The sequence below is a fragment of the Tachysurus fulvidraco genome, chromosome 24 (assembly GCF_022655615.1).
Source record: "Tachysurus fulvidraco isolate hzauxx_2018 chromosome 24, HZAU_PFXX_2.0, whole genome shotgun sequence".
NCBI classification, from domain to species: domain Eukaryota; kingdom Metazoa; phylum Chordata; class Actinopteri; order Siluriformes; family Bagridae; genus Tachysurus; species Tachysurus fulvidraco.
This window is the reverse complement of record NC_062541.1, coordinates 14,906,798-14,978,886: the sequence shown is the minus strand read 5'-3', so window position 1 is coordinate 14,978,886 and position 72,089 is coordinate 14,906,798. Positions and strand designations below refer to the sequence as shown.

Here is a 72,089-nt window from a genome sequence, read left to right as displayed (position 1 = left end):
TTATATGTCTTGTGGTATGGCCTTTATATTTCTTTGGTCAAAGTCATCTTCAAAGGGTGGATTGTGATTATTTCACCTCTGCCCTGTGGAGGTTGTAGGTGATGTCACTGTGTGTCATTTTCTGGTTTTTCATCACAGCTCTGAAGAACATCAGTACACTCTGTACATCAGTATCTTCTTTCTTTATAAAGAACTCTTAAAAAACAACTATTAAATATTTCCCATTGCTGTATTGGTGATACCTAATGATGTGAAGTGCACAATTGTCAATACACAGACATTATTCATAATAACAGTCTCTGGTGTTTATAACAGTTTATAATCACACCCTCCAGTGTCACCCAAATGAGGATGAGGTTCACTTTTGAGTCTGGTTCCTCTCAAGGTTTCTTCCTCTTCCATCTAAGGGAGTTTTTTTTTTCTCACCACAGTTGCTTCAGTCACCTCAGACTTGTTCATCAGGGATAAATACCAACACATTTAAATAAGGCTAATATTAAACTTTAACTTTTGTGTAATGTTTTTTTGTATCAATATGTGTATAGTATTAAACATTTTGTACTATATTTCTTATGTTCTGTAAAGCTGCACTGAGACAATGTCCATTGTTAAAAGAATTTGAGTTGAATTTACAGCTTTGTCATCTGCATCAGGTCATTAATTCTAATCTCCCTTTAAGCTGTAAAAGACAATTGCCTATTACTTCTATTCTTTTTAACCTTGATGCTACCTCCGTTAGCTTTAGCAGTGCAAAATGTAGTAAATATTCAGACATTCTAAGAGGAGATGTCAACTCCATGTGGTCTTTGAGGACAACAACCTCCTCAACCACTTTCACCTACTTCTCCATAAGGACCCTTTTATTAAGCAAATATACCACTGGTTCATTTTAGCCAAATATGATAAATATTATATCAGAAATCCTTTTCAACATTAAAAAAACAGCTTTTATTAAAGTAAATGTATATAAATGACACAATACAATAAACATCATCAGTGAAAAAAATGTGGGTGATTTGTATAAAATAATGAATAACATTACTATTTGTATTACAGTACATTAATATATTAAAATATATTATATAATACACACACACACACACACACACACACATAAATATAAATGTGTGTGTGTGTGTGTGTGTGTGTGTGTGTGTGTGTGTGTGTGTGTGTGTGTGTGTGTGTGTGTGTGTGTGTGTGTGTGTGTGTGTGTGTGTATACATTCACTCACTCACTCATTTTCTACCGTTTTATCCGAACTACCTCGGGTCACGGGGAGCCTCAGGCGTCATCGGGCATCGAGGCAGGATACACCCTGGACGGAGTGCCAACCCATCACAGGGCACACAAACACTCTCATTCACTCACACACTCACACACTACGGACAATTTTCCAGAGATGCCAATCAACCTACCATGCATGTCTTTGGACCGGGGGAGGAAACCGGAGTACACGAAGGAAACCCCCGAGGCACGGGGAGAACATGCAAACTCCACACACACAAGGCGGAGGCAGGAATCGAACCCCCAACCCTGGTGGTGTGAGGCGAACGTGCCAACCACTAAGCCACCGTGCCCCCCCCCCCCCAGGTGTATACATTAAAATAAGTGTGTAATTCTTTGTGATTAATAGTCTAAATCGTGCTTCCTTAGCTGAGGTTTAATCACCAATTTGCTTCACATCATAAACCTCCTTATTTGTGAATATGTAAAGAAGTTTTTATTCAATTCATTAATCTTCTTCAAGACAGTAGCTCTGGTGTTCAGATGAGAAAAATCTCTAAAATCTCCTCTTAACAAGTGAAACAAGTTTCTTTTTTTCCTTAAAAACTGCTTTGTATTCTGTAATTTTAGGCATTTATTTCTAGCAAGAAGCAAAATTGTCTGCAAAAGAATGAGAAAAGGAAGAAAAGCTTGAACTGTCATGTCTATAAAACAGCATAATTTCATACTAAGAAGAAAACAGTAGACTTTCCCATATTCAAGATATATAATTTTTTTCTAGTGTAGCTTCCTTGTGTAGTTTAATATAATTATTTTTGTCCCAGATTTTACAATAACATCACACTCAAGCCTTTCACTGAAAGCAAGCTGGAGATATTGGATTCCCCAGACACAATATTTCAATTTCTTTCTTCACAGAATTTTTTCTTCCCGAAAAAATGTATTGTGTGTCACGCCATGTCACTGTGCTTTTCTTATTCAGTATAGCTCTTTGTTCATCATTTAGTGCAGGGAAAGAGAGAGATCTCTATCAAAGATGGTGAAATGAAAAATACTTTTTTATTTATTTTATTTTATTTTAATTTATTTTATTTTTTCTTGCATGGTTTGACTAAAATTCCAATATCCGGTTTGCTGCCAAATGCATCTTGCATCATTCATTGTCTTAAACTTCCTGGGGACAAAATGGATACACACACACACACACACACACACACACACACACACACACACAAACACACACACACACACACATAAACCAAGGGGCAACATGGTGTAACCAATCCACCCTTGGTTGGAAGTTTTAGAACGTCTGGAGAAAACCAGAGAACCCAGAAGAAACCCATGGAAGACCGTAACCTGTAGTCAGATAGTGTAAACGTGTCATGCAATATCACTTTGTGTATAGTTAAGGACACTTGAGGAATCTTTACATCTTGTGCTGTGGGTTGAATAAATTCCTAGAATAGATAATAAGGAATAAGATATTTTCTAAATATCACTTCCGGGAAGATTACGTATCATCCTGTCCGCATGAACGTAAAGCGCCATGGCTGAGAGAAATAGAGTTTGTCATTTGCTCTGCCCTTTTTAACTTTCTTCTCTTTTTGTTTTCTGTGTTTTTTTTTAGTGAATAATAATTTAGCTACAGACAATAGGCCCAGACTGCCCTGCACCTGACCTTGAATTTATAGTGATGCACTTCATTAGGAAATTGAGCATCAAGTGGTCTTCTACATAAATAGATCAGACTTGGTTGGAGTGTGTTTTCAGCATGAATCCTTAATGCTTTTGCCTTGGAAGTATATAATCTAGTTTTGTGGATAGAATTTTAATGCAGCGTTATGTTAGAGTTTGGTGTTTCAATCGACCGTGTATTTTATTATCTGTATCACACTGTCTTTCATTATTCACAATATTATATGTCCATTGTCCGTCCCCCTTGTGCAATGATGCCGCAAAAAAAGGGAAGAAAACAAGCCCAGCTGCTGATGCTGATGCTGATGCTGACAGAAATGAATCGTGATATTAGGAATAATTCTAACAAAATGCTGCAGAAGTGAGTCCTAACACCATGATATTAGTCGGCATTTAAACACTTCTGATTCAATTTTCTCAAAATCGTTGTTTTTAGAACGAGTTTTTTCGGTTCAATGACTGAAATCTGCGATTAACACAAGGTCTGTGATTAACACAAGCTTTAAGACAAGACAAGATATTTTTTCCATTTTATTCTACAATGTAAGACACATAATTAAAACCCCACTAGTGTTATTGCTTCAGCTTTGACAAGTGGTTAAATGGCACTGTAGTGGTTGTCTGGGATATAAAATTCCATCAAACCAAACAGGCCAATCTACTCCTTTACTACAGACACGTTGTGTTTAGGCCAGTGTTGTAATGTAACGGAGTACAAATACTTCGTTACCGTGCTTAAGTATAAATGTCACGTATCTGTACTTTATTTCGCTATTTAAATTTATGTCAACTTTCACTTTTACTTCACTACATTTCCTAGATAAAATGTATACTTTTAACTCCGTTATTTTTCACTAAGCGTCTTCGTTACTCGTTACTACAAAATAAAATCAGTAGAAATGTGTGCGACTGCAATAAGGGAGGTTTGGCGAATCACTGCTCCTAGATTGTATTACGCACGTCCGCATGCACGCTCTACGGAGAAGCACAGGTACGCGCCGCGTGTACGCGCAGTCAGAGCTGAAGGCATTTTGATACTTAAGTACAGTAAATATCAGATACTTTAAGACTTTTACTTGAGTAATATTCTGAAAGGTGACTTTCACTTCTACCAAAGTCTTTTTCTAGTACGATACTTGTACTTTTACTCAAGTATTGCTTTCTAGTACTTTATACAACACTGGTTTAGACTAATAACACACTTCCAACTCAAGTCATTTATTTTTTTTGTAGCGTTTAGAACTTTTTATAGGGTTTTTCTTCTGGAAGCTTCCAAATTCATTAAAGTTGTGTTCATTCGGATCTTTTCAATTCGAAAGTATTTGTGTAACACTTTTAACAATGGACATTGTCTCAGCTTTACAGAACATAAAAAAATGCCAAAAGTACAAAAGGTTTAATATTATACAAAGATTTATTTGACTTATAGTTGAATGTGTTTGTATATATCCCTAATGAACAAGTCTGAGGTGACTGAGGGTAACTGTGTTGACTGTGGAGAGGAAAACTCCAATAGGTGGAAGAGAAAAAAACCTTGAGAGGAACCAGACTCCAAAGTGAAACTCATCATCATTTGGGTGACACTGGAGGGTGTGATTATAAACTGTTATAAACACCAGAGAGTGTTCTTTCTACGGTCAGATACAGTCTGACAATTGTGTATCGATTAGGAGGTTGTTGTCCCCAAAGACCACATGGAGTTTATAATTTCTCTTTGAATGTTTGTGGTCTTCAAGAAGTGGAACACAACCTGAGCTGGTGCAATTACGTATCTTGAGGATCAAAACATGTAAGAATCATAAACCTTTGTTTGGACACAAAGCATATTTTCTGGAAAAATCCAGAAGCTAATGAAAAAAAAAATATTGGATTTTTGTCAATGGATCCAGAGAGATATTCGCTTCTTTGTCGGACTACAGAAATACATTATCCGTGCTAAACTTTCCCTTGTAAATATTCTAAATATCTCTGCACAGACAGACCTGATGTTTAATGTGGAATTCAGCTGGTTGTAGAAGCTATTTCTTGATAGTCAGAAAGGATTCTGATGAATGATCTTGATGTCTGTATCTTTAGTTCAATTAGTGCCAGGATTAACCCTGGCTCAGCTGTTATTGACTGTTAGGTCACATCTGGATCCAGAAGTCTGGACCATTTCCTAGAGACAGGAAATAGCAGCTGGCTGTTTTTTAATGCCACAGGCACATGGGTCAAGGGCACTTGTCAAAGAGCTGCACTCACTGCAGTGTAGACGGTGAAGATCAAGGAGACGAAGCAAGAGATTCATGACAGGCTTCTGTTCTCCAGATGTACCTGTAATCACTAATGGACTTCCAAGAGCACATTCACCGTAAATGCATCGTTTCTGAAGTCAGTGACTCTCAGGTCACAGAATTTTTACAAGATCCTCTAAATAGCGCTTCTGAAACACATCCTTGTTTAACCTTGTCTATATCATTAAGTTATCTCCTTCGGTTAAAAGTACAGTTCTAGTGACGCTGACATCTTATGGGTTCGTTATTCTTAAGCATCGGCTCTAATTTAATGATAGAACGTTTGCTGGATCCCACTGACACACTGAGTTCTCACTCAGGCCAGAATGAGCTGAGCTGGCTTGGTGTCTCCAATATCACACACTGCTGCTGAAAACTGCAATCCATCTGTCAATAGAGAGAGAAAGAGATTTCAGCCTTCTTGTTAGATAAAGTCCCGGAGACATAGTCAAAAGATGTTGAGCACTTCCCTCTGTAGCGAACGTGTGCATACTATTGCTTTAATTATACAGCATGATATATAACTCTGAGATATTATAATTCACATTCCGGTGTAAATGCTAATAATTCATATATAACCATGTCAGAGCTTGTGACTGCTAGCAAGTGGAACAGATACAGCTGTAACCTCAGGCTTCCATAAAACAGGATATGATTTGAATCCTGAGGCAACGAATCAGTTTTCGATTCTGCTAAGATAAGACAAGACATTTAGACATGGACTGCAAAAAAAAAATATGTGACCAACCTTCTTCAGAATCTGGGCCTACCTTTAAATTTAGGAATGATGATGATGATGTAGAGAAGAGAAAGATTATTTTAAGGTGCAGTGTTATAGGCGAATCATCTTGCTTGTCTGTTTACACATCAGTTTAATAATCTGAATTCTTTTTATATACCAGATGTTTGCTCGTTTCTAATAATCATTTTAAAATTGATCGCCAATTATTAGTAAACAATTCTAATAAATAATCACTTTATAATCAATTATAATTAATGATAATTTATTTAGAATGTATTGGAAATTGACCTGCATATTACTTTTAAGATTCAATATCTAGGATTTTTTTTTAGTAATGAAAATCTTGTCGGTCGGTTAACTAAATTACCCACAATGCCTATTGAGTACCTCATTGGAGTATTGAGTTTTGGTGCTAGCTCTCTGTCCTTTAGTCTGTACAGGTGCTTCATCTCTTGACTTGGCCTTCAAATTTCCCAGATCTCAATCCGATCGATCGTCTGTGGGATGTGGTGGACACACGAGTTCAATCCACATCTCACAAGAATTAAAGGATCTGCTGATAATGTTTTTGGGACCTTCAGAGGTCTTTGTGTTAGCGCTGTTACGGGTTTAATATTATGGCTGATCGGTACGACATCTCAATGATGTCAAATTTCTCACAGGAAAGACATTAACACAACATCCTCTATTATTTTTATTGCAGGTTATTAAGACTCTTTTTGTCCTAATAAGCTTTTAATTGCTTGAGAGTGCTTAGCTAATTGCTCGCTGTAGTCGCTTGTTGTCTGTTACTAGGTGACGCCTTAAAAATGTCGAGAGAAGCGAATGTGAGCTGAATCTGCATGTATGATGAGAGCGTGAAGATTTCGTGAACCGATCAATATGCGAATGAGGTCGGATATACGGTATGCTCTTTGGACTTATTAGTTTATTTTGTTAAATGGTTGAGGTAGAGAACAAATTAAGATCAGGAGTTCTGCCTCAGAAATGGAGAAAAGCAAAATGAGTTGCTTAGAGAGAGCTGAGACAGAGGATGGAGAAAGTAAAGAGGAGTAAAGAATGACATGTTTATCATCTACAGAACACATGGAAATAAAATTAGTGAGTAAGTTTTTAGGGATTAGGGAGTAATATTTGTTTATTCTTGCAACGTGATTTGCCCAGAGAGACTGAAAGAACATGAAAAGAAGAATGAAAGAAATCAAATATCTCTTCTTATTCTTATGCTCAGTGAAAGCTTCAATTACAAGCACATGTTCGGCTCGGTTTCGGCCTCAAACACAACAGATATATCGAAAAACAGGCAAGAAACGGCATTGTAAGTACATATATATACCAATGTCATCTCTCTGTTCATATAAAACACTATAATAAAGACGATTTTTCATCGCTTCTGTCCCTGAAGGGTAAATAAAGAGATTTAAAAGTTCTTTACAGAATCTATCATGGACTACATGAGCACAGCACAGGGTCACGGAGTGGTCCATCTGAAAGGAAGCTGAATGGAGGAAGATAAACCTAATGTTCTCTCAAGCATGGTCTTACATGACAAGATGAATATGATGACACATGGTCTTAAAAAAAAGTTCAAATGATCAAAAACCTCCATTAAGCCAAACAGCCTTTGTGATGAGTAATTAAATCACCCAAAGCCCAATCAAAATTAAAAAATACATTCATGAATTAATTAAGAAATAAAAACAGAAGTTTTCACACAAAGAAATTGAGGAGTCAGATTCAGAGCTGTTTGAGCTAAAAAACATATACATATGATGTGAATATACACATATGAATATACAATGTGTTATAATATTGCTAGTTTTAAAATTTCTGCAAATAATAATGTTCTTTCTTTTCATTCAAACGACTTTCCTTCGCCTCTCATTTTCTAGTTGTCAGGTTTTGATAAGACCAGTGGCGATCCTTCGGCGTGGGGAGAATGCGTTTGTGCAGTTTAACACAAAATGAATCAAATGCAGGCCTCTGACCTTAAATTACATCCAGCCGAGCAGCCTGACACTGACACAGTGCTGTACTCATCCCCACATACTGAACATGGCTACAGCCTGAACCGATATTCAATTCAATTCAATTCAATTCAATTCAATTCAAGTTTATTTGTATAGCGCTTTTTACAATAGACATTGTCTCAAAGCAGCTTTACAGAACATAAACATAGAGCAGAAGGTAAACATAATTAATGATAAAGGAAATAACGAATAATAAAAGATAAGAATTAACAGAATAAAAATTCTAGATTATTATTAGATATATATAGTTCACAATGTGTATGTATTTATTCCCCTATGAGCAAGTCTGAGATGACTCAGGCAGCAGTGGCGAGGAAAAACTCCCTTAAATTGGTAAAGGAAGAAACCTTGAGAGGAACCGGACTCAAGGGGGAACCCATCCTCATATGGGTGACACTGGGGGTGTGATTGTAATATACAGTCAGATAAATGTTGTATTGGTGTAAGGATCATGGACTTCTGATCTTCTGAGTACCACAGAGTCTAACTGGAGATGTCTCAGGATTCTTAGAGTCGGCCTCGGCTCAGTGGATGTCCAAAGGCTTCGTCCCACAAAGGACGATGGGAGCTGGTACAGTGTCTGGATGCCTCGGGATGGGTACAAAGAGAAAAGCAGTGGAAAGGGATTAACATATCTGCCGTTCATAAAAATGTGCTGGTCTGATGTACTGGTGCATGATATTATGGGATGTATTATGTGTACGCCTGACTAAAGAGATGAGTTTTTAATCTACATTTAAACTGGGAAAGTGTGTCTGAGCCCTGAACACTATCAGGAAGACTATTCCAAAGTTTGGGAGCTAAATAAGAAAATGCTCTACCACCTTTAGTAGACTTAGATATTCTGGGAACTAGCAGAAGTCCTGAGTTTTGTGATCTCAGAGAGCGTGAAGGATTGTAACGTGTTAGAAGACTAGTTAGATACATGGGAGCTAAACCATTAAGAGCCTTGTACGTAAGTAGCAGCAGTTTGTAGTCAATTCTATACCTAACAGGTAGCCAGTGTAGAGATGATAAAATTGGGGTTATATGGTCATACTTTCTTGTCCTAGTGAGAACTCTGGCAGCTGCATTTTGGACTAACTGTAACCTATTTATTAAAGATGCAGGACAACCACCTAGTAATGCATTACAATAGTCTAGTCTAGAGGTCATGAACGCATGAACTAGCTTCTCAGCATCAGATACAGACAGGATGTTTCTCAGCTTGGCAATGTTTCTAAGGTGGAAGAAGGCTGTTTTGGTAGTATGGGCGATATGATTTTTAAAAGACAAGTTACTGTCTAGTATAACACCGAGGTCTTTCACTGTCGAGCTACTTGTAATAGTACATCCCTCTAAATGGGAGTTAAGTTGTGAGAGTTTATGTGCACTGGTTTTTGGACCTATGAGTAGTATTTCAGTCTTATCGGAGTTTAACAATAGAAAGTTGCAGCTCATCCAGTCTTTTATCTCTCTAAGGCACTGAGTTAATTTGGACACTGTGGCTATTTCATCTTGTTTTGATGAGATATATAACTGTGTGTCATCAGCATAACAATGGAAACTAATCCCATGTCTTCTAATAATGTTCCCTAATGGAAGCATGTATACAGAGAAAAGCAGAGGTCCTAGAACTGATCCTTGAGGGACCCCATAATTAACTGGTAGTAAACTGGAGGATTCACCATTTAATTCTACAAAATGGTTATCCCGATATCCCACACTCCTTGAATTATGTACAGGTGTGTGTGCGTGTGTGTACAGGAATGTGTGATTGTGTACAGGTGTGTGTGATTGTGTACAGGTGTGTGATTGTGTACAGGTGTGTGTGATTGTGTACAGGTGTGTGATTGTGTACAGGTGTGTGAGATTGTGTACAGGTGTGTGATTGTGTACAGATGTGTGAGACTGAGTACAGGTGTGTGTTATTGTGTACAGGTGTGTGTTATTGTGTAAAGATGTGTCTGATTCTGTACAGATGTGTGTGATTCTGTACAGGTGTGTGTGTGTGTGTGTGTGTGTGTGTGTGTGTGTGTGTGTGTGTGTGTGTGTGTATGTGTGTGATTGGAAATGACAATAAAGTGAATAAATTGTTCAAATGTAAATCGTTTTGATTTGATGAAGCATTAAATGATCATTCTTACTCCCTCCCCCCTCCTCCCCTCCCTCACTGACTGAAACTGCTGATCGGGAGAAAAAAGCAGCAATCAAGAGCAGAATTATTTATGCTTTCCTTTCCTCTGTGTTACGGTTTCATATTATGGAGATTATATGTGGATTGGCTTGGACACAGAGCTGGCTTTGTGTAGGGAAAAACATTAAACAGTTTGGGCCAAGTGTCAGGTTTGTGCTCTCTGTTCAAATTAAATGTAGATGAAATCCCAAAATCATGAGACAAATCTGTATGTCTCAGTGCTCAGCTTTTGGCATGTAGAGGAATCGTATCGGAAGCGTATGAGCGAAGAAGATGGAGGTGGAATGCTGCGTGTTGGGTCTCCACCAGACGGTCTCTCAACATGGTGCTCCATCCCCTGACCTTTTAGACAGCCAAAAGAACTCAGCCTCAGGTTGTCTTGTGGAGCAAACCTGTGTGTGTGTGTGTGTGTGTGTGTGTGTGTGTGTGTGTGTGTGTGTGTGTGTGTAGGGGGAATAACTGAACTGAATCTGATTATTGGCCCTGTGTTTAAATCTTTCACATCTTTTAACACACAAACTGTTAAAATCTAACATCTCACATGTGGCTTGAGTACGCTCAGGGGGAGAATTAACGTCTGATTTAATGTGAACCATTAGATCTCATTTAAATCAGTGCAGCTGCTGATTCACAAGCTTGTGGATGGCGGATGAATAAAGTGCTTCACTGTCATCTAGTGGAGGAGTAATGAAACACACATGAGACGCTGTGTGGTCAACAGGTCTGAAAAGACAAAGCCAGATTGCAGACATTATACACTTTCGACTGCTTACTCCCTTCATGCACAAGTTTGTGTAAAAGCAATTTTATTCATATTTTAGAAAAATATAAGATGTAAATAACTCTTCAAATTTACTTTCTAAATAAAGAAATGAATCATGCATCAAGTCCTAATTAAACAAGGCTTATTGATGATGCACAAGAACAGACTGTGAATGCTGCCTCTTACAGAGAGGAGTCAGAACACACACTATCACAGCTTGCAGACCAATCAGAGTGAAGGAACATGCTGAATCGCGTACAGCCCGAAAGCCGTGTAATGGACCATGGAGCAACGGATGAAGGTGGCCTGGTCTGATGAATCACATTTTCCTTTACGTCATGTGGACGGTCGTATGCATGTGTGTCACTTACCTGGGCAAGAGATGGCACCAGGATGCACTATGGGACGAAGGCAAAGCCGAATAATATCTTGCTCGGAAATCTTGGGTCATGCATTTATGTGGATGTTCCGTTGACATGTCCCACCTACATAAACATGGTTACAGACCAAATACACTCCTTCATAGCAACAGTATTAACTGGCCTTAATGCCGGTGTCCTCTTTTAGCAGAATAATGCTCCCTGCTATACTGTAAACATCGCTCAGGAACGTTCAAGGTGATGCCTCAAAGATCTCCTGCCGGATCGTGGTCTGATCGAGCATCTGTGGGATGTACTGGATAAGCATCAGGGGTTCGAAACTCACAACTTACAGGACTCAAAGGGTGTGTGTATGTGTGTGTATGAGAGAGAGAAATAAATATTTGACTTAGAGTTTTACATCATGCATTAAGCTTTATTTGTTTTTTTTGACATTGCATAACAAAGATCCTTAAAGTGAAATAAATTAAAAAATAAAAATAAAAAAACAAACAAAAAAAAACACCACTAGCCAAAAACAAACCTGTTTTCCAGATCAGTACATTGGAAAAGTTTTTTTTTTTTAGATGATGCAACATTAAGAAATACACATTGGCTTTTTAAATCTCAAGCACGGCGATTTCCCTTAAAATGAACAAATTCCATGCAAACACAAACCCCTCGTGTTGGCGAATCGTCTCAGAGTAAGTTTTTTTATTTATTTTTGCATCAGCATCACATCAGGCAGCAAGAGAGCATGAATCTGTCGTTAATCTGTCAACGTTTCAGTGAACACTGTGGCACGATAACATCAGGAAATACTGTGCAGACATTAAACTGTTGGTATAACAACAGTGGACATGATGGAAAGAGAACTAAACAAATCTTACTGATACAGCCAGGAAATAAAGTCTTCTGTTTAAAATCCAAAGACACAGAATGTAATACTTTTAAATTATTTAACTAGCAAATAAAAAAAAAATCTCAAATTTTGTTCCATTTACAAAAATACCTGTACATTCTACATGTTTTTGTTTGTAAACTTTTTCATTCTTATTTTATGAAAGGCACTGCTAGCACCCGGTGCAGTGCCTCCTCTAGTACAGCTGCTGATGATGGTACACACACACACACACACACACACACACACACACTTCATCCTCTGACCTACTAGATTCACACTGTGCTTTGTAACACTCCTGCTCTCTGTACACTGTTCCACTGAGGATAAACTCCTGTTTCTGGTGAACAGCGTTCTCTCGTCCAGTTTGTGGACTATTCCGTGTGCAAAAAGCACCGCGCAAACACCGCAATGGCGACTAAAAACTTTCCACATCAAATCTTTCCACAGAGTCTCAATAACAAGCTTACTTAATTCTAGAGCAAACCGGGCGCTTAATGTTCACTGTTTACTCTTTAAGGGCCTTGGAGAAAGATTTGTGCTTTTTTTTTGCTCCAAGAAAAAAAAAACTCAAAGCAGGAGTCGTTCACTGAATGCTACAAGATGAACAGAACAAGCAATACTTGTCTACAAATGTAAAAAAAAAAAAAAATTAATTAAAGGGCAGACACACGCTGGCATGAAAGACATGATGACGATAAGAGACCAAGGCTTGCTGCCAGGGAACCGGCGTTCATATCAAAGCAGAAACAAATGAGAGAGATAAAAAGGAAAGACGCCACAAGGGCAGTAAAGAACACCGGCTCCGATCTTTCAGCCTGGCCGCTTCACTGGATTTAACGAAACGTCCTAACGATGCCTATTAAACATTACTCTCTCTCTCTCACACACTCATTTTTTACCGCTTATCCGAACTTCTCGGGTCACGGGGAGCCTGTGCCTATCTCAGGCATCATCGGAGATCAAGGCAGGATACACCCTGGATGGAGTGCCAACCCATCACAGGGCACACACACACAAACTACGGACAATTTTCCAGAGATGCCAATCAACCTACCATGCATGTCTTTGGACCGGGGAGGAAACCGGAGTACCCGGAGGCACGGGGAGAACATGCAAACTCCACACACACAAGGCGGAGGTGGGAATCGAACCCCGACCCTGGAGGTGTGAGGCGAACGTGCTAACCACTAAGCCACCGTGCGCCCTAATAAACATTAAACATACTTTAAAAAAAAAAGAAAGAAAGATGCTCAATAACACTGAATGATTACACAGCAATAACAGATGTAAGCTTGTGTGGAGTGCAGTGCATGATTACAGCCAATACTGCTCCGGCTTTCCTTAAAGTAAACGTTTTGCAAAATCCTTTTTGCACTCAATACATTTTAAATGAGGTCTGAAAAAGTGTTGGCATCCTGAGGTGGGAGATAAAAATGCAAATGATAGTAACAACAAAAAAAAAAGAATAATAAAATGAGGTGATGTTTACACCTAAGCGATGCTTAATGAGTGGCAACGACATGGGCTTGTTTTTTTGTTGTTGTTTTTTTTTATCTCGCAATGCTACAGGAGTGCAGTAAATCCTTTCCTTTCCTTTAAAAAGCTCACAGTTCCTTCTTCCAAAATAAATGTTTCTCTTGTACACACAAACGTATACATATATATATATATACATATGTTATGTGTGTAATAGCAAAAATACAAAAATATTCTACATATTCAATGTGCATGGTCCTAAATGTGCAGAACATAGCAGTTGTATGTTCAAGCTGCATATTTCTCTACAGGAGATAGGAACCTGAATGGTGGATAACTGAGGACGTTACAGCATACACGATACTTGATGAATAACATAACATAAGACATTATTAATGTCGTTGTGATTTTCTACAATAATTACAACCAACCCAAAACTTCGCCTGACTTCACAGTACACACTGTAAAGGGGGGTGGGGGTGGGGTGGGGTGGGTTAAAGTAGAAATCTGTATACAGCAAACACTTAATAATGAACCTTTTCTAATGCCTGTGCAATAAGCAAACCAGAAGCGTTGCCCCAGAGCTAAAGGTATAGAAACAAAAGTGAATGAGTAAAACCTCTATTGGTTAACCGCATGAATTACGGTTAAATAAAATCACAGCAAGAAACTGCTCCGCTGACCAGAAACCAATGATCACTCGTGTAAAATCTTCTTGGGTTTGGGATATCCGAACAGTCTGAAGTCGGCCTCGTAGAGCTTGTACAACTGTCTGCGTGATTCGTAAGGTATGTTAGCGAACCAGTCCTGCTCCCAGCTGCTGACCGTCCTGTTGTGATGACTCGCAGGAAACTGGACGACGTTGTCTACCCGCAGTATTCGCAACAAATGCTCGGCGTCCTCGTCCAACGTCTCCAGTTTTCCCACAAAGTCGTAATTGATCTGACAAGGGTGGCACAAGCGGTGCATCTGCCTCCAGTGCTCGTTAAACGGCATTTCTTTCTCGGTATCCGCATCCAACAGATACTGAATAAAGTTAGAAAATGTGGGTTTGATACCGGCAGCGAAGGCGTCCGCCACTGATGCCGGCGGGTCGACGTAGTTGCCGTATCTTTTCAGCATTATCATGGCGAATCGTTTGTAGAAGTCCTCGTTCTCCAGCTCGAACTTATTGCGGTAGGCCGAGATGAGACGGACGAAAGGGTCTCGGATGAACAGGAACTTGGTGTACTTCTTCAGCTTGATTTTCATTAGATGCCGAGAGAACTTGCCGTAGCGCTTCCAGAACTTGTTGAAGGTGAAGTGCACGCTGCTGTTGTGAATGAGCTCGACAGGGATGTCCAGAGGGTCCTGGTAGGGCACGCCGTTCACCAGCAGGCTCTCGCTGAGCACGATCATGATGCGCTTCCAGTTGGTGCATGCCACCTTGGGAACGTAGCAGTAGATGATCCCGTGCCGATCGTCTACAATCAGGTGGTCCAGTTCTTTGTTGGGGATGTCGTCAAACCTCCGGTTTTTGCCTGGGAAGTCGAAGCTGCTGTTGCTACTGCAAAGGTCGCGGATCAGCTGCTTCCTACTGTCCTGTCTTTGCTTCTTCTCTGTTGCGATGGGGGTCAGGTGGATCTTCCACTCGCGCCTGGGGACAAATCTTTCTTCAGGTTTTTCTGAGGACTGGTTGTGAGTCTCACCAGGCGGCGTCTCAGCCCTCGATTGCTCTGTAGGGTCGGCGGTGCCTTCCAGAAACTGGTTGACGAACGCGTCGATGTCGGCCAGGAACGAGCCTTCCTTGTCCTCCTCAGGTTTTTTTTTGGAAGCAGCATTACTCTCAGGCGGCGGTAGGCGGGAAGAATGAGGTCCAGATATGGTTGTGTGGAGGTAAAACTGGGTGGCTCCAACATCATCCCAGTAGATGATGATCAGTAGGATCATGAAGACAGAGCCAAGGATGAGAAAGATGCGGAAAAGCCTCGTCTTGCCCATTTTGTCTGGTTTGGACAGTTCCATTCTCACCGAAGCTCCATATCACCATCAGCCATCTGGATGGGAAGCAGTTTGTCATAAAGAAAAAGAAGAAGAAGAAGAAGAAAAGAACATCAAGGTGGATCCTTTAGTAATGGGATTACATTCAGCCTTACTGAGTAGGAACAAACGAGACATAAACCTCTAAGCCTTTACATATAAGCCTCATAAGCAGAGAGAAAAATTTGAAATCAAATATCTAAAGTCACAAGCAGACGAGAGAAAACGTGATTTAAAGGCTATGGCTGGAGATGCCTACATAGCTCTGTTATAGTATGCTGGTGTTACCTGAACTAGGTCTAACCCTGAGCTGATATTTCTCCACACAGCTGTGAGATCATGGCACTTAAAGCCCTTTCAGCATATGAGTCTATTTCATCAGAGGAAATGAAGTGAAGTGTGAGAGAAAGACTAACGTTTTAAAGTTCGAGCTGCTTTGGCTGATCTTGCACAAACTACACCTTCATCGGTCTATATTTTAGACCTGAAGTTTTACTGCTAACAGATCGGAGAAAAACACTGCAGCATGCACTTACTAGATAAAACCTCAGGGGTGTGACTGTGGGATTTGTGGAGGCGCTAAAAAAACAGGACGCATAAAAGACTCAAGTGGACTCGACACCGTTCTTATAAATCACTCTATGGCTATTGTTTTTTTTTTTATACTGCTTATCATACGACGTTCGGTGCAAAGAGTCCCACCAGGAGTGCTTGTGATTATTAGGGACAAATTTGCTGCTGCGATTTTTAAAATTTGTTTTGTTCTTCTTGACATGGTGAAATTTCAAGCACAAGATTCTTCTTTTAAACCCCTAGCAGTTAGACAGATATGTATGAGAGCTGTGGTCATATTCCACACACAGCAATAGAAGAGGGATTTGGCTGAAGGTGTGTGATGTGTTATGAGATGCATCTCAGGCCAACTCTGGGGAATATGGGGTCATTTTGAAAAATTCCTCTGAATATCGTGGAGTTTTGACGAAGAAAAAACACACACACACACACACACACACACACACACACACACACACACACACACACACACACACACACACACACACAGACTATTTAGAGTAACCAGGTCACCTACCTACATGTTTTTCAACAGTCTAAGTAAAACAGAGAAAACAAACAATACGCCACACAGACAGTAAAACTAACTAAACTATCTCGGCATCGCTACATACACAAGAAGCATCCGTTTTTTGTTTTGTGACTTGGTTTGATATCTGAAGGAGGGGCACTGATACACATTATGAGATTAAATACAGCAATTAGCCACAGTCAAACATCTTTTGGGGTTTTTTCCCCCAACACAATCAGACATTTGTACAGAAAATGTCAGACAAGTTTGGTGAGAAACAGTAAATCGGCATGTAATTTTCTCAGCAAAGGTAGAGAAAAAAAACACCATCACGGCCGATCCAGACAGAAATAAAGTCACACAGGAACTCCTGTGAAATAGGAAAACAGCCTATTGATCCATTTTACATGTATGGCATTTGGCAGACGCCGTTATCTAGTGCGACTTACATGTTTATCTCATTTTACACAACTGAGGGTTAAGGGCCTTACTCAAGGACCCAACAAAGGCAGCTTGGTGGGCTTGGGATTCAAACTCACAACCTTCAGACCAGGGAGGGACACAGAACTGTCCAACACCTAAACCTTGTGGTGTTTGGAAAAAGTCCAGGAAACACCTCGGGCCTTTTTCCTGGGCTGGTTGTGTATTTCAGGAACTGCTGATCTCCTGGGATTTTCACACACGTCGTCACCAAACCTTGAGGTGGACGAACTACAATAGCAGAAGCCCACATCCTGCTCCTCCAAATGTCAGCCAAGAACAAGAATCTGAGTCTATCACAAGCAAAGTTCAACAGACAGAGAGCAGAAAACCCAAAAGTAATATTTTGTGATCGTTAAAGACAAAAATGCAAGATTTTGCTGCGACGCTGTTCAAAATTCGTTTTGTTCTTCTTGACTGCGTGACATTTCAAGATTCTTCTTTTAAACCGAGAGCTCATATTCCACACACGGCAAAGGAAGAGGGATTTGGCTGAAGGCGTGTTATGATGTATTAATAGATGCGTCTCGGGCCAAATCTGCAGAAAATCTGGGGTCCTTTTGAAAAATTGCAAACTCCTCTGAATATCATGGAGTTTTGAATGAAGCTTGAAGAGCCTTTTTTATTTATTTATTTATTTTCTACATTACATTACAGTGAGAGGAATTCTCTCGTGTTCATTTCTGTGATTCGCAAAATCGTGAAATCCTGGAGCAAACTCTGAAGCTGTCGTTTCAGCGAGTTTGTTCTAACGACGTCCTCACACTCCTGTTCACGGCTGGGACCTACTTCTGCTGTTGTAGCTCATCCACCTTAATGTTTCATGTCTTGTCATTACAAGGTGTTTCCACCCACAGAACTGTCGCTCACATTCAAAGCACTCTCTATAAACTCTAGAGCATGTTGGGGTGTGAAATTAACGATCTAGCGCAATATCTAGCACACAGACCCGTACTGATTTAGGCTGATGACTGTTTTGTGAGGTCACAAAACGTTGCTTCTTCTTCCTGCTTCTGATTAAGTGTGGACTGTATTAATACGGAAAATTTAAAACTAACACTAAGGGGGAAAAAAGAGAGAGAGAGGGAGACGGAGAGGGAGAGAGAGACGGAGAGGAAAAGAGAAAGAGAGAGAGACGGAGAGTGAGAGAGAGACGGAGAGGGAGAGAGAGAGTGAGACGAAGAGAGAGAGAGAGAGAGAGAGAGAGTGAGACGGAGAGGGAGAGAGAGACAGAGAGAGACGAAGAGGGAGAGAGAGACAGAGAGAGAGAGTGAGACGAAGAGGGAGAGAGAGACAGAGAGAGAGAGAGAGATACAAATCAGTAAAACCACATGGTCAGTAAGACATCCGAGAAGGGTTTAGTCATTTATACATGATATATAAATGTAATCATGTTTTTCTGTATATTCTGTCTAAAGCTCTACTGCTTTAATTCTGCTGAATACAATGTAGCTCTTTGACGCCGTGTCTGTCTGTCTCTCTGTCTCTCTGTCTCTCTCTGTCTCTCTTTGCTGGCACGAAGCCTAAAACCATTTCCAAATATCAGACAAACCATTAGACATTCAGACAGTTTTACTTTCTTTATCCCCATACAACATTTCCACACACACTCACAGTGCGAACACATTTCACAGCCACTTTTTTCTTCTGTTAGAAGTCTCTCTCTGTTTCTCTATCTGTTTATCTCTCTCTCCGTCACTCTGTCTCTCACTCTCCCTGTCTCTATCTCTCTCCCTCTCTGTAACAAAAACAAAGCCTCGTCCTGAAGCACAACTTGTACAGCGGGAGCGCGCTTCCTATACACTAATATTTCGGAGTAACCGGGTGTGTAAACATGGCTGTGAGTGCTGTTAGCTCACCTCGACACCCGACACCCAGACGTCGTCGTCTCCTCCGGAATGATGTGAGACCGCGCTTCACACGAGATCACGGAAACATCGCGAGACTTCAGCATGAGGTTTACGCCTCGTGCATCAGTGTAACGCCTCGAACCTCCTCTTCCTCCATCACAGCAGAAAGATAACGGTATCAAGGCCACGTCATCGAATAAGCCCCGCCCACACGAATTCACCATTAACGTCACGTCATCGGATAAGCCCCGCCCACAAAAATTCTCTATTAACTACTGCATTCACTATTAACTATGATCTGTAAACTACACAGTATCAAGCTCGTTTTTCGTACCCAATGTTTATAAAATATATGAGATAACACTTCTATTTTATTTTTACCTCTCTGTTTTAATCAAATACGTATTAAAAACAGTTAAAATGTGTAGAAGTTCAAGCAGGACTCCATTTTGTGCTCGAGTCTAAGGCATGGTCACTTGTGTTCTACACCAACAAAAACATTACATACTGTCTTCATGGAGCTTGTATAGTGCACGGGGTCACGACGTCTGAAACCCGGTGAAGAGGAATTAACTCACACAAAGTCATACGATACATAATCTTTTGACCGTATAGCAAAGCAGAGATCAGATTTTACTGCATAAACATGAAGTGAGAAAAACACTGAGGTAAATCAGAACGTTCGGTAAGATTCCAAGCCTCGAGGACTCGAGAAAGCGCCGTCCTGAAAGGCAGTTAGCATATCATGATGCCCGCAAATGTACCCTAGAGTAACCCCTAGAAAATCAGACTTATCAAGTGTCCGGAAACCTCATCATAAAACATTCACACAATCACTGTGCATTAAAAAAAACACACCACCTGAGAAACGGTTATATTTTATTTATACTTTATTACCTTGTTGTGCATTTAATATCAGGTAATCTGAATGGAGGAGGATACAGCCCACTGTAGCGTACACTAGAGTACGTATTAACCCTAAGAGAAATCTCTGGAAACAGAATGTCTTTCTTCCACATGGAGATGTATAAACCTTTCATGGCATGCTGGGTCATGATAAAGGCCTTCTGACGAAGTAAACGTTCAACTCAAAAGGCAAGAACCAGAGGGTAAATCCGGCAAGTGCTGCCGGGGGCAGGATGGATGCTCCCAGAGCTGGATTCTTGGGGGGGAAAAAGAAAAAAAAAAGCAGCCGCCGACAGTGGTACAAAATTCTCCTTCCACAGTAACCAGTATTAAAAGGCACTTGGCTGGATGTTAACAAGGAATTTGTAAGGAGAGCAAGAGAGAGAGAGACAGATGGATGGATGTCTGGTCCTCGAGAATTAAAACGGTTCTGAGAGAGAGAGAGAGAGAGAGAGAGAGAGAGAGAGAGAGATGGGGGAAGAAAAAACAGAATGATGGCACAGTTATTTTCAGTGACACAACCAGTAACATACTGAGGAATAACTAAGGTTTATTACCTGCTACAGGGACTACAGATCTCCGATTGGAATGATTTCTTCATTGATGAAAAACTCGATGGTCTCCTCTTCCCAGTCATCAACATTACTGTCCAGTTCATCGGTGTCCACACCTTTCAAGAGGACAAATGTAAGGTCAAGTGGAGATACATTAAAATACTCCAAAGCACCTAAATAACATGCATTATTTTACTTTTGTCTTTAACTCCTTCAGCCTAAATGTATCCGCAGGCATATCTGAGAACCCAAAAGCCACTCAGTTTTAATACAAAGAACCCGAAAGCACTTTCTAAATTCAGGATGTGGCATTATTAAAGTTGAATTAGTGTGTGTGTGTGTTTCCAGAAGACAGTTCTGTTATAAATATAGCTCATGAAAATAGCAGGGATGTGCTGAAAATCACGCTGCCACCTCCTCCTATTTCTCTCTCTGCTTGTGAGATATAAAAATAGATGCTGACAAGTGGGACTTTTGGGACGCAGCCATAATCCCCAGGGAACGCACCTCCTCTGAGCTCAAGGCGGAGAGGTCTCTGCTCCTGATACATCTTCATGGCAGCCTCGCGGTACTTGCGGTAGTCCTCCATCATTGAGCGTCTCTTGTCTACCAGTTCCTGCACAGCACGAGAGAGACAATTCGGTCAGCTGGATTCAAACGAACACACCGACATGACAAACAACAGAATTATTTAAAGGCCTGACCTTTGAAGCCTTCGACTGGCTGAGTCGATCTTTCTGCTCGAAGATCTTGGAGTATTTCTTCAGGTCCTTCTTGATAGCCTGGTCAATTCAGAGAAATGAGAAAACTCAGTGTTAGGTTTGGAAGATGATTTAAATTTTGTTTTTAATTAAAATCCTATTCCAGGTTAGCATCACCTTTATCTCCTCCTGAGAGAGGAGAGAAGGAGGACGAGGCCGCCACAGCAGCTGGCAGAAACGGTCCTTGTTGTTTTTCTGCAGCAGTCGCCCTTGAAACGTCCACAGCCAGAACGCATTGTCTACCTGCATTCCCACCAATGTTTGTAGTTAGTTCCAAAGTACATGGGAAAATATTAGCGGTGGAGATTTGCTTCCCTTCCCAATTCATCTGATCACAGTAAACTCCACTCAAAACAAATTACCTTGTGGCTCCACCAAGAAACAGAGGTGACGACAAATCTGCCGGTCGGGTCCCATTCCACATCAGAGGCCATGTAATGCTCAGCAATGTTCATCATGGTGCAGTCTGAAGTGTCCACAAATGCCAGAGCACCGTTCATGCTGTCAGCAAGAAACAATTCAAGTGAGCAGGTGAGAGGAAAATAAATAAATAAACCTCTTTTCAGTAGCTAGAGCTCAGGGATTGTTGACCTAAGGTGTAATTACACAACACACAAGTACCAACCTCCTCAATCCAGCCAAGACCAAGAACTGGCCCTGAGGGCTCCAGAAGATGCTGTTGGCCTGCTGTTTGTCAAATGTTTCTGTAAAAAAAAAAAACAACAACAACAATGTGCGTTTTTTTCCCCTGTTAAATGCATTTCAGGAAACTCATGTTGTTACAGACATTAAGGCGAATACACTCACTGATCAGGTCGATTTTGCCGTTGCTCTTCACGTGGTAAAAAGAGGCGTTGATCCTGGGGGATTCTCCATGCAGCACTGCAAACCTGCTCCCATTGGGCTCCCAAGCGAAGGCAATGATGCCCTCTGTAACCGACAAGAAACACAAGAGTCAGGATTTAGAGCTCTCTACATCCATTACATCTAGAGTAGAGAAGGAAATCTCCATGTAGTGGGAAAAGAACCTCGTTTAAATTTTACGTCTCAGTAAATAGGCTCTAAATCTGGTATATTTTATCTGGTATATATACAGTAATATTTTCTCATCCATCTGCCCCAGATGCAGGAAACAAAGAGGTTCGATACGTTAAAGATTTCCTTCAGGCGATGAAACTAAAATCCTCCCATCTTGTTACCTTTCATCTCCACAACGTCCACGGGAACCTGCTTCTCTCTCATGCGGAAGATCTCAAAATTTGTGACAATTCCCTAAAGAGAAAATGGCAGAGTGACTGATGTTACATCACTTATCTGAGGTAAAGTATCGCATCGTCAGTCTCGATCCCGAGCCGCGTCCCTGCGTACCTGTGTTCCTTTAGGAGTCCTGTCCACCTTGACACAAAGATAATCGCCGTTCTTCTGCCAGTGGAGTTTGCAGTCCACCACGTTGAACAGGTTACGCACTCGGATCTCGTTCCTGGATGGAAGCTGCATGAGGGTGACTCTCGCTGGGATGTCTTTGTCCTCAGGAACCCAGAAGGCAATGATGTTATCACCGGGAGACCAGGAGAAGTCTCTGTCGAAGGGAAAATCAGTTTCTGTCAAGGTCATTTACACAAAAACGGTCCGATACCATAACGGTACTAGAACACGGACTGAACACATCGTGTGATAGTTTATTTCCTGATTTAACTTACTTAATTCCGTTTATCTTCAAACTCTTCTTATCCAAAAGACCCATCGACTACAAGGAAAGAGAACATTCAGACGTGTCAAAATCGACTGTAACAAGGAAAATGACAACTAAAGGGAAAATAAATGGCATCAGATAGAAAGAGACAAGTTTGTAGTTTAGCTTGTAGGCAAGAGGGGAAAGAAAGAAAGAAAGAAAGAAAGAAAGAAAGAAAGAAAGAAAGAAATAGAGTAAAAAAGGAATGAAAGAAAAAGAAAGAGTGAAAAAAGAAAGAAACTGAAAGAAAGAAAAATAAAATGAAAAGAAAAAAATAAACTGAAAAGAAAGAGAGTGAAAAGAAAGAAAGAAAGAAAGAAAGAAAGAAAAAGGAAAAAAGATTGAAAAGAATAAAGGTTGAAAAGAAAAAGACTGAAAATAAAGACAGAAAATAAATAAAAAGAAAAAATGAAAGAAAGGAGTAAAAGAAAGGACAGAGTAGAGAAAGAGAGAGAGGGAGAATCTTACCGGTGTCTCGTAGATGCTGAGGGTGTCCTGAGTCATTCTAGCAAAGAACTTTCCATCCGGACTCCACCTGAAGATTTCATGTAAAACGGCGTCATTAGAATGAAACAGAAATCTGCGTTATACGTGAAGGCAGAAAATGGACTTGTACTGACTTGAAGATTGGCCAGTGGGCAGAGCTCTCACAGTGAAAACCTCTCTTCTTCTGGCCGGTCAGAACGTCCCAGATAATGATGGCCTGCGGGTCGTCTTTCGTGTCCATCAGGGGACTGAATGTAACCACATACCTGCAAAGAATATCAATAAAATAAATAAAAAAAAAATCATGACTCAGGGAGGATACACCAAGCAGTCTAAGAAAGCCCCCTGGAGACTTCACGGTACGCCGACACGAGGATGGACTTTAAACCCTGACGTCCGAATGTACGACGTCCTCGGAGGTGCGACTACTAATATACAAATTTATGGCTGTGTTATTGGGGATATTTAACTCGTACTCGTTCCCTCTATCCCTAAGGCGGCTACACAAACCTCTCACAAGGGGAGAAGTCGATAAGCTGCACTCCCTGATGGCTGAACCTCTGGATCTGTTTGAACTTCTCTCCTCCCCACAGCGCAATGCCTCTCTGATGGAACGTGGCCAGGTAGGTGCCTTTAGGAGACCAGCGCACGTACGTTTCTGTCCAGCGCTGAAAGAGACACACAATCGCATTATATATAATACATATAATGTATATAAAACATGCTTAACACTGATGTGTGTTATAAAAGGAGGAAAAAAAAAGAAAGAAAACGTTTCTCACCGCTCTCTCCTCAACCTCAATGGGTTCCTTGACGTCGTTGGAAAAGATGCCAGTTTTCTCACCGGAATCGTAGATCACGCTGTACTGATCTCGGCAGTCAGGGTCCTCCAACCAATGGCGCAGATTTCCCTGTGTGGCAACAAACGTTACACAGAATTAAACCTTCAGCTGCGAGTGAGAAACATGAGCGAAGTATTAGAGACTCACTTGGGGGTGAAATGCTACACTGTGGAACGTCTAGGGCGCAGAAAAACACACACACACACAACTCAAACGTTTCCTCCACCGAGATTAAAGGCGTCTCGTCCTCAAACGTGTTCATCACACCGTCGTGTTGTTTATAGTGATTCTAGTAGCTGAACCATGAGGAAGAAAGCCAATGAAAAAAACGGTCACGTGAAGATCGTCATGTGGAGCATGATGAGATGCGCAGCATGCTACGGAACCAGAGACTAACGGTACCGGTGGTGTGAGCTCTGGTCGCTCTGGAACCGTGCCGTGATCCCCGTGACCGTGTAACACAGCTTTAACTCAAGTCTTCACTCTTTTACAACATATTCTACAGGCTTCTGACTATAAAAAAAGCAACATTACAGCTCAGTCAGTCGGTCGGAGACGTTTTAACGAGCTCGGTGGTGCCGTTAGGTCAGGAACGGTGCGTTTATTAACCTCGGGTGTTAGATTAGCCGACAGAATTGAACCTTAAATGGTAATGAGAGACTTTCTACAAACGTTCAGCTTTAATAGAGCAAAAACCTTTCAAAATGTAGCAAATCTACATCACCGTCCCAGGAGGAGGTCAAAGCTAAAAACGGAAACAACTTCTGTGGGAAAAATGCCACCGTTTTCCTGAACAAATATTTTTTATACTGTTCTGAAGGACATAAAACTCTGGGCTGTTTCTTTCTGAACAAGCCAGGCTGTAACATTAGCTTGGATCTTCTCACTAGATGCTACATCTTGGCTAATTAGCAAACACCACATTAACAGACAGACATTAGATACAGACAAAAATCCCACACACATTTAATAGACCTTTCGAGGGGTAATAGAGAGGTGTCGTATGGCAGATTGTTGTTGTTTTTTAAATGACTGCTGAGATTTGCTTGAATGATATCATGCAAAAAATAAAAAGTTACTTCAATAATCCAATCAAATACTAAGAGCAAGCCTTTTATATTTTGATCACATAGACATTACAGCACAATGAAAGTCTTTCTTCACACATCCCAATGGAGGTTGGGGTCAGAGCACAGGGTCAGTCATGATACAGCACCACTGGACCAGAGAGTGTTAAGGGCCTTGATCAAGGGCCCGACAGTGACAGCTTGGCAGCGCTGGGGCTTGAACACCAATCTACAACCTAGAGCCTTAACCACTTGAGCCACCATTGTCAATACTGAGTCTACTGCACTTGGCATTTTCACAAAATAATGTTTTTCTACAAGCAGGGATGTTGTACTTCTGTATAACTCAAGATCAACTCAAAATACTCACAAAATCTTTAAAGGGCTGTTTCTCAGGTGGTTCCCATTCATCACTGATCGTCATGTACCTGGAGCACAGGGAGGGGGGAAAGAAATGAAAAGAAAAGAAAAAACAAACAAACAAACAAACTCATCATCTCAATATGGTGTTAGTTCACATCCCTGTGAACAATTCAGGATCGTTTCAAATTAAAATCTTTTTTTTTCCTGTCATTTTGAATTACAGTGTAATGACTTTACACTTCACTTCTTACAAACGTGCAACTTTTTGAGGACGTCATGCACACGATCTGGGAGAAAGATGTAATAATAAGTTCTCATCGTGTTATGTGTGCTGAAACGAAGCGTACTTGTCGAAGTCGGTAAACAGGTTGACGCGGAAGGTATGTTGTTTATCCAACTTGTAGCCATCGGCGCTCTTCACCGCTTCGTGTGCGTGACTCGGGACGGAGTATTCCAGAAAAATGTACCTGAGAATGACAATGAGCCATGTTTAAAACAAAAAACAACATACATGCTACAGGGAAAATTTGTCTAAGGCAGAAATAAATAACGTGGAAGTTTTAACAAATCATCGCAATCGTATTTGTACAGCCATTTTCCTAACAAACGATCACGATGCAGCATGATGGCAGAACGGACAGGTGCCTTAGAGCTTTTATATGATAAAACCTTGAGAAGTGTTTTTTAACTTCTGAACTGAAGTAGATTTTAACTTCTGAACTGATGATCTGACGTTTTTCCGCTATTAATATCTTTACACACCTTTTGACCCTTTTTGCTATTTGTGATAATGAAGAAACATCTAAACGTTTAGTGACAGTAAGGAATCTTATAAAAAAAAAATTTATCCGGAAAATATATTAAGGTGCACTCGAGTGTACATCTTTGTTTTTTTTGAGCCCCCATGATGGTCACCTCTGATTCATTACTCCGTCCACATCTTGATTTCTGTATCTGTGTTTCTGACACACAGACACACACACACAGACACACATACACACACACTCTTATTTACCCTTTGGTCTTCCCATCTGCTTCTGGATAGAACTCGTTGGTGATTTTGCCAAACTTGGAGAAGATCTTGTGGATGACGTTCTTTAGTTTCTCCAGACGATCGGGTCCTACCTGGGGAACATTGTCGACGACGATGACAGAGTCGATGCCGTCTGCCTCTTGAGGTTGCTCTCTCAGGACGTCTCCCAGCAGCTCTGCATTTAGGAGGTGTACAAAGAGAGATGTTAGTCACTGTGTCGAACTGGATACGGCTTTCTAGATCACACATCAGAAAGACAAGGTTTTATTGGCTCACCAGCGGTGCGTAAAGCCTGACTTATGATTGTGACCAGTCACTGACCGCCACTGTTCCCCGACGACACGCCCAATCCCCGCCACTGTTCCCCAACGACACGCCCAATCCCCGCCACTGTTCCCCAACGACACGCCCAATCCCCGCCACTGTTCCCCAACGACACGCCCAATCCCCGCCACTGTTCCCCAACGACACGCCCAATCCCCGCCACTGTTCCCCAACGACACGCCCAATCCCCGCCACTGTTCCCCAACGACACGCCCAATCCCCGCCACTGGTCCCCAACGACACGCCCAATCCCCGCCACTGGTCCCCAACGACACGCCCAATCCCCGCCACTGGTCCCCAACGACACGCCCAATCCCCGCCACTGGTCCCCAACGACACACCCAATCCCCGCCACTGGTCCCCAACGACACATCCAATCCCCGCCACTGGTCCCCAACGACACGCCCAATCCCCACTGGTCCCCAACAACATGCCCAATCCCCACTGTCCCTCCCCCAAAAAAAAAAAATCATTTAAAAGAACTCAACTATAGTTTATTCTACTCTTCAGATTAAACCTTATTCAATTCTATTTTATAACATTTGAACTGGAACTCTTCCTTTCCTTTGCATCAACAGGACCGTGGTGTACGAAATATGAACCTTTGGGGTTTAAAACAAAAAGACGCCCAACAGATCCAGTAGGCCATGTGGAGCATGTTCTTGACAGATAACACAACTCACTCACTGTCACTTTAACTCTGGACTTGCAGAGCACAATGCCACTTTATACACTGTTTACTGCACATGGACACTTTAAGGACAACCTTTAAAAAACATACACATGTATGTGTATGTATATTTATGTATACACTATTTTTTCACTTATATTTTCATATTTTATAGTTTTTATATAGTTCATACTTTTTTTTAATATATCTCCTTTTGGTTTTGTTTTTATCCTAAATTGCTTTCCTATTTTTTATGCTTATATACCGGACAGATGCAAAAAGCAGCTCACTGCATGATGTATGTGCATGTATGTATGTGACAAATATAATTTGCTTTGACTGAACTCACTCACTCACTCACTGAACGCTCTATTGGGCTTAATAACACGGCGCACAAACACCAGTCAGTTTTACATCCCGCTAAACACAACAGTTAGTTATTTTAGTTCAGGAAATCATGTTAGTGAAGCAGCGCTAATAGCTAGAGTAAGTCACAGGGTGTTGGGCTGTATCCCAAACAGCGCTCTGTTCCCTACACCAAGTGCACTACGCGCAGCGGGACAAACCGCCCCGCCCCCTTAAGTAGGGCGCTACGTAACTAACAATGCGTTATTTAGGACGCGGCCAACGGCCTGAATACATGAAAATGGCTGCGTTAGCTAGATAGCTAACTAGATAGCCAGACATATACAAAGCTCATCAACGGACATGTGTGACAAAGTCAGAACCAGGTCATGAAATGCGGTTCGACGCATAAATAAACTGCATTTAATCTCCTTTTGTGATCAGATCCGCGCTCGCGCGTGATGGGGCCTGAATAAAGCCGGTGGTTTTGTGAAGAGACTTTTTACCCTGATCACTGACGTCATCCACAAAGTCCTCTGGGTCACTGAATGAAGGCTCCTCGCCTTCGTCAAACTCTACTTCAGCCTCCATTTCTTCCGTGCCTCTCATCGAGGTGAATTAACGTGCACCGCTAATTTTAACGAGCTCTGCTACAGGAGCTTTTCACGCAGGTCCACGTGCGCTACAGCCGGCTAACCACCTAGCGAAAAGAAAAGGACCGAACCATGTGGGCGAAAGGGACTTCACCGAGCCTTAAACAGCAACAAGAACTCACACTTCGTATGAAATTATAAATCGCATGTATATAAATGATTAAGCATCAAACGACTTTATTAAATAGTTCAATGATAAAATATATATTTGCTGCTTTAAGATTATGCTTGTCGAAATCCTATGAATACCCCCCTATTTTGTGTGATCTTGGTTTTTCCCAGAAAAGGCTTACTTCCTGTGCGTTTGTAAAGCGGGCGACGCAGCCGCATATTCTACGATATAGATACCATGTACACGGGCGTTCTCTGGGTAAGAAGAGTGTGAATACTATCTAAAGATCCGTGCATATGAGCGGAAGTCGTTAAGAGCGATGTGTTTTGGAGAGAAAAGACAGATAATAAAAGCTTGGTAAATATTTTATATAATAAAAGTGCTGAGGATGACTACTATAGATATATACACCACAGATATATATGTATATATGTATTTGTATAGATATCTATGGATGACTACAACTAGACGGTTCTCAGCTTTGTGTCAATTCCATTATTAGAAATTACACAATCAGAAAGGTCTTTATTGCCAGGTATGTTTTCACATACGAGGAATTTGTCTTAGTACAGAACCTATTAATAATAATAATAATAATAATAATAATAATAAGAAGAAGAAGAAGAAGAAGAATTTTATTATTTTTACAATTATTATTATTATTATTATTAGTAGTAGTAGTAGTAGTAGTAGTAGTAGTAGTAGCAGCATTTTACTGTACGGTTTATTAACAGGTACCAAAAATTTAAAATGGACCAAACAATTATTTTTTAAATATTGTTCATAATACAGAAGAGTAGAGTTTTTTTTTTTTTTTTTTAGCTTTTCTAGCTTTTTACTAACTTCTTTAAATATAGCTAATGCCAATAAAGGATATTCCCCCCTAATGTTAGACATGTTAGAGGTTTTCCACCAGATGGCGTATTTCTCCCTTCTCCAAATACTTCCATTAATAGGACATGTATAACAGACAAAAAGTTCATGATGTAAAAATGGGTCCTTTCTCCTTCACCTCCTGAAAGCACAGATTATTATCATTCTAGTCAGCTGAATCCTCTGGCAGATTTTCAACAGCAGCAGCTGCTCACACCGATGGCTGATTAACCAAATATCAAGAGTTCAGTATAAACCAGGAGGAAATGCAAGGAGTCATGAGAATTAATTCATGGAAACAAGCCAGACTCAACATGAAGAAAGAGGTCATTGTGTACCGACATCCAACATCATATCAGTCATTTATGGAGTATTTTGGTGTAGTGACAATAGTATTTAAAAGAGACCAAGGTTGCCAGATCTTTGAGCCCAAAAAAAATAAAATAAAAAATCAGCAGCAAATGCAAAGTTTATATCCAGAGGGGAAAAACTATATAAAACTCTCTCTCTCTCTCTCTCTCTCTCTCTCTCTCTATATATATATATATATATATATATATATATTTATATATATATATATATATATTTTTTTTAATAACAAAATTGGCTAGACATCCTTTAGGGAAAGGGGTGTGGATTGTTATAGGTTGGGGTTAGTATCAGGGGATATAAATAATAATGACGTGCTTACATGCATTGTGTTGTTTTGTGTGGAATATATCTTCATACTGTACTTTATGACAATTTATCGAACATAAGGAATCCCTGAGGTGAGTCGAAGACTGCAGACAAGAGGAGGATATAGAAGGGTGTCTGTGTCTCCAAATCAACTTAAAAAATCCACAGGAAATGCATGGGCTCTTGGGAAAATTCACACATCACAATAAGTCATAAAACTAGAAATATTCTTCCTTTATCTCAAACGTAGTGAATCAACAACAATAAAACCTGTACTCCCATGTAATGGAAATTTCCATTGGACAATTCTCATGCTTGGAAACGTAACTGCATGCTGAATTTATCACATGGCAGATAATTCACCTCAAACAGCTTTGTCTTTGTGTTGTTTATGACTAATGCTCGATAACTGTAGGTTTAATGTCCCCTGTTAGGGATTATTTACACCCCAAAATAATGCTTATATGTTGCTCTAAGCTTCCTGTTACATGTTAAACGGTGTATGGTGCAGCGTTCAGACCTGACAAACAGCTTTGAATGTTGGACAATAACAAAAGCAATCTTATGATCAGTTATTTATTTGACAGCGCTGTTAAGTTCTCACACCTGATTGGTCAGAAAGTGTTGATTCGTCGTCTGTAGCACTACGGATATGACCAGGGGTCCGACTGTCAAACAATCGGGTTTTGTTAATGTGCTAAATATAATACATTCTAAATAAATAAACAAATAAATAAACAAACAAACAAATAAATGACTTCTGAGGTAGTGAATATATCTTGAATTGATTAAGTATTCAATATAATTATAGGATTAAGCTAATTTACTGAGCAGAGATTTTTATTCATTTCATTTTTTTAATTCTGATGTAATCTAATCTGATCTAATGTAATCTAATCTAGTTTTGACAGAGATTAAACCTTAACAAAAAGGACTCATACAAATGGCATTATTTATTTATTTTTTACTGAATTTATACAGTTTCTTATATACAGCATTACAGTTAATCTGAAACCTTAAAATTTTTACAGTCACAAGAGGAATACAAAACAAAAGGAAACACTTAAAAATCACACTGTAAAAGTACAGTTTTGAAAGCACTCACGAGGCCGAGGAAGTTGAAGTGATAAGCGGTGAAAGCCATTACTGAATATTTACCAGAGCGGATTGTCTTCATTTCAGTTCAGACAAGAGAAATGATCAGCAGACTGAAATTCCTTCCTGGCTTTAAAAGATGTATTTTTGTTGTTGTTGTTGTTGTTGTTGTTGTTGTTGTTTTGGTCCACTGGCTCGTTTGGTTTTTTATTATTTTCATGATTTTTTGTTTTTATTTATTGATTTTTTTTTTTAATTACTCATCATTCTCTCTGTGGAACAACAAGACCGGGTTTGACGTCTTATACTTTGTGTCTTTCGTATTATATCGAAAGTTTATTGAAGTATACATTAGGACTCGCTAAGAAGCACAGTTCTCTAGATGTTGAGGTAAAAACGAAGCATTGATGTGTGAGCTGTTTACTTTGGGAAGATATGGAAAAAACATTTCTTTAACATGAAGCATCAGGACCCCCTCCTGGTTGGTCAGAGAACATTTTATCAGGGGCAGATGGACTACTTCTGATTTCTGAACAAGAATGTAACAAGAACGGATGTAATGTTTGTCAAGCTCGGACTCGCGAGTCTCGGACAAGCTGACGAGAATCTTCTCTGTACGTGTTGCCGTCCTCGCTCAGGAGCCGAAGTAACTCTCGGTCAGAACAACGAGGGAAGAGATTACCGTTATATAACAACCAACTAACTAATTAACTGATTAACAAACTAAGTAACTATGCAGCAAAGCAACACCTGGGTGTTAAAGACGTCTTTGGAGGAGTGGATCTGTTTCAGCAGAGCACATGAGTCAGCAGATGGAAAAAAAAAATCAGGCATGGAAAAAGTAAATCCGCTGCATTACTGATTTCTCAACATTTGCAAATCCCCCTGAGAGTTCAGAGCATTCAGGCGGTGGGGGAGCTCTGAAACTCAAATGAGATCAGTGTTGTTTTCCATCAGGAGCTGTGGGAGAAACTCTTCACCTCCTCCGAGATCAGACGCTTTTCCCCTCCGATCCTGCTTGGACCGGTTCCTCCCCCGGATTAGTCGCAGTAATAACACGGCACTAACCATCCAAAAAAAAAAACCCAACAGAAAACATCCCAAAATATAAAGTACGCAAACGTAGTGCAGAAAATTTGAAAGACATTATCACCAGTGTCTTAATCATCTGAAGTTAGTGACGTTTGAAGGAAAAAAAAAACAAACACGTATATTAACCAGTGATCTGACACCAACTATCAAAAGTACTTGGAAGTTTTATAAGTGGTAGAAATTGTTAAAGTGTCTAAAAAAAAAGCAAAATCATATCATGTGTACAAAATATTCATTTATGCATTTGTATAAATCTCCAGTTCGGTCTCAGAGTTCACGTCAGGTTTGGATCCGAAACTGCGGTAATGTGGAAAAATCAAGGGCTCAAAACTGAAACGTTAGTGCAGAAGCTTTTTTTTTTTAAAGATTGGGCTTTTTTTGTATAAGCTTGTTAAAGAATGGTTCGAAACAGAAGTGCTTGATGTTTGACATGAAATATATTCGTGAAGAGATGTTTAAACTTTGTTTTAAAAAACCAAACAAACAGCAAAACATTTATTTTTTTCCTTTACAGCCGGTTTAAAACCAGGATAAAGAGCGCTGTCAGGCGGCTGCGTCGGATCCCAGGCCGTCTTTTATTAATGAGGCCTTATCTATTCCAGAGGAAGACGCTTTACTCAGATCAGCTGTGGTTAGGAGTTAAGAGCAGACAGGAAGTCGATAATTCATTTCTTTTTTACGGTGACTAACTCCAGCGCTTTGTCTTTGTATACAGCGAGTCGACTCTGGGAGGATTCGGTGAGTGGATGCTGGGAGACCTTCTTTCCTGATTGTCTGTCTCTTTCTCCTCATGCACAAAACATTCACATCTACAGTTAGTACATCTACTGTACACACACACACACACACACACACACACACACACACACACACACACATCATATACAGTTTAGAAAATCACAGTTCCCAGATGCCTCGTGTCATTACTTAGTGGTATGTAGCGGGCCAGAAGCACATGAGCAGCGTATTTTCCAATCCTCTGACAATAACTCAGTAACACACAACTGCCTACTGCATCTACGTGTCCATCTGAAAGTGGAGACGTGTTGTGCAGAAAGCGGTCTCTTTTCACAGTGGAAAGATTTACAGGCGTCACGTCGTGTCTAGCGCCGGCTGCTCTGTCAGTCACTGCAGCATGATGTCTTTGAGGTTCTCCTGCAGGATGGTGTCTTTGACGGCGTGGAAGACGAAGCGGATGTTCTCGGTGTCGATGGCCGTGGTGAAGTGGTGGAAAAGCGGTTTGCTGCGGTTGCGGCGCTTGCGCTTGAAACACTGCACCAGGTAGTTCTGCACGTCCTCCAGCCGCCGAGGGTCTCCGCGGAAGTCAGGGAAATGCTTACTGATGCTCACCTTGGCCACCTTTTCCATCAGCAGGTCCATCTTGTTGAGGAACAGGATTATGGAGACGTTGGAGAAGAGCTTGTTGTTGACGATGGTCTCGAAAATGTTCATGGACTCCACCAGGCGGTTCGTGTGCCGGTCCTCCATCAGGACTTGGTCGTACTCGCTGGACGAGACCATGAAGAGGATGGAGGTGATGCCGTCAAAGCACTGGAACCACTTCTGCCTCTGTGATCGCTGACCGCCGACATCCACCATCTTGAAAGGGATCTTTTTGATGATAAAGTCGTGCTCCACTATGCCTTTGGTGGCCTTACGAGCCAGGAGGATGTCCTGAAGACTTGGGACATAATTCTTTTCAAGGAAAAGAATAAAAAAACAAGGCTTTAATTCAATAATAAACAGTTCACATACTTTTCAGCATTTTGGTGCAATTTAGCAAGCCATGAGCTGGGAATTAAGCACATTTATTAATTTATTATTGGATTATATTCTTGTTTTTAAATGGAAAGCTAGCAGTTTTTCCCTCAGTAGAATTTAAAGGATTAGCAAACAACAGTATCCTGTATTTCCTCATCAATACAAACACATTTAATAATATTTTCATCTCTCTAGCACCAAATCGCTGGACATCTAAGAAATCTTGGTGCTTCTTTATAGTCTTTCCTAAACATCACTGATCAATCATCTCAAAGTAAAAGCTGATGATCTATCATGAGCTGCATCATGAGATCCTGCCCCGAATCAGTGATCCAGATCTTCTCCAGTGAACGGAACACAGATCTACACACCACATGTGTCTCGTGGTGTAACACTGTCTGACAAAAACCTGAACCAGAACCACAAAAACGTGCAGCTACAGTATAAGTGTGCTGGAAAAGATCCGCGGAGTTTTTATTAAAGCAGGTAAAGCAATAAAAGGTGCCTCGTCTCACCAGCCGTCCGATCCGATCCAAGTTGTCCAGGAAATACTTCACTGATTCACTCTGTAATAAATAAAAAAGATGAAGCTAATATTAAACAGTTGAAATAGAGTTAACCTTTTTTATTTATCAGTGCGATGGTGGGAATCCATTTATGGGATTATTTTACATCAGTAGAAACAAATGACCTGAAGTCTGAGTCAGTGTCGGTGTGTTTAAGACGTGGTTTTTTTTTCTCTTTGTTGATAATCTTACACACAATTCTAGTGGGTGAAGAAACATTTTAGAGGAACAATGAACAAATAATCGGGGCATCTTAGAGAGCAGAAATGGGTTTAGTATCAACACTTACTTTAAAGATAGAAACATTTGTGTTTTGGAAATTGTTTAACTTTTTAACGAATAGAAAACAGAAATTCATACGATTTCTACTTTCATACGGTCTTCATATTAACACCACTGTGTCAACATTTACACAACAAAACAGGAGGTTTTTTTCTGATTCCTTTTGTTTTCAGTTAAAAGTTTCAGTAAAAAAAATAAATAAAAAAAAAACCTGTCAGGATTTCAGCCGTATGAAACAATTTGATCCTACATCAACTTTCCAAACTTACTTTCTGCCTCAACAGCTTAAACATTCTGCACATTAAAAGTAAAAGATAAAAAGTACATATCCACGGTGTCATTGTCCTTTATTTGTCCAAAAGTCCCTATATTTCTGAGATATAAAAAAAAAGAAGAAGAACAGAAAAGTCATATTAAGCTTGTTCTAATTTTGGAATGGAAAGACTTGCACTAACAGGATGTTCGAATCTTTGTCTGAATTTCACTAAAGGTTTTCACTAAACGAGCAGAAGGGGACCTAAACGTTTCTGCTTCTGCATGTTCATTTGTTTTTCTAACACGTTTTAAAGGTTCATCCTATTGTGTCATTCATCGTAAAGGACAGAACTGTAGCTAACCGACGGTTTAAAGACCTCCGTGGCCTTGAGGCTCGCTTTATCGTTCTTCTTATGGTTCCTACAATAAAAATGAAGGGATGTAACATCCAGAATGTCAGCAATGTGTCAGCTTTCAGGCACCATTTCTAAGTATAAACTCTACTGTCCTGTCAGTACTTACATTTTGTCACACGGCTTTGAAGTTTCAACTACACGCAAATAACCAGACTGAGAACGAGACAAAGAAAATAGGTGTTGAGTTTTATTTCCTGGGTTTTTAGACATTCTATCTGTTAGACATTGTGGCCTTGGTATTTCACTGCGTATTGTCTATGAGAGCCAGCCATGTTTGTGTGTGTGTGTGTGTGTGTGTGTGTGTGTGTGTGTGTGTGTGTGTGTGTGTGTGTGTGTGTGTGTGTGTGTGTGTATGTATGTATGTGTCACACCCTGACCTGGTCCATATTCCCAACAGGAAACAGCTGTGTGTGAAAACAGTGGATTAATGAGACAGTGCTTTCCCTCACTCACAAGCTGTAAACCCAAACCAAACACCCCACACCCCCATCACTGTCTCTCTCTCTCTCTCTGTCTGTCTGTCTCTCTGTCTTTCTCTCTCTCTGTCTGTCTCTCTGTCTTTCTCTCTCTCTCTGTCTGTCTCTCTGTCTCTCTCTCTCTCTCTCTGCCTTACTCTCTCTGTCTCTCTCTCTGCCTCACTCTCTCTGTCTGTCTCTCTGTCTCTTTCTCTCTCTCTGCCTCACTCTCTCTGTCTGTCTGTCTGTCTCTCTCTCTGCCTCACTCTCTCTGTCTGTCTCTCTGTCTCTTTCTCTCTCTCTGCCTCACTCTCTCTGTCTGTCTCTCTGTCTTTCTCTCTCTCTCTCTCTCTGCCTCACTCCCTCTGTCTGTCTCTCTGTCTTTCTCTCTCTCTCTGTCTGTCTCTCTGTCTCTCTCTCTGCCTCACTCTCTCTGTCTGTCTCTCTCTCTCTCTGCCTCACTCTCTCTGTCTGTCTCTCTGTCTCTGCCCCACTCTCTCTCTCTCTCTCTCTGCCTCACTCTCTCTCTCTCTGCCTCACTCTCTTTCTCTCTCTCTCTCTCTCTCTCTCTCTCTCTCTCTCTCTCTCTGTCTCTCTCTCTGCCTCACTCTCTCTGTCTGTCTCTCTGTCTCTCTCTCTGCCTCACTCTCTCTGTCTGTCTGTCTGTCTGTCTCTCTGTCTCTCCCCCCCACACACACACAGACACACACACAGACACACACACACTCATTCACACACAAAACATTGAGGCCTAGAAGAGCACAGACAGGAAATCAAGCAGATATCTGATAGTAGTGGCTGTAGCTTTTATCAATCCCCTCCTTGAAACATGCACGCAGAATAAAAACATTCTTTGGTCTCTTGCAATAATAAAAATCCAGGGCTGTCTTTCGGAGGTTAATGCTGCGGCTCGGAGATCTAGCTGAGGTCGAGACCCTGTGGCATGCTGAGCGGATGTGTCCGGTACTCTGTGAGTATATGTATAAATCTGCTCCTCTTGTCAGCAAGAAAGTAAGAACCCTGAATGTTAACAGTGGTGTAAAGCACCGAGTCATTATACTTTTATAATATTCTCACCGGGAGGGGGGGGGGGGGGGGTTAGAGAGAGTGAGAGAGAGAAAGTAGAGAGAGTGAGAAGTAGAGAGAGAGAGAATATATATATATATATATATATATATATATATATATATATATATATATTATTAGAGATAGAGAGAGAGAGAGAGAGAGAAAGAAGAAGAGTAAGAGATATATATATATATTATCTATCTATATCATATCTCTTCTCTCATCTCTCTCTCATCTCTTCTCTCTCTCTCTCTCTCAGCGCTCGCTCGCGCTCGCTCTCTCGCGCTCGAGCGCGCTCTCTCGCTCTCGGGTTCTGCTCCCCCTCTCTCTCTCTCCCGCCCGCGCGTTCCGTCGTTTCTCTCTCTCCTCTCTCCCTCTGCTCTCCCGTCTTCTTTTCCTTCTCTCTCTCTCTCTCTCTCTGCTCCCTCTCTCTCCTCTCCCTCTCTCTCTTCTTTTCCTCTCCTCTCCCTCTCTCTCTCTCTCTCTCTCTCTTCGTCTCTATCTTATCTTCTTTTCGCTCTCTCTCGCTCTCTCTCTTCCTCTCTCTCTTCTCTCTTCTCCGTCTCTCGCCCTTCGCTCTCCTATCTCTCTATCTGTCTCTACTCTCCCTATCTCTCCGTCGCCTCTCTCTCTCTCTCTCTCTCTCTCTCTCTCTCTCCCTTCCTATCTCTATCTTCGTCTCTCTCTCTCTCTCTATCTCTCTTCCTCTCTAACACGTACATGAAACCGTTTGTTACCTCCCCATCCCCCGGCCCATATCTCAGCCCAGACAACCCCCTCTAGAAGTGTGGGAAAGCACATGACCGTGGCCTAATGGCCCGCAGTGTTCAGCTTTAGTGTAGCATGCTCTTGGGCCCATGGGTATTCCTCGAGTGAGAAAAAGCAAAAAAATGATTAAGCAGAGCCAAGCAGAGAGCTGGTAGGAAAAGAGTCGGAGGAAACCAAAACCCCTTCCTCCCGAGCGGCGATCCATATCGCTGGAGCTTGTTTTGAAATAAACAGTGCACGGAAGGCTTTCTGAAACACGAAGCAATTAAAAGTTCCTCCTCCTTGAACAACTTGCACGCTGCGATCACAAACAAATGGAAGGTCAGCCAAAGGAGGCAAAAACCTAGAGCTCAGAGCTCTGAAAATAAAAGTAAAAAGTATTGAAACATAGACATAAGAAGCAGTGATGGTATTAACAGTGATTAACTTTGTCTCCGAGACAGTTCTAACTGTTCAGACTAACGCTATCAAAGTTTATAGACGTATTAGCTCTTAATCCTGAAAGCAGCTTAGAAACGTGCACAGATTTGAGCAGCCAGAATAATATATGAAAGTGATTCACGAATCAAATGATGAATTCAAGAATTAGACTCCTCTGCTTAGATGCGAGCTCCTTTTCTACTACTCTCTTATATGCCGTAGCTAATTTCCCAAACACATACATCCTAATTTATGTAGGTGTTCAAAGATCTGTGTAACTTGTCGACTGGGAAAAATGATTTATTTCAGTGAAGCTGAGAAAAACAATTCCGATTCTCAAAGAACTTTCTCAAAATGTAAAAAAGAGAAAAGGATGGAGTTTCATTCTTTTACTTAACCTACATTCATTTTTATAACATATACACTGTTCGGTCAAAAGTATGCGGACCTCTGATAATCACATCTACAGTATATGTGCTTGGGAACATCCCATAATAATCTCTTTTCTTCTGTGATGTCTTTCCACTAGATGTTGGAGCGAGTCTATGTGGATTTGTGTTCATTCAGCTACAAGAGCATTAGTGAGATCAGACACTGATGGTGTAAAAGTGAGGAGGTCTGGGGTTCAGTCGGTGTTCAGTGGGGTTGAGTCAGAGTCAGGGCTCGGTGCAGGACACTCGAGATCTTCTCTCCGACCTTCACACACCATGTCTTCATGGAGCTCTGTGCTTTGTGATGGAACAGTGTCTGAGTTCCAGTGAAGACAAACTGTAACTCTACAGCATAGAATAGTGACAGAGACATTCTAGGCAATTCTGTCTATAGTTAGTTAGATAGTTAAGGAAGTGTTTTGCTTCTTTAAAAAGTTCTTTGAGGTAAAAATTAAGTTAAAAATAAACTAATTTCCAGCCTCAGCTGCAGGTAGTTAAGTAACCGATATTCAAAGATTCGTTTATTTTGTATTATTTGAGTACTCTAGATAGAAATCTGATTTTTCTGAACCAAGGTTCCAGCCTGGACAAATAAACAAATCATTATATTTTGCAAAAGAAATACTGAAATAAAAATAAACGTAATTAAATTGTGTCTGTTTTAGAAGTTCATCCAGTTCTCGAATTTTGGTTTATTTTATTTGAGCCTCGGATTCACTGAATTCCATCTTGAAACGAAATACCGCTGACTGTTACTTTACACATTTTATACAGTCTATCTGACTGGTATGTATTTTATTTGTTATTACTTGTACTACTCTATTTATGATACTTGCCATACATTTTGATGATATTGATCAACCACAAATTTTATTTGGTTAAAATGCTTCACTCAAATAAACAGCCCAACAACATAATGTGAGGATAGATGGATGGATAGACAGATAGATAGATAGATAGATAGATAGATAGATAGATAGATAGATAGATAGACAGACAGACAGACAGACAGACAGACAGACAGACAGACAGATAGATAGATAGATAGATAGATAGATAGATAGATAGATAGATAGATAGATAGATAGATAGATAGAAGGACAGACAGACAGACAGATAGATAGATAGATAGATAGATAGATAGATAGATAGATAGATAGATAGATAGATAGATAGATAGATAGATAGATAGACAGACAGATAGATAGATAGATAGATAGATAGATAGATAGATAGATAGATAGATAGATAGATAGATAGATAGATAGATAGATAGAGACCACAGACAGACAGACAGACAGATAGATAGATAGATAGATAGATAGATAGATAGATAGATAGATAGATAGATAGATAGATAGATAGATAGATAGATAGAGACCACAGACAGACAGACAGACAGACAGATAGATAGATAGACAGACAGACAGACAGACAGATAGATAGATAGATAGATAGATAGATAGATAGATAGATAGATAGATAGATAGATAGAGACCACAGACAGATAGATAGATAGATAGATAGATAGATAGATAGATAGATAGATAGATAGATAGATAGATAGATAGATAGATAGATAGATAGAGACCACAGACAGACAGACAGACAGACAGACAGACAGACAGACAGACAGACAGATAGATAGATAGATAGATAGATAGATAGATAGATAGATAGATAGATAGATAGATAGATAGATAGATAGACAAACATATAGATAGATAGATAGATAGATAGATAGATAGATAGATAGATAGATAGATAGATAGATAGATAGATAGATAGATAGACAAACAGATAGATAGATAGATAGATAGATAGATAGATAGATAGATAGATAGATAGATAGATAGATAGATAGATAGATAGATAGACAAACAGATAGATAGATAGATAGATAGATAGATAGATAGATAGATAGATAGATAGATAGATAGATAGATAGATAGATAGATAGATAGATAGATAGAACTCTGCCATTTTCTAAAATTGAATTCTCTCTAAACCTCACCATAGAGAATTTCATAAATGCAACATCTTTTAGGACGAATAATAGAGTCACTGGCTGCGACTTCAAACCGTGTTTGATATAACATTCAAAATATCTAGTCCGGAAAAATATGGCCCTGTCGAAGGCACTGTCAGAGGGCAGCGTCTCTGCTTCTCGTCTATGTAAATGTAAATAATCCTCATGCAAAACAAACTGAGGTTGATTTCCAGCTCCCTGGAGTGAGATTAATTGTTTGGCTTGGACATAAGAGGAGAAATCCTATTAATCCCCCACAAGGAGCATCAGCACCTTCTCCAGAACGTCCCAGCTCGGCTGGCCTACCAGTTCTGTTGATTTTACTGTAACTGCAAACCTCAGCCTTTCATTTTTATATTATGTTTTGACAATAGCAGGCCTGGATGTGTTTTATAAACAAATCTGAGTCTTACGCAATTTGTGAAATATGTAAGGACGTGTATCACATGAGCTGGCTACATGTGCAACAGGAAGTTGTACTCGCTCTGCACCTGAGTATTATCTAGGAGAGATATCACAAAATGTTGAGGATGTTTGATTTTTTCCTGTCGTTGTGGGCAGAAAAATGGTTCACTAACTAAACTCCAGAGCTTTAAGGATGAAGTATCAGTATGGAAAGGAAGTTAGGTTGGTTTTAAAGCCCAGATCTTAAGGTTTCTACTTTACATGTCGTTTAAGATAAAAGCTTCTTGAAGATAAATAACTATAAATCCACTGATCCAGTATTGTCAGTGTGATGATCCATAAATCTAAGCGGGTTAATGCTCAGTGTAACAAAATACACTCAGGTTGTGTGGATTTGTGTGCACGAGACTTTGAAGGAGTTTAGTGTGGAAAAAGAAAGCAAATGAAAGCCCAGTGCGAAATGGAGAGCGCCGCATCACCATCCATCTCCATGCAGAGACAAATATTTTTTAATAATTGAGATTTTTCTCCTTCTTGGCCTCTGGTCTACATTTTTCCATTTAGTGTCAGTGAAAACAATCATTTTTCAGTGCTTACAAAGAGTTTAAGAAAAAACGTCAACCTGCGTACTCTCCTAGCGTTTTTACCTGTTACGAATGAGTATTTGAATTATTCTCGAGTTATCTACGGACTACTAACTCGATTGGACGAGCTTTGTTCCACCAGTGCGTCCAGCTTCAAATATAAAAAGCTAATCAAGATGAAGAAGAAATAGGAAAAAGGGATGTTAATTTTACTGATGGTGTCTTTAACATGAATGTACAAATCATTGTAAGCTAGCTGCTAGCTAGGCTACAAGGTGGGCTACAAAGTGGGCGTGGCTTTGTCGAATACAAAATGTCAGTTAATCGATGTACGGTATATTGTTTATAAACTGTTGTATTTAAGTAATTATCTATGTGGGATATAAGAGCCTGCACTCCTGCTCATGAGATATTGCTGAATTCTAGCACACTATCAGTAGACTTTTATGTTCACGTGATTTTCATGTTTTTCTGTGCTACGTTTTTCAGAAAATAGCCGTAACATTCTGTTCGTAGAGAACAATCTCGGTTGATCCACAACATTGGCTAAACACAGCTCCAATTTATTTCCTAAAAGCAAGTTGAGACTGATTTAAAGTGATGGTTAAACAGGCCAGAAGATAATGACCATCCGATGAAGTTTACTGCTAACTGAACAAATCGATCTGCAACTAATTGTAGTGTACAAACTTCTAAACTTCAGTGACTAATTCTGTTTAATATGAAGTGAGTGCTCCAGATTTTCCAACGTAGGCAGAAGGGAGTAGGGGACCATTTCAAGCGTAACTGTAGTTTAGAAGCAGAAGGCAGCTGTATACTGTAGATATCTTGATGCCTATATGCCTCTTGGTGTCTTAGAAGGAAAAGCAGTGCTTTGAAAGTTATGACAGTGTCTGTAAGGAACGGATTTGAGGCATGTTTTGAAAGCAGCATTAACTACATCCCCATGTTGCCAAGTTACTGAGATAGGCGTGGTGATATTCCCAAAGTCCCAATAGGTGGAAGTTCCAAAACTCTGTTAGGACAGATGGAATAAAGTATTGTTAGGGGGAAACAGAAGAAATGTTCTGAGATTATGCCAGCTATTTCTCATCAAAACTTTACAGATATCTTCACACAGACAACTGCTCTCTTAGCTTTCTTAAACCGTCTTTATAAACAAAATGATGAGATATGTAGAATAGCCGTGTATACTCTATATTGCCAAATGTTTGAGGACACCTTATCATCACACCCATATGTGGTTGGGGAACATCCCATAATAATCTCCAAGACTTTTCAGTAGAGGTTGGAGCGAGTCTGTGTGGATTTTTGTTCATTCAGCTACGAGAGCATTAGTGAGATCAGACACTGATGGTGTAAGAGTCAAACTGTGTCTTCATGGAGCTCTGTGCTTTGTGCACAGGATCATTGTCATGCTGGAATAGTGTTTGAGTTCCAGTGAAGGGAAATTAAACCTACGAAGGCAACCAGACAACTATATTCTTACAGATGTGTGGCTTAAGTTTGGGGACATGTGCTCTTCAAACCTTGGCTGGATAAAGGCACCTTAGAAAGAAAACAACATAACATCATTCACAAATCCAGACATGGCTGCTTATAGACAAAAGGAAATACAAGGGTTAAGGATTGTAGCATTGATTCCCCTTTTAATTGCAAGCTGGTTTCTGTGAACTCCTGCCAGACCAGGGACCAGAAAACAATGTTCTGATCACAGGTGTAAGTCATAGGCTAGTGAATCAGTTATTAACCCTGTGACCATGCAAACACCAAACCTCTCCAGCAGATCCTCATCTGTTTTCTATCGGCCAAGTCATTAAGTTGTAAGTTCAAGAAGTACATCAAGAAGTCCTTAATTTCTCCAAAAGGCTGAGGATCATGCAGGTCCACGGTACAGCTGTGCTTTGGGACGACTCATGTGTCTGTCCGTCTTGTCCATTTTTTTTTGACTGCCTGCACTCCATGACAGGTTCATTATGAAAGCCCCAGCCTCACCATCAAGCCATAGCACACACACACACACACACACACACACACACACACACACACACACACACACACACACACACACACACAACCTTTGCTCTGAAACATAAGCTGTCAAACTTTTGAACAAGCTGAGACAGCATCTCTACTCTATCACAGCTCTCTGACCTCTCTTCTTAGAGCAGAAAAATAGTCACGCTATCATTCCTATCACACCATCTCACCTTTTAGCTTAAATTCAATCCTGGCTGTTAATGCTCAGGTTACACTTCATTTCGCATTCCCCAAGCGATGCTGGAGGGCATTCAGTGGTGTCATGACCGCTGACCAGCATGTGAAACTCATAAATAAAATAAAATTCCAATAGATTTAATTCAGAAAAATAAAGGAATGTAAGGAGATGTTGTTCATTTAACCTCAAAAACAAGTTTTTACACATACATAATAATTAGTGGGTTGTTCAGCAACCCACTAATTATTATGTATGTGTAAAAACTTGCTTCAAGAAGGCTGGAGCAGGGAAAACTGCTTCTCACTCTTCTCTTCTGGGGAAGTGGTAACTCACTGGTTAAGGTGTTGGGCTACTGATCAGAAGGTTGTAAGCTTGAATCCCTGTGCCACCAAGCTACCTCTGAGCAAGGCCCATAACCCTCAATTGCTCCGTTGTATAAATAAAATAAATATAAGTTGCTCTGGATAATATATATAAATTATCACAGTCTTCTTGTTTTTTTCACAGCAGCCTACACAAATAATATTAACCCCTATAACAATAGGTGCTCACATTATATTGTCCAACTCCTGTTCTGTCTCTCGGCACTTGACCATGTTAACCAATTTCTTGTAATCTTTCTGTCTTCTTCTCCCAGTCTTCTCAGCACTATCTTATCTTCCTGAGGCCCGTCTAACTGTAGACAGGCCTGGAAACAAGCACTGATGGCTGGAATTACAACTGGTGAGAGACAGGAAGTCTGAACAAGAGAAAAAACAGACACGAAAACCAACGAATGATGACGTTCCTGACAACAACAAAACATTCCCTGCAACACAATTTTTTTTTTCTTCTACTTAGCCGCTCTCTAGGGTGAGGGCGTTCGTTGAGAAAATAAAAACCTACTTGATGTGTACTTCACAAGAGCTTATAACTTAATATCAAATGTAAATCCACCTGCATTATCTCTGGACACCTTCTCAACATGAAACGAGTGGTGAACTGCAGTCTGTTTTCAAAGGAAGGCATAGATGGGATTCAAGGGTGGGATTACTTCTAAAGCCATGCAAAGTCCTTTGCTCCTAAGAAATCTTGCTGAATCACTGCAACTTCAATTTAATGAGATATCCTTCAATTTATCCTTAGAAAGGCACACACTGAAAGAAAAGGGCAAGTCTGGGATCAGTCTACGGGCTGTTAACAGTCTGTAGTTAACAAAAAATGTAGCTGTGTGAATTGTACTATAATGTAAGATATATAGCTAATTAAAACAGCTAATTACCAATGTGTGTGTGTGTTGGGGGGGGGGTATGGGGGTGCTGGCTCATGTGGTTAGGGCTCTGGGTTTTTAATTGGAGGATTGGTGTTCATGCCCCAGCACTGCTAAGCTGCCAGTGTTAGGCCCTTGAGCAAGGCCCTTACTGCTCCAGGGGTGCTATATCATTGCTGACCCTGAACTCTGACCCCAACCACCAAAGAAAATGTATGTGACAAAATAAAGGCTTACATTCTATAATATAATATTATAGCAAACACCATGATTTTAGGGGTTCAACACTAATAGTGATGATTATACGATTTTTCTGTTTTAGGAAATATATCGCTCTAAGGTCTATAACCTGCATAGATTAGTCTAGGCCATAATCTCTAGTTGAAGAATGCCAGGGATATATAAGTCACTGACAGGACTATATCAAGTTCCAATGATAGCTCGGGAGTACTTGGAATTCATTCAAACTATGAAGACCTAGATAGGAGAGGACAGGAAGATATGAGAATGGAAGAGCACTCTGAAACGGATACGGATTTATGGCTCCTGACAGAGACTGTCTGCAGATAGTAAATGACATGCAACAGAGCTGGGCTTAAAGCTCCAGTGACACCTTTCACAGTCACATGTCAATCTGCCCTGTCACTTCCACTGTTCATCAGGAGAGGTTAGGAAAGGAGATGTGCTACAGCTGGACTGGATGGGAAGCTCAGGTACTGTAGAACATGAACGATTAAAAAAACAATGGCAGAGAAATCTTCGACTGCTTGATCCTAGTCAGATTGTGCAGTTGCAGTTTTTGTGGATCTGGTGTCGATCTCGAAGTGCAAAACGGACGCCACAACGAATCCATCACAGGGCACCATACAGACGCACATTCTAACCAACTGGATAGTTTCCTACAGCCAATCCACAATGTGTGTTTTTGGAACAGTGGAAGGCAACCAGAGAACCGTGGACACAAGAAGAAAACAAGAAACTGTACAGATCTATGAAGCAGGAACATATGAAAAGTCTCACCGCTAATTCAGATTTGTTACGTTCACACGTAATAAAAGTCGACAAGCAGTCAAATTAAACAGATTTACCATTCTGAATATTAAAGTAAACTTAAAGCGCTTTACAAACAGCCGCAGGGATTTCATCACTGTGTTATTTCAGCATATTCATTACAACGCTCATTCATGCAGAACATGGGCTAATTCAAGCCTCACGAAATATCAGTCTAATCATTCTATCAAGCCGGGTTTTGCTAATAAAGAATCGAAGCAATCCTCTGCTGACGCTGTTGTAATACCGGTCATGCCTAAAAAAAACTTGCATTAAAATTAAAATTCAAATTGCATTAAAGTTGAAACAACAAAACACTTCGAAAGCAGCACAAAAAAACCTCATCCAAAGAGAATGAAACAATACAGAACATGCGAGCAGTTTGTGAAAAAATCCATAAAATCTTTTACAACAATTACTCAATGATAAGAGATACTATAATAAAGTTTATATTATATAAAAGTATATATAAGTAGCCAGTTTGTACCGGTTGCTGCACAGAGAAAAAAAAACGACAGTAAACTGTAAACTTATGCGTTTACGTGTCTATGCCTTTATTTTTTAAGACAATTAAAAAATGTATCATAACTGGTGGATAATTTGCTATACAACTAATTTAACAAATCTCAATATCAATCATTTAACTAATCCTTTGAGGGATTTTTTATATGCTTCGACCTGGAATTCCATAAAGATGCATGTTATGTATATACCAGATGTTGCTTATATATATTTCCTGATATCTAACACTGAAGGTGAAAGCAAACATGCTGAAAGCTTTTAAATAATGAGTGTCCTGTATTCCCCAGGATGACTTGTTCTTAGTGTATAAAATCCATCAGTGTAATTTCAAATGCTGTTCAATCTAATCGGAGTATCAAAATGCAGTCCCCATTGCTAACCCCAGGATTATTATTATTAATTACTGTGGAAAACAGGATGGTAGAAAAAAAAAAGTCATGACGTTATAGGACAATCCATTACAGTATTAGAAGCTGAGTAAAACTAGAACACATATGTATGTAAAGATACTTTTATATATAAGCTTTTTTACAAGATAAATGAAGATGTAGACAAACGGGATGCTTAGTAGTTAGCACTTTTGCTTTATACAGTACCACCATGGTTGAGGGTTCAATTTCTGCCTCCATGGTTTCAAGTTTTCTGGTATCCTCATCCAGACCAAAGACACGAGTTATAGGTTGTATAGACTATAGGTTGTATAGACGAGGTATAGACTGGCATCTCTAAATTGTCTGTTGTGTGTGTGTGATTGTGCCCTGTGATTAGTTGGTTCTCATTGCAAGTACTCAGTGGTACTCTGCCACCTTGTGCCCTCGAGTCCCAGTGGATTCGTTGTGAGCCCCAGAATCATTGTGAGCCCACTGTTCCCATGGTACAGAAAATGAACAAGCAAGAAATGTGTCTACCTTCTCACTCATTATATTCAAGCTCAACCCCTTGCATGAGCCTGGAATCTGACTTCCTTTCTCATGTTGCATTACTGCTATTGTGACGGGGTCTGCTCCAACACACCAGCTTGACTGGAAGAACACTGGCCTCTGATTGGCCTTTGTTGAATAGCACCGGTTGGACACAATCCTTCAACCTTCACCGGTTGGGTGAATACATCTGGCTGTCTTCCGAGGAGGAACGCTTCCCCTCGGCCTGGTCTTGTGTTCACTGGAAGCTAGTGAGGCAACAATGGCCCATTATTTACACAACCTCAGTCACGAGAAATACGGCACACAACCAGAGAGGGACGTCCTCTTTGATCTCTCCGTAAAAAAACTGCTTATTATTCACACAAACACAAAAAAACCCACACATAAACATACACACATCAAAACACACACATGCCCGAGGACGGATTTCCTTTAATTACAGAGAGCTTTAAAACCGAGCTATGATTGAGTCAGCGTGCATGGTTAAAGCAGATTCCACCACATCCTCAGCAGCATAACCCAAACAAAGTTCGGTACACCCTGCATATTGACACAAGTGCAATAGATGAAGAGCCAGCAGTCAGAAGCTGCATAATCAGGAGCTGAAAAACGACTCTTTACACAGCAGCAAAACCAAACACCTGCAAAGGAGAAGATCTCAGCTGCAAACATAGAAGCATGCCTGAAGCATGCTCTGTAGAAGGTGTGCCATGGCTAGAAAAGAGCTGGATCTCATGATCTCATGAGCTGAGAGCTGGAGACCTTTGATGACATTAGCCATAGTGACCGTTGCTGACTACAAGTGGGTTTGTTCAGTGACATGACAAAGTTGAACTTTAAGCAAATATGGAGCGACTACCAATGGGATTAAAGACAGTAGAGCTCTCGTGATCCGTGGCAAAGAGCACACACTGCTCCTCCTTTAGCTCCTGTGATATGACGCAGATAAACACTACTGAATTTTATACACAAACAACAAATCCTCCTACTGAATGTTTCATTTCAGCAGCAAAAAAAATACTCATTTGTTGTTGAATGCTAGTTGCACAATCCGCTAATAAACATTATTACTATGGCAACCAGTAGTAGGAACTGGAGAACTTGGAGACTTTCAGAGATAAAATAAGCCTGGTCACTAAGAAGACGCAAAAGTGTCTAAAATCTGTTTGTTTCTACCGAGTGCTCTTTCAGCTTTCTGTCAACAGATTTTGTTTTTTTTGCTTACATTTTTTTAAAATATGTGTTAACTTATAGATGTGATCTGAGTCTGCTGATTTGACTGACAGGACTATTTCCTGACTCCCATGGTCATCTGGCCCCAACATGTTTATTGTGAGGGTATAATAATGTAGGGATTTATGCAATACACCCATTTTTTTTATAGGGATTATCCTACACAATTTACCCTAACCGAAGCCTGTCATGGAGTGGTCACCTGATGTAGGGCACAAATGTCTTTGGGATGGGGGGAAAAAAAATGGACTAACCCCTTAAAGAAAAACATGCATATGTAAACTCCATGTACTCAGGGCAGAGGTGGGAATTGATCCCCCTACCCCAGAGGTTTAAGACAAGCGCTAACCACTAAACCACGTCTCCTCTTGTTTATTCAATTTCATTGTTTATCTGAGAGGGAATATTTTCATCCACATTCCCATGGTCTCAATCTTACCGGTCTCACTGGAATGTTGGCTGATATTTAAGGATAGTGGGTGTATCTATCTTGTGTTATATATTTAAAAAACAATCAGGATTTTAGTTTTCTTTGGGTGTTTGTAAGGTCGAGAAAAACTCGAGCACCTCCATTTTGTGTGTCTGTGTGTACCTGTGTTAACTGTACTAGTGATGGAATGCTTTTGTAAGCTGCAGGCTCTATTTAGATGGGCAGTGGAGTTTCCTCTGATAATAAAAACTAATGCTTTCAGCCACAACATGAAGACAGGATAAGCCTAGTTGGATTGCCACTTTGGAGAGCTTCTCTGTATGAGCTAAGCCCTTGTAAACTCTTCTCACACTCCTCTGTCTATATCCAGATACCTCTGTCTACATAGCTTCTTTTGCTGGCATGTGTTCGTGCTTTGGACAAACATCACATCGTCCCTGTTAAGAGCCAAGACGACGGATGTACACTTGGTGTGTAAACCTCAACTCACTTTATGACACCTGATCTCGAAGGATAGCTTTACATGTTGCCTGACTCCGTTAATAGATTTAGTTAGATTAAAACTGAGCGTCTTTAAAGTGAAAGGGATTCACAGATTATTTGTTAACTGGTCCTTCCACAGCATTTCCCCTCTGTCTAAGATCATCCTTCCAACAATAATTCAGTAAGTAAAGAAGCGCTTTCGAACACAAAGCCGGTTTCAAGTGGAAGCAGTGACACTATATTTGGCTGAAGAGAATGTTACTATAGAATATGGTGGTGAAATGAATCATAGCTGTGACTCGAGTCTGACTGTAGTGTGTCTCTATTTGTTCAGCACAATGGCTGCAGGCCAATTCGGTTTTCTTAAGGTGGCAATGTCAACTTTTAACAAAGCAGAATTACAGACTTCCTGTCCATGAACTCTCCAAAGCCTTCAAGCAAAGCAGCGCTCATATCCAATCATAATATAGTGTAAGTAAAATGCTTTTACTGGAAAATGTGTGCCTAATGTCTTTAGCTGTCTAGGGAAATGAATAATGTCTGTTCGTAAGGGTCTTTATATCTATATGGCAGCTCTCTCCGTTGCTTTAAACTCAACGTTCAATCGAAACTAGCCTCTGAGTTATACTAATTAAATGTTAAAGAAAGTGATAATAAAGTTAAAAACTCTCATTTCTGAACAGTTCTTCCCTGAACTGATACACTTTTGGAGCAGTGCCTCAAATGTGAGATATTATTACAGACAAAAAGGTTATTTCCAGTTTCTCACGGTTTGCATTAGTGCTTTTTAAACATAAGAATTCTTTGATACTCCACATTACAACCATGGACATGACACAGGAGACTGAGCCAAAGGCAAAGACAAGTCCATCATGATTAATTAAAATACCTGATAATAAATATGTCTCAAGGCAGGCAATAGGAAAAAACTGTGTTAAACAATCTAGCAAAGTTCCCAAGTGATGTAAAAGGTAAATGTTTATCTAAAGATCATGAGTATGAATCCTGAGGATGCTTTGGCCATCAGTCTATGAGAGAAAAACTGGACATCCTTTCTGGAAGGAGCATGCACTGGCTTTCATCTATCAATCACAGCGACACTGGCCAATCATGGGTGGGATCATTAATGAGGAGAGGTTGTATAGTGCTTTGCTTCCTGTGATGCAGCAGTTCAGAATGATCCTTTGGTTGGATGGTGCACATTCACATGTTTTGTGGAAAGCTTGCCACAGTCTTTACTTCTAAGTAGGATTGGCCCTAAGTTTGACCTTTTCACTGATGGTCATCATCTTCCTCTTCCTCTTGGGCTCACTAGAGGAATCTTTCGCAGGGGCACGGTGCTTAGGAGGCATCGTAAGGGCTTAACGAAAAGTTCATTTCGAACACAATACGTGAGACACAGTTGACATCGTGAACGAGAGTGGCGACATACAACAAGGGAAGAAGCTGGGATAGGATGCGATGATGCGCAGCCAATCAGCTCAGATCTCGCGCAGGGAACCAATCATGTGCCTTGTCTGAGTGCCCGTGGGTATGTACAAAGCCTCTGAGAAAGTTTCTCTCTTTGTCTGGCATCCTGGGAAACCATTTTTATTTTTATTTTTCGATGAATATTTTTGAAAAATCAGCCATGCACTGAGGCTGCGAGACTTGAACCGCGAAACTTGAACCACGAAGTGGTGAGGGATTACTGTAGTACATAATACATAATACATTAATGGCATGATATACATCAGTAATAAATCAGCTATGGTTGCTTTTTGTAGCTAGTTGCTGCTATGTAGTTTTCATTTGAGTGTGCAGCAGCACTGGTGTCAGACGTTACTGAAAAATACTGGTCGCTCTGGATAAGGACATCTGCCAAATGTTGTAGCTGTAAATGTGCAAAATATCTTGAATTATAGCTTCGAAAAATTCATGTCTTTATTTAATAAGTCAGCTACATCATGATTGTCAGGACTGATCCCGGACCTTGGCCATGTGCATTTTGTTTCTGTTCCTCGTCAGGTGTCTGTCCCGCCTTCGTCTGCTCCTCCCGTCTCCACACACCTGTTTCCCATTGTCATTAACGGTGTCTATTTAACTGTGCCGCGTTGCCTTGTGTGACGCGGAATCTACTGTTGTCTTTGGTTGTTTTGTCCTGTCGTCCTGTCTCGAGTTTGTGTTAATGTTTCGTGTTTCTTTTGTTATTAAACCCTGTTTATTTTGCTATCCTGCATTTGGGTCTGTTTTATGACAATGACGTTTTATGACGTTCGTGACAATGATCAATGATTGCATCCATACAGGATAAGTCAAGTTATTCAGTTTAAATGGATGGACAAGGAATAGAGCAAAAGTGCTAATGAATTGTCTATAGCTTCATTTTTATTTATCCTAATTTTGTTCTTTTAAACAATAACAACAGTATGGTTTTTGTATATAAATATATACTATATCTAAAATATGAATATATTTACATTTATTTATATAATGATGATTGTTTACACAGTCATACTCTCACTGGAACACTAGCACAACTTCTCCCATTCACTTCCTGATTACTTCAAGGTTTTAGACTATTTAAACAGTTCATGAGCATGAACACATTGTGAAGTCTTGCCATTCCCTGTGTTGTCATTGTTGAGTGCCATTAAATGTTGCGTTTATTGGATTTGTCTATGGATGATCTTTGGGCCTTGTTAAATCTGTTGCATTCTATAAAAAACCTCTTGGACAATTATTTTATGTTGAGTACTGTGGTTACATTGGAAACTTTGTTTCAGGAACCCCAATGTCTATTTGTACCTGCCCTGTTGTATTAGTCTTTGTTCGTCATTGTTGTATATCATGCTTTGTTTCTACATTATCCGTCTCGGATTATGTTGTGTAATGTTTTTGGTTTTGTTTCGTTATGTGTACGTGAATAAAGAGTACGGAGAATGTCCTGCATCTGGGTCTAGTCTGTGAAGCTCATCGGGAAGACGTGACACTTTTTTAGACGTGGAGAAATAATTATGTGTTACTAGCTAGCGTAGGTCAAGGATCTCATACTGTTAGCTAGTTAGGCTCCTGAGCAGCAAACCATGGCATTGGACACTGGAGCTTCCACTTGCCCAGTGGATTGTCTAATCCATAATCTAGTGCATTATTTGTTCATTTTTCATGTTTTGTTTTTATGAAACATGAAGTTGTACAGTGTACAGTGTACAGTGAACCATGAAATGAATATATCTAATATTTTATACATGAGCTCAGAAAAGCGCATTGTGACTTATCAGTATCTAGTCAAAGACATGCCAGAAAGATAATGAAATCTGATCTAATAGTATGAAAGTTATAAAAAAAAAAAAGTCAGCATACGCACAAGCAAGGCTTTATCCACTAATAGAGAGCAGAAATAAAGGCCTCAGCTCTGTCTGTTTAAAAGGCCTGAGAGATGTTTAGTGTGACTGAACAATGTACACATCTGAACACATCCTCCCTCCCACTCAGTGTGCCCCAGACTGTTCCCATAACAAGAAAGCCCTCACACAGCAGAATGGGAGAACAACACAAAAGCTGTCAGTAGTCTGACCCAGCTTCACCACTACACACCATGCCTTTTACAGATTCAGTTTATTCACACAAAACACGGGGTTCATTCCAACGCCAAAGACGTCATTAAGCTATTATTAATGCACATTATGTTCATAATAACTGTTGAAGGAAGACGTTGACCCTGGTATACAGCCACAAAGAACAGGAAGGCAAAAGTTTAGTCTCCAGGGGTGTAATATGAAATGTTAACAAAAAAAATGCTAGCAATACTAAAACAATAGAACAGTATATCTGAGTTCAAGCATGATTTAAATGTTAAAACCAAAAAGAAAATAATATGAATATACAGCAGCCCACACACACACACACACACACACACACACACACACACACACACAATTTCCTGTGAGTTTGCATATTTGTCACGCTAAATGGTTTCAGATCCTCATACAAAAATGCAAGACAAGACAAAGCGAACACCAGGATACTTAAATCATCATTTCATGTATGAAAAGAAAAAACATCAACTACTGTATGTGACCCATGTGCAACTTAAACCAGACTAACTAAACACTTGTGGTAAAAAAGTGTGGAAAAATGTTGGCGCTCTTGATCATTGTCTTGTTGTATAATCCAGTTTCAGAGTTCTGTCGATTATGGCAAAACATCCAGGCACTGAAACAGCGAAGTATCCTTCCAAAAGGCTTCCACTTTTATTCCATCAGTACACAAAACATTATCTCAAAAGGCTTTGGGGGTCATCTAGATGTGTCTTTTCTCTTGAATCTCCTCCAATGATATTATGTTGCCTTGTCTCTTCATGTTGAGGATATCAGCAGCGAGCAGGTCAATAGATGTTCGTCTGGGTTGTTTTGTGACTTCCTGTATGAGTCGTCGCTGTGCTCTCTTAGGAATTTAGGTAGGCTGGCCACTTCTGGGAAGATTCACCCCTGTTCCAAGTTTTCTCCATTTGGAGATAATGGCTCTGACTCTCGAACACTGGTGTCTCAGAGACTCGGAAATGGCTTTGTAACTGTTTCCAGACCGAAACCATATTTCAATAATCTTTTCTGGAATAAATTTTTTTATCTCAGCATAGTGCTGTTAAAATTACCGGAAATGTTCAGTCTGTTCTGTCGATGTTTAGATTCAACATGGCTGACAGTAATAAAGCCTGCGTGTGTCTAGTCTAATTTAAACCAATAAATAAATAAATAAATAATTCAAAAATACTTTGGAGCTACTCAGCTTGTCCATGGATGGTGTTATATTTTTATCGGAAGCTCTGAAACAAATAAGTGACACATAGGGTCAGTCAGTCAGGACCTGCCCCTGAATTAATTCTGTTCTAAGCGAACTGTCAGATCTGATGAAAATGTCACCACTTCTTGTATTATTTCATTTGTGTGTATTGGATGTAACAAATCAGTGATGAAAACAAGTATGAGAATAACAAGCATATTAGTGAATTGATTAAGGAGTGTGAGTCGTGTTGGTGCTTTCCTCAATTATAAGGGCTTCATATGAACATCACCAAGCAATGGCAATTCTCTGGTCAGTCATACGTTAGCACTACACTCTCAGAACACTCGCTTCAAAGTAGTTAAGGTTTCTTCATGCTCTTGACATGAAGAAGAAGAAGGGTTTGTTTGAAGTAGATGTAGATATTTGGCACAGTTAGAGTTTTCTCACTGACCTCTATTCTGTGCCACTTACCTACTTTTACACTTTTGAATAATTCAGATTTATCTAGTGATATCTTGACACTATCTAGAAAAAGCATCGAGACATGATGCCTTGTTCTAGTGATAACCAGATATAATCAACAATGTTGTGGTGTAAAGTCTGAAAATTGATTATTTTCCTATAACAGCATATACAAAAAAGTGTTTTATTCCTCTTTTTGCCTGAAAAAAAAAAAAAAAACAATGGAAAAAACAATCTCAGGTCTAGCCAAAGCTTGAACCAGACTCCACTTCCCACAATGCTCACTCACTTCAATGTTCACAGTCACTGACCTTTAATTCTCCTGCCTCCAAGCACACACACACACACACACACACACACACACACACACACACACACACACACACACACACACACAGAGAGAGAGAGAGAGAGAGAGAGAGAGAGAGAGAGAGAGAGAGAGAGAGAGAGAGAGAGAGAGAGAGAGAGACACACACACACACACACACACACACACACACACACACACACACACACACACACACACACACACACACACACACACACACACACACACGATACATGTTCAAAAGATGCTTACTGTACAGTCACAACGACTTCGTGAAGTTTACGCTCAGTATCCTGTGTTTATACTGTTGTTTATCTGGCTTTGCCTACTGTTTTTGTGCTTGGCCTTATATTTAATTCCCCATTTGATGATCATTGCCTGTTTATTTGCTCTAACATTGCCTTATGTTTTGGGTTTGTTGCCTGAACTGTTATTAAAAGTTGTTAAGCTGTACTTGAATCTATTTCAGCATCTTTGTCCTGACAACATCCTAATTTCTGTTTATGATTGCTCAATTATTGCACATAAAGATTTGAGGTGAAGTTCCCTTCAACCAGTAAAAAAAACACAGATGCTAATAGGCTAGCTTGTTTCTTGAGTATAGTCACTATTGTATACTAGCTAGCTTGTTTGTGACATTACTCACTGTTGTATGCTAGCTAATTTGTTGCTAACTCTACTAATTATTGTATGCTGGTTAGCTTGCTGCTAACCAAACTCACTGTTGTATGCTGGCTAGCTGATATTGAAGTACATTATACAGTAGTACAAGTAGCCACTCAGGCATTAAGGTGCAGTTAATGAAGCTTTTTATGAGCTTCTCATTGTCAGACAGAGCAAACAAAAGATGTGGAAGTGTCCATGTGTTTTTTGTGTTGTTGTGTGTTTTGGTGTGCTGAGATGGGAAATGAGTGGGTTATTACATAACTTGCAAATTACCACAAACGCAGCATAAACAAGTGAACACACGTAGCCACATATCTCCTTCCTGTTACTTCTTCATGCTAATAATATAACAGCTTTACATATCTGGTTTTTCACTTAACACAGTTACATGTGACATAAATAATCTGCACTGAAACATTTTCAGGCTTTAGCTCATAATTTATAGACACTTACATTCCATAAGCCTTCATGATCAGATCAGGAATGTAGGTCTAAGACACTTGTGTATGTGTGTTTGTTACCTGAGGCCAGGCAGCAGGCTCAGATGCCCTCAGATTAAAGTTACTCACCAGCTGGAATTCGCTCCGGCGCCCATAGGCCTCCTGGATACCCGAGTCACCCCAGAGTGCCTGGAGGGCAGGCACATACAGCTGGAATGTACAAGGCTCCACCGGCATTCCTGTTTTGTTCTCAAAGGACATAACAAACATTCCATGCTTCTCATTTTCCCAGTTCTTCCAGGGCACCTCGAGCTTGTCCCGTGCGTCCACCAGCACCCTCATGCCCTGAAAGATAACCAAAGGCAACAAAAGTGAGAGAGGGCAATTTTCTAATGCATGAGTCATTGTTGAGTCGTGCCTTGCTCATTCTGGACACAGTGGCCTCAACCTGTACAATAAAAACTTATTTTCCCTGAGAATAAGAACGTAAGTGAACTTTGGACTACAGCTCCGTTCCCAGAAACTACTCTGAAATCATTACTCTGAAGGAAAGATGCCCGCTGTAATGTAATACATACTGAAAGCTTAGAAGGAAAATTTTATCTTAAAAATAGTGTGTACTGTGTTATTTGTTAGTAATATGCAGTGTTCTACAGCACGATATGGTGTCGCTCAGCCTCAGGGCTTCAACAAAGTTCACCATTTTGCCGGCATCCATCAATGTGTTGTCAGAGCGATACCCAGCATGTAACCGCTGAGAATCTTAACCGCAAGCAAGTGAGGACTTGCAACGACAAAGATTCAGTTGACGCAGCGGTTAATGAGGAAAAGTTTAGAAAAATCTTCACTTCTCTAAAAAACATGTGCAACTTTAAAAAAGGGCTTGTGACTTTTTTAGCGGTGTGTGGTGGCGCTTTGGAGACCACATGAGATCAACACGAGACTCCACAGAAAACTATCTTACGTTTACAAACGGCTTGGAATTATGAAATGAATAAATTATGACATCTGACTGCTCCAGTGAGGTGGAACAGATATGATTTTATACATTTCGTTACTTTTAATCTATTTTTTGATGAACATTCTTACATAATCTTGTATACTAATTTATGTACATATAAAGTCAGCATACTTCTATCTTCCTTTTGTCAAATTAATAATAAATAAATAAAAGACTTTATTTTATCACATATAGAACGGGAACGAACAGGGGGGCATAGAAGCCTTTATTATCGATACATATACATTACAGCACAGTGGAATTCTTTTCTTCACATACCCCAACTGAGGAGGTTGGGGTCAGAGTGCAGGGGCAGCTATGATACAGCACCCATGGAGCAGGGAGGGTTGAGGGCCTTACTCAAGGGCCCAGCAGTGGCAGCTTGGCTGTGCTGGGCCTTGAACCCCAATCCTCTGATCAACAACCCAGAGCCTTAACCAGTTGAGCCACTTTAAAACAGAGTGAACATTTTTCTTCACATATCCCAACTTTGCAGGTTGGGGTCAGAGCGCCAAGTCAGCCATGATACAGCACCACTGGAGCAGAGAGAGTTAAGGGCCTTGATCAAAGGCCCATCAGTGACAGCTTGGCAGTGCTAGGGCTTGAACCCCAATCTACAACCTAGAGCCTTAACCACTTTAGCCATAACTGACCCAATAATCCAATAAAATAAATCCTAACTGTCACCATAGCATTCATACTAGCTTAAGCTAGGCCTACAATGTCTAAGATTTAAGATTACACTATATCAAGATTTAAAATTTTGATATTAAATACTGTATACTCGCAGGCAAATGAAAAAAGTTTATATTAAGTAAGAAAAAATTTCTTAGAAGAACTACAGCCTATATTTTCCATCAAATTCCAGATATCCAATTCCTGTGCAATTGATGTCTAGTTTTCTATCTAAAATAGTGGCAAGATAATGCATAAATGAATTGTGGGCATGTTAACAGCAGTTGTATAGAGGGATACTTTTGTTATTTAGAAAAAGTAACACTAAATCCAAAACTTTCTAAAAATAAAAAGTAAACCTTCTTGAACTTTATTTAAAAGTTCAGTTGTACAGTTAAAGCCAGTTATTCACCGCTGATGCATCCAACCCAGCCTTCCTGTCTGTACAGTGAAAAGCCAAGTGTTGGGCCAAAAAGAAGAGTGTTTAGACCCAAATACAACACAGAGAGCAGAGTTCCTCTACTCAAATCCCTGCTCTGGAATCTGGAATCCTAAAAGACCTCGATTGGCTTCTCTTAATTACTATTGCAGCAACATCCACCAGGCCAATTCTATCTTTCAGCTAAACTGACACCTTTCTTCCGCACTATACCAAGAATAACATCTTGAAAATTCAAGTCCCAAAAGGAGGACTCTATTTCTTTCCTTTTAAATCTACATCAACAACAGACATGGCTTAGATACGCCTGGTGTAGCCACCTGGGACGCTGATTAGAGCGCTATGCCAGCTTGTGTCTGGGAAGAGAAGACATGCTTATAAATACTACTGGGATATCTGCTTCATCAAATATGAGACAGGATGTGCCCCACGCCATTGCTGGCGTCGCCACAGGTTCAAGGGAATCAGTAAGCGATATTTACAAAGATTTTTTTTTCTGCCATACAAACTTATAAGGGATCTGTGTAATAACCCGAAGCAGATACACTGTAAAACACATAAACCAGGAGGCAGCTACAGGAAATGAATGTGGTGCAGGACCCCCTGGTGTCCTCTCGATAAACTAAGCAGTTTTGTGTTTAAGGACTGACTTGCTGACACTGTTTAAACGGTCTTAATGAGAAACGAGTACGCAGCCCTGCCAGTCGCAGCATCTTCCTCCAGGCGACACGCTTGCTCTCAAGTCACCTCCCACCCTCCCCTTTCCACATGCCAAACCCACTCGTCCATGACCTTTCACCCACTTCCGCCAGGCGCTATCTGGGAAAGGACATATCCCCTGTCCTCTTGGACTGCCTCTGCCGACACAACCACAGTAAGAGAAAAGAAGAAGAAAAACACACAGAGAAAACACAGAGAGAGCGAGACAGAGAGAAAGAAAAGGCAGCTTTATCACAGTGTAGAGGTCAGTTACAGGGCTTCCAATCAGTCTCCGCGTCATGGCACTGTCCCAAAAATAGCTCCAAAAACCACCAAACCCACACCACAAGTGGAGCTCCTAATGTAGCCGAGCATCCATGAGCAAAACAAGTCTCCGTGTATTGTTTGAAATAGTATCTAAGTTTGACTTGTTTTGGAAATTCTTCACTACAGCTACGTCCCTCTATTTTCATGCAAATGTAAAATGTAAAAAAAACCCACGCCACTGGGTGATATGCTCCATGAAAGAGTCTTTGTAATTTTTTTTTTGTGAATGGGGAATTCCCCTTGGAAGCAAAAGACGTGCTCTGTGCCTAATAACCACTCAACCAACTTCTTTTTAAAAGTTGTAGTTATAATTTGGAGTGCAATTAGTGGCTGCAGTGTAAGCAGATTAGCAGCAAAACAGTGTAGCTCCTCATAGTTTCCCTGACCCTTAGTAACCGCAGCTCAAATCAATGACTCCTTACTCTATGAACAAACCGCCTACATGGACTGTTCCTCTGGTCCCAGAGCGAAGGAAATCTCAAATTTATCACACAGGAAGATGAGTTTGAAATACGTCGCTCCCAGTGGTCACCCATTGAGCCATTTCCTGCATCCTCCCCCATCAGCCTGTTGGAGCTGAAGAAGAATGCAATCCTCTCTAAACTGGGAAAACATAGCTGATGGAGAATAACTGCACGAGTACCCACTTGACAAGTTCCAGTTCCAACAAAAGTGCGTTGTAGGGCAAACATATAAAGACGTTAATGATTAAAAAAGGGAGTAAACTTAAAGAGGCTATTTCCACTTCTAGTGTTATTTCTAATTTGTGAAATCCACATTCCACGCTTGCGACCCCTTTTCTCCAGGAGTTGCCTGAAAATAGAGGTTATCCATTGTCCTCTCCTTCCAAAACAAGACATTCCTCACCCCAGCAGAATGCCATAAATGTTTTCTCAGGCTTGTAGTAAACAGAGGAAACATAGCTGTACTTTTCTTCCATTCTTCCACGACAATGCACAGAGATGAAGTCTAGTTTGGTATGACACAATGACTTGGACTATCCAGCAGGTTGAGAAGTGTTAGGGGCTAAACCGAGGTTAAATCTAATCAATGAGCAGATAGAAGTCAGTGTCATGTCAATCTTTAGAAGGATCCAATAAAAGAACTTCCTCCTGGGACAGAGAAAAGGCCCTGTTCAGGTCTCGGACAGGTGGCTGCTGATAAGGGTGTGTTTGCACCCCTGACACAATAGATATTTTAAGCCTTTGAACACCAAAACATTCACGATGCACACTAAAGCAAAGGCCTGGATAGTGTGCTGGAATGTTGTTCAGAATAAAGGGGGACATTTTTGCTGGTGTTAAAAAAAAAGCCAGCTGTACAGTGTCAAAGGAAACAGAAGGATAATATCTCGCATCCCAGGTGGCTTTGGCTGACCGAATGAGAGAAAGAGCGAGAAAAGCTGGACCTCTGCCTCTGTAATGCTGCTGAAGATAACATGAAGATAACATTATCTCCCAAATAACAAATAGATCAGGCAATGTGTGGGCTTTTCACACACTGTAATTTCTGTGCATTATGCGCTGTTACGTTTTTTGGATCGTTTCTGCTACTGAAATGAGCCACAGGAGAAAAAAAAAGATTATTTTCAAGTGTATCCGTGTATTTTTCTAATTTTCTGTTTGACGTTACAATATCACACTGTCAATATGAACAGCCCTCAGCAGGAGGAGGTGTATTTGATAATACATAGATAATGACAATGTTCAGCTTCCTGTCTGTGTGTGAGGAAAGACATTTCCTCTGGCACTCGTAGCTCTCTGAAGCTATCAGCGTGGAGCCATCCCAGTACGACCTTGACTAGTGCACTGGCAAACAAGGCAGAAGAAGCTCCTCCTTTCACCGGGCCAAAAACACTCATGCTCACTAATGCTACTCCTCACACCTAAAAAGGCACTTCTCGGGGTAACACCATTAATCCTGTAGAGACGTTTACCTTCCTGACGGGAGGCCTTGTTTAACTCAATATAGCTGCCAGATCCACTGTCTGTTCCTCACTCACAAACACAACTCACAGGAGGTTTTTTTATTTTCATTGTAAGCATTTTCTGATAGCTATTAGCTGTTTATACAGTGAGGTGTTGGCATGGTAAAGAGTTCTGTGCTGAAATAAACTGAACTGCTGGCAGATTATTTGTACAAGATTTTTGTAGAACTTTTTAGCCATTTAGGGAGTCTGTTATTTGCAGGATTAGTCTATTGCTGCAAATAAGAACCTTTAAGCAGTCAGCTCTTCGACTGCTGAAATATCTTTTCTGAACTTGAAACAGGGATCAAGCGCATACTTTTCTGTGCAGTCATCCTTAATCATTCTGTTCATTCGTCATCGAGGTTTTTTTTAAATAAGCCATGTTGTCAGTTCAATAATCAGACCAGAGGGGGATAAATAAAACAAAGAATCTGTGAAAACTCTCCCCATTCTGAAGTAATGGCTCTCTCCCTGAAGCTAAATCATTTACGTAATTGCCTATGACATTATAAACCTCATGGGGCACGGTGGCTTAGGGTTTCCTTCTGGTTTTCAACTCCCGTCCAAAGACATGCATTGTAGGCTGAATGAAATCACTGAAAGTTTTCCATAGTGTGTGTGATTGTGCCCTGTGATGCGTTAGCACCCTATCCAAGGTGTCCCCTGGCATAGACTCCAGGCTTTCGGCCACCTGCATGAGATTAACGGTTCAGAACATAAATGGATCCGCTATAGAAGCTGCGTTGGTTAACATTTCGAAAACCAATTATTGTTCTATTGTTCAGTCAAGTGGTGATAAAACTTCCCCCTGTTTTTACACAAACCACTGAAAACTCGCTGTGATTTTCACATCTGTCCAGTACACCATCGCTCTAAATAGCACTTTGTCATAGGAAGTAACCATATGATTTATACAGTAATACAATTTAATAGTATCAGATATGGTTTTATACAATTTGTACCTCAGTAACGTTCAAACTATACACGAGTGAAAAAATACTTGAGTACCAATCATGCTGAAAAATGGAAATAATTTCATTTGTACCCTGTATTTCCATAAACAGGGTGAATTTCATGTGAGACTCCTTGTGAGACTCCTTGTGAGACTCCTTGCTTCTGTTAAGATAATATTAAGCACTTCAGTATGGCTGTTATTTGATGTTTGCATAGTTACATTAGCTTTTAATGTACAAGTACTGTATAGTCTGTTATTATAGACTGTACAGTCTATTATGCTGAGTCTGAAGGTACAAGTATGTGTGTTATCGACTTAACGTTATACAGGACACTACGTTTTAATATTTGTGACTAGTAGGAGGTCTCTGTAGGCAAAACCGTGTTGTATGTTAGAGAAGCAGAGAAATGAAGTCTACAACGAGTTCTTTGAAATAATTAAATTTAGTAGATGTCTCCCTTCTTGAGACTAAAAAAGAAAGGGCAACTACAACACAAAGAAAATGTCATGCATGGGAAAGAAGAACTGGACACCAAACAAAAGCACTTTTCTTTATATCTGACTCCCAGTTTCATAATCATCGCTCACCTATCGCCTTGCTGGAAATAAACTGGCATGACCTTAGAACTTCCTGTGTCTGAGAGGCAGCAGGATTGTCTCCCAGGGTCCAGGCCACAAAGAGAGCTCAGTTTCAGAGTTTCAGCTCTCAGCTCCCCGGATCCTCTACAGGGGCCTGGCAGGAGGATCTGATCACAATCTGTCTCGGTTCAACAGAGTGATGCTTTTAGCTCTGCTCATTCTGGAGGATAGCAGGGCTAATCGTTTGTTATATGAGGGGTCCGTTTCAGGCATGCTGACCTAACCAGTGCTGTGACTTGAGATTGACAGTTTGACAGCCACTAAGTCAAAGAGAACAGATTTCTTTTTGCTCATAAATACTCAGATGACTAAATATAAAGCAGGAATGTACAGGGACCATTTATTTCAGATCGTGTACATATGATGCTGATACTGAAACCTATTAGGTTTCGTTTTTAGTTTAATTTCATGTACGTTTCCTAAGTTCACACAGTGCCCCTAAAAAATCACATGTCCCTTCTCATACACTTTGACTACTTCATGGTTCATGGTCTGTCGACTTGGTTTTTTTTTCTGACATTAGCTATTAACTGTATTTTTTTTTTTTTTTTTTTTTTACAAATATGAGTGTTTGTAATTGAGCATGCATTGTTCCAATGCATAAATCCAGTATCATTAGCAATGCATCTCTGCTAGACAAAGAAGAAAAATTAAAGACAGTCTGGACCCATTAGCATGATTTCACTTGGATTATGCTAATCCCTAACTGTTTACTGAAAACGTATTTTAATAACAAACAGTCAATCACAGTACTGTATCTGTACAGAGTAGCTGTGCTCATTCTGTCAAATCATAAACAACATATACTGTAACCTACAGCATGAACTAGCCACCTCATGTTAACTTGCTAGCTAAAATATTAGCACCGGTTGTAGGAAAAATAGTTGATTCCCTGTAAAACATTTCCAGAGTTGTTAGATACAGGTTGGTAAACAGCTAACTCAAGCTAGCAAGCTAAAATAAATGTGTAAATTACAGTCTACAATGCCTGTACATTTATGATGTTTTTTTTTTTTTGTATATTTTGTTATTGTATCTGTGTATTTGGCGATGTAGCACATATGTATCACATGAGTTCAAACCCTCACCTGAGGACTAAACCACACATTTCCAATGAGTAGAAGGGTCAAGTAGCATCCTAATATGAGTAGGATAGGAGTGAGCAAGAAACTTAGCAACACATCCCCTCACAGTACTCCACAACACAAATCAATCATCTGTCATTCACTAGCTTCCCTCCACATTGAGAACAGATAAAGGATTTACCTGCTTAGCAAGAAAAAACCCACAAGTCCTGAATCATTGTTCGTCTTATAGTATAATATCGTAGACGCTCACTTATACCGGTTTGCTTGCGTTACACTTACTTTAGTGCATCTAGGAACCTGTTGACATGTGACTTATCTGTACTGGCATATGATGCGTGGCCTGTCAGATCCAATCCAACACATCTGACATGTGAATTCCTATGACAGCATTGTCAGGGCAACTCACAGCAGCTCTGGAAAATCAGATTATAGAGTATCTTCTCTGCTGCCTCCCCTGAATAGGCATGTTCTCTTTTAACAAAAAAAATCCTACGCACTCGAGCTTGAAGTGACTGATGTTTAGTATGACGGTTTAGTTTATTTCCACATTTGAAACCATGTCTGACATAAAGACACAGAAATAAAGAAATTAAGAGCTGAAGCATGTAAGGCCACATCCACTCCCTGAGAAAAGAAGCTTTTCCTCTCTCTTCCTTATAAAGTAAAAACCCATCTGCTCAGCCAACCCTCCAAATTGGCAGCACTCTTTTCTGACCAAAGTGTAGGTGAAATTACAGCCAAGGAAAGTTTCCCAGTGAACGAGCCAGGAACGAGAACATACACCACATGATCACTGGAGAAGATGAAATATAACATCAGATCGTTATTATTAAGAGTCCTGTGAAGTGCTGTGTCATGGGGACATGCTACAAGTTACAAAGGACAATTAAAATAGGGTGGAACTAAAGTCTGGGAAGAATCGTTAAACAATAAATGGATGTCGGATCTGTTTAGCACTGCATCTGACGGGGAATCTGTTTTGTTGCAACTCTCAATGAAAGACCAGAAGACTCATATGTGCACTGAAAGACATTGATCTAAATGACAAGGGAACTGCAGCTGTGCATAAAAGGGACAGAGAGAAGTGAATGCCAAATGAAACCAATGAGTTTTAAGGCATGAGGCTACTGTTCTGCTTATGTAGCCAGCTTTAATTTCCCTTTGCCATTTAACCCATTAACATGGAAAATTGTTTACCACACAGATCATAGGACACAAGGAGAAGGATATCTCTCACTTTCTTCTCTATCTCATTCTCTGTCCGGAATTATATCCTTCTAAACGGGGTTGTATTTGCAAACAAAAGCATTCAGTTGGAGGTTGTTCTGCTTTTCTAACACGGATGTAGAACTTTACAGAGTCATGACAATTAAGCTGCATAGATTAGAACTGGAGGAGAGACAATGTGTCATCAAGCCCCTAAAGGATTCTTCAGTTTGTCCTTCTTCAACCCTGTGAGCAAACAGTGTAATGATGTACTGTATGATGACAAGATGCAAAAAGGTAACATGTGGTGACAGGTGACAAGCATCATGGGAATATGTAATGCAGTCACACTGTTTGAATGCCAGAGGTCCCAATGTGCTCAAGCCATACATACAGAGAGCATGTTGGTCACCTGATGTAGAAAATATTACGAATAATTCTATTTATTTAGTTTTTTTATGCATATTTGTATTAATTATGATTCAGAAATACAACAGGAGTCACTTCACACATTTCAGCATTTAATTGTATTCAAATTATGTTCAAAATGTTCGAATCGAATCGAATCGACTCCTGAATCAAGTACCGTTTATCAAAACGAATATTGAATCGAATAGAATCATTACACCCCAAGTTGGTTTAAACGACTGCAAGTCAAAATGTCTTTAAGCTTCAACCATGCAAAAACCTTATAGGGATCTTTTTTCTGAAAGGGTTGGAATTTAAATTCAGAGTGAGTTTAGAAGTTTTCTAAGAACTTTTCTGAAATGTACCTTAATAATATTCTCAAAGATGGTGTCTCTAAAATCCAGCAGCGCTTTCTGGTCAAACTCTTGCCCGTGAATAATCCTCATCTGTTTGAGGAAGGTGGATTTGCCACTTTCCCCTGCGCCCAGGAGCAGGATTTTGACCAGACGGCGCACGGAGCGTCTCTCGCGCGCCAGCATGGCATCGATTTCGCGACTCCGCCGTTTGGCCTCGCGCGCCTGTGTTGCGTCCCGCTCGCGCGCTCCGTCTTTCCCGTTATTCCTTTCGTGGCCAGGCTCAGCGGGGAGCAGACACCGGCTCAGGGTGCGCACCACGCCAGCCATCCCTTCCACTTAGCCAAAAAATAAAATAAAACAAGCCAATATAAAATGACGGGCCGGTCTGGTTCAGTAGTCCGGTTCGTGCGTTACATAGACCGGGCTTGTCATCGGTAAAGCAGCGCAAAGCATTTGTCTCTGTGCGCGCACACTTCACTCCTGCGTGCTCACAGCAACACAGTAGGGATCAGCTGAACGGATCATCCCATAAGAGAACCATCACAAGTTCCCGAAAGACAAAAAACTTTTAGAACTGATTCGCAAAGTTTGAAACGTCAAAAATAAAATCTTCTCTTTACCGATCGATTGCGTTAAGAAAAGAAAAGAAAAGAAAAGAAAAGAAAAGCTTTGTCAGTGTATCAGCACCACGCCTTCCGCACTCCGTGGGGTTTCCGTGCGTTTTCCTCAGTTATCTAACTTTCATAAAAGTTCTTCTATATATCAAGATAAATATCTTCTCTTCAGCACTCCACTTCTCTCTCTCTCTCTCTCTCTCTCTCTCTCTCTCTCTCTCTCTCTCTCTCTCTCTCTCTCTCTCTCTCACTGGGACCTGGTGTATGTATATGCATACGCATTAAGGGGCGCGCACGAGCAACCCCATGGGGAGGCAGGAGTGTTATCCAGCACCAGTACCAACCTATTTATTTCAAATCGGTTTACATGAGTTTTCTTTATATAGTTCTTTAAACAATGGCCATTGTCACATACTGTATCTGCTTCTATCTATCTATCTATCTATCTATCTATCTATCTATCTATCTATCTATCTATCTATCTATCTATCTATCTGTCTGTCTGTCTGTCTGTCTGTCTGTCTGTCTGTCTGTCTGTCTGTGGCTATTTCGTTCACCGAGACCAAGTTGCCAGGTCTGTAAAAATCACAAGCGGATTGGTTTACTTTTTGGGGTGTCCCTATACTAAACCCACATGCATGATATTGCATTAATCCCCTTTTACTACCTTTTATAATAATCTACACTCTTCTGTTCTGTGAAAGCTTTCCTCAAGATATTGTAGTGTGGATTTGTGTTCATTTCAGCTATGAGAGCATTAGTGAGGTCAAGAGTGAGGGGGTTCATCCCAAAGGTGTTCAGTGTGGTTGAGTCAGAGTCAGGGACCAATGCAGTTCTTCCACTCCAACGTTCTCAAACAATGTCATGTCCACATGGAGCTCCGTGCTTTGTGCACAGGTTCATGGTCATGATGGAACACATTAAAAATAAATAAATGAATGAATTAAATAAATAAATAAATCATATCTCCCACAGGCTTCATTTGATTTCAGGTGATACTATTGACCTGTTGATCATCTCCTTTGATATTAGTGTATAAATGGTATTAAACATAATGGTTATAAATGAAAAGGAAAAAGTAATTATTATGTATTATTACAAAGGCGCTTTAAAAAAGTGGCAAATGTTACAACTGACCTCACTCTCGACCTACAGACTGTTTACTCCATCTATGAATATACAGTGACCTCCATAGGATCTACACTCCTCAGATATTATTTGGGTAGTGGGTTATTTGGAGTGAGATTAACATTAATGTATCTAGTGCTGATACGTGTGATCAGGTGGAGCTTGGAATGTTTTAAGCATATTCTGGCCACTTTATTAGACACACATGCCTTGTTCACGAATGCATTCAGCAGCTGCACACTTACAAACTGCAAATTAGACATGATACAAATTAAGGTGGCTATTGTAAAGTGAGCGAACATACTGTATCATTATCCTGGCATGGGAAACAAATTTAAAGATTAGACCTATGGATTTTTTAAATGAATGAATAATAATAATGTATAATAAACTTCATATGTTGAATTGTTAGCAAGACCTCAAAAAAATCTGATATATTTCTCCCCCTGTATGTATATCAATGTCACTTCACACCGACTTTAGATTCTTGAAGTATATTTTACACACACACACACACACACACACACACACACACACACACACACACACACACACACACACACACACACACACACACACACACACTTGCTTTTAGTGACTTTCGAATCAGAATAATGCTGTATTACTATTACTCCATGCATAAGTATTCCCAATAATAAAACACACACTCTTTCTCTCTCTCTCTCTCTCTCTCTCTCTCTCTCTCTCTCTCTCTCTCTCTCTCTCTCAATCTCTCTCTCTCTCAATCTCTCTCTCCCTCTCGCACACACACAGACACGCACACACAGACACACACACACACACACACTCAAGACTTCCTTGAAAATCATTTAATCTTTAGAATCTTTAGAATCATTTAATCTTTTTGTTTCTCTGTTTGTTTGTTTGTTTTTCATTTATTTATTAAATGTATCAAGCGTCTTTGAATTAGCGTCTATGCTGTTTGCACATTACATACTTGTTTCAGTAGGGGGCAGTGTGTGTCTGTGCTTTGATTCTGGATTTTTAAATTCCAGCCTCTCCCATCCATCATTTATAAAGAGATTAGTTATTAAAATCAATTCTGTTCAAATGAACTGCAGAAAAGTGCAAATGGGAAATGATGATGAAAATGATCAGTGATACACCAACAAGTAATCACTTAATAACCTTAATAAACTGAGTGTGGGAAATTATTTATTAAATTTGTACATAACTGTGCTTCAGGATACGGTGGAAAACGTGGTAGACAAATCGGTCAATAAAGCTGTAGAAATGTAAACATAATGAAATAAGGGACGTATTAGGATCAGTGCTTTTGACCTGATACCTGTGGCAGAGATCTCGCAGATCAGCATTAGTATATAGACTATATAACTTTCCTCTCTTGCATTTCAGCAAGGAAGTAAATTCTAATGTGGCTTTTTCCACTAGAAAAACAAACACTTTCTGATTACAGAAGGCTTAAAACTCAGCCATTATTTAGTTGATTTGTATAAGGGAAACATTTAATGGAAAAGCTTTCAAGTTGATTTTCAAGGAGGAGGTTAATTGACCTAGGTTTTTGGGGAGAAGGAAGAAATCAGCACACGCTGCAGAGAATGAGCCTGAAGAGGCTTCTAGAGCGCAACACCGCCATGATTACACATTTTGAACACCACATCAATACCCCGAAACACAAACAGCCATTTTTCTTGTTGGTCAAAAGGAAAATTGCTCTTGTGAAGAGTGGCCTGAATGAAAGCTGGATGAACAGCAATTGGAACAATGCGTGCAATCTCTTTACGCTGATAAGAGCATGGAGAACTGAAAAGAGGATAATGTTTTGTTTCCAAACAACTCAGTCAGCATAGAAACCTCACAGCCTCACAGGCTTCTGATCAGTTCATCATGACCAAAAGCAAGTGCAGGAAAGAACAAAAAGTGTGAAAGTGGACTTTGTTTGTCAGAAGGTTTTCCTGCTTAGTCGTTTTTTAGTAATAACAGAAACGACTGAGATGCTTTTCAGGACAGCAACATTGTGGTATTTTATGCTAAGTCCAACAATATTTCTTTTTTTAAAAAATTTTTTTTAAAACTTTTTAAACTTAATTTTATGTAGATAATATTAAAACTATTTTAATTTGTTTGACATTACCGAAGTTCAATATGAAGCATATTCTGTAATAATAACAATATTATAGAATTTTTTAAAAAATAATATAGAGAATTTAATTATTATAGAAAAATAATTACAGAAAATTACATACTTAAAAATACATATTATATAAACCTTTATTATGGGAGATAATTATATTATTATTATTATTATTATTATTATTATTATTATTATTATTATTATTATTATTATTATTATATGATTCAGCCTAATTACTTAGAGAACTGAGTAACAAGGAGGGTTTCAGTCTTTTTACAAAACATGTTTTGGCAAGGGTTTTAAAAAAAACTGAACATTAAATAATATTAATTACAAATCAATAAAAACATCAGTATACTATCCGATGTGTTGTGCGACCTAATTAAGAGAAATGAATAAATACATCTGTTCTCCATGGACCATACCTGAAATCCAACTTCCTGTTAAAACATCTAATTACTTTGTACTAACACGAAAGCACGTAAATAATTAACTCCCTATCACATTTACATCCTGCAATAGTGGGACCTCAAATAAAAACATGCCCTGCAAACATCACATTAGTGTTAGTTATTGATGGATGGAGAATGAAGGACGGTTAAGATTGTATATGTTCATCAAAAAGAACTTCAGGAAAAGTGCTCTTTTACGCTTAAATGAAAGACAAACACGATGCAGGCTGAAACAAGGATGTCAACATCACGAGATGTCAAGACACTCAGGTGTGTAATAAAGCTTTTATCAGACAGAGCAAAGCAGAGCAGACAAGTGGGAGACGTTCACCAGACGAGAATGAAGCCTCGGTGAGTTCACTTCACTGAGCAGGTAATGTTTCAGAGATACAGCTGCCATACAAATAAATAAAAAAAACTGTTCCACTTTTCTAATTAAAGCAATGATCTAGAAAATGTGTTTCATCATAGACAGTAACAAGGGACATTGCGCTTCACAAGCGAGCCTGAAAAACACACATTAACCTCCGGTTTAGCGAAAGCAGGACACTCCAGTTGAGTCGGCTCTGACTCCTGGGTGGAACCGGAGGCTTGTTCAGAAGCATCTCGAGTGCTGCAGTTGAGGCACAGATGGCAAGTGTGAGTCTGATGCAGAAATCCTGATGTCTGTCACATACACTCACACACAAACATGCTCTTACTCTGATGGAGTGTTTATGATGACATATCAGCTCCTACATTCTTCGCAGATTTGACTGACGGCCGATCTTAACAGTCTGGTGAGCCATCTGCCAAAGCAATACCCCAGTGATGTGTGCTCTGCTTCCTGTGGCAGCTGGCTGTAAGAAGAAGAAGAAGAAGAAGAAGAAGAAGAAGAAGAAGAAGATGAAGAAGAAAAAAAGGCAGAGGACAAGTTTTATATACTAGTCTTCCAAAGCAAGTCATACTGGTGACTGACTTCTCAGCTTCTTTTATATTAATAGCATGGTGCTCCATTGGATTGATAGCTTTTACCACCAAACCTTAATTAAACAGATCTAAATGAGGTGTTTATTTATTTATTTTATTTCCAGACTACAGTTCAAAGGGGGTCAATACTAATGCACACTACCGTGTTTCAGTAATAAGTAATCATAACACTATTCT

At 40.0% G+C, this 72,089-nt stretch overlaps 3 protein-coding genes across 5 annotated transcripts; all 3 read right to left on the bottom strand.

Moving 5' to 3' along the window:
* Nucleotides 1-11,674: 11,674 nt before the first annotated feature.
* On the bottom strand, nt 11,675-19,239 carry chst12a (carbohydrate (chondroitin 4) sulfotransferase 12a). 3 transcript variants are annotated; one of them, XM_047808128.1, is made up of 3 exons: nt 19,088-19,236; nt 18,178-18,287; nt 11,675-15,681 (listed from the first exon to the last, which is right to left on the bottom strand). In XM_047808128.1, exon 3 carries the CDS (start codon nt 15,647-15,649, stop codon nt 14,342-14,344), a length of 1,308 nt encoding a protein of 435 aa, XP_047664084.1. In that variant the 5' UTR covers nt 15,650-15,681; nt 18,178-18,287; nt 19,088-19,236; the 3' UTR covers nt 11,675-14,341. The 3 variants fall into 3 exon arrangements, with proteins under 3 accessions (XP_047664084.1, XP_027029700.2, XP_047664085.1); XM_027173899.2 differs by lacking the exon at nt 18,178-18,287 and having other exon boundaries at nt 19,088-19,239; XM_047808129.1 differs by lacking the exon at nt 19,088-19,236 and having other exon boundaries at nt 18,184-18,257.
* Nucleotides 19,240-19,950: 711 nt separating this feature from the next.
* Nucleotides 19,951-29,085, bottom strand: eif3ba (eukaryotic translation initiation factor 3, subunit Ba). The gene is made up of 19 exons (XM_027173893.2): nt 28,668-29,085; nt 26,805-26,997; nt 26,137-26,256; nt 25,797-25,854; nt 24,300-24,428; nt 24,028-24,185; nt 23,652-23,783; nt 23,500-23,566; nt 23,000-23,046; nt 22,668-22,878; nt 22,499-22,571; nt 22,107-22,229; nt 21,925-22,003; nt 21,662-21,800; nt 21,417-21,542; nt 21,243-21,320; nt 21,046-21,154; nt 20,542-20,654; nt 19,951-20,414 (listed from the first exon to the last, which is right to left on the bottom strand). The coding sequence occupies exons 1-18, from the start codon at nt 28,768-28,770 to the stop codon at nt 20,554-20,556; spliced, it is 2,046 nt and encodes a 681-aa protein (XP_027029694.1). The 5' UTR covers nt 28,771-29,085; the 3' UTR covers nt 19,951-20,414; nt 20,542-20,553.
* Nucleotides 29,086-31,409: 2,324 nt separating this feature from the next.
* gna12a (guanine nucleotide binding protein (G protein) alpha 12a) lies at nt 31,410-67,362 on the bottom strand. The gene is made up of 4 exons (XM_027173854.2): nt 66,643-67,362; nt 57,002-57,217; nt 34,941-34,991; nt 31,410-34,359 (listed from the first exon to the last, which is right to left on the bottom strand). The coding sequence occupies exons 1-4, from the start codon at nt 66,958-66,960 to the stop codon at nt 33,790-33,792; spliced, it is 1,155 nt and encodes a 384-aa protein (XP_027029655.1). The 5' UTR covers nt 66,961-67,362; the 3' UTR covers nt 31,410-33,789.
* Nucleotides 67,363-72,089: the final 4,727 nt, after the last annotated feature.

Coding starts and splice junctions, on each gene's coding strand:
- chst12a (XM_027173899.2), bottom strand. CDS start 15,649: ATGGAACTGTCCAAACCAGACAAAATGGGCAAGACGAGGCTTTTCCGC.
- eif3ba (XM_027173893.2), bottom strand. CDS start 28,770: ATGAGAGGCACGGAAGAAATGGAGGCTGAAGTAGAGTTTGACGAAGGC. Junction 21,543..21,661: donor TTTCTTGGTGGAGCCACAAG/GTAATTTGTTTT, acceptor GTGGGAATGCAG/GTAGACAATGCGTTCTGGCT. Junction 21,155..21,242: donor GCCAGTCGAAGGCTTCAAAG/GTCAGGCCTTTA, acceptor CGTGCTGTGCAG/GAACTGGTAGACAAGAGACG.
- gna12a (XM_027173854.2), bottom strand. CDS start 66,960: ATGGCTGGCGTGGTGCGCACCCTGAGCCGGTGTCTGCTCCCCGCTGAG. Junction 57,218..66,642: donor TCTTTGAGAATATTATTAAG/GTACATTTCAGA, acceptor GTTATCTTTCAG/GGCATGAGGGTGCTGGTGGA. Junction 34,360..34,940: donor TGGATCGGATCGGACGGCTG/GTGAGACGAGGC, acceptor TTCCTTGAAAAG/AATTATGTCCCAAGTCTTCA.